Source organism: Arachis ipaensis, chromosome B2 (genome assembly GCF_059453495.1).
Source record: "Arachis ipaensis isolate K30076 ecotype BB chromosome B2, ASM5945349v1, whole genome shotgun sequence".
Lineage (NCBI taxonomy): Eukaryota > Viridiplantae > Streptophyta > Magnoliopsida > Fabales > Fabaceae > Arachis > Arachis ipaensis.
Genome location: NC_142437.1, coordinates 30,443,884 through 30,515,972, shown reverse-complemented (window position 1 = coordinate 30,515,972; position 72,089 = coordinate 30,443,884). Strand labels below are relative to the sequence as shown.

General features: G+C 36.0%; 1 protein-coding gene, 1 long non-coding RNA gene, 1 other non-coding gene and 1 pseudogene across 3 annotated transcripts; all 4 read right to left on the bottom strand.

Annotated features, from left to right (window-relative positions):
- Positions 1–22,412: 22,412 nt before the first annotated feature.
- Positions 22,413–40,569, bottom strand: LOC107627105 (uncharacterized; annotated as a pseudogene).
- A 3,903-nt stretch (positions 40,570–44,472) lies between these two features.
- Positions 44,473–45,552, bottom strand: LOC107627104 (uncharacterized). Its single transcript, XM_016329968.1, has 2 exons — positions 45,246–45,552; positions 44,473–44,885 (listed from the first exon to the last, which is right to left on the bottom strand). The coding sequence occupies exons 1-2, from the start codon at positions 45,550–45,552 to the stop codon at positions 44,473–44,475; spliced, it is 720 nt and encodes a 239-aa protein (XP_016185454.1).
- Positions 45,553–54,967: 9,415 nt separating this feature from the next.
- LOC107628274 (uncharacterized) lies at positions 54,968–55,541 on the bottom strand. Its single transcript, XR_001617677.3, has 2 exons — positions 55,395–55,541; positions 54,968–55,298 (listed from the first exon to the last, which is right to left on the bottom strand). It is a non-coding gene; the product is annotated as an uncharacterized LOC107628274 (long non-coding RNA).
- Positions 55,542–68,307: 12,766 nt separating this feature from the next.
- Positions 68,308–68,415, bottom strand: LOC148573469 (small nucleolar RNA R71). Its single transcript, XR_015905933.1, has one exon. It is a non-coding gene; the product is annotated as a small nucleolar RNA R71 (small nucleolar RNA).
- Between the last annotated feature and the right edge of the window lie 3,674 nt (positions 68,416–72,089).

Below are 72,089 nucleotides of genomic sequence, written 5' to 3'. Positions count from 1 at the left end.
TTAAACTTAAAGCTTCCAACCATGATGAACCTTGCAGGACAATTCTTACCACGGGCCATCTTCCTCTTACTCTTAATGTTACAAAGAGCTCTAAGTTGACCATCCATCTCCAGTAGCCCATATTCAAGTGGAATTAAAAAGCTAAGGGATATGAATTTTACCCACTTGAATGTTGTGAAGGATGATGGCAACTTAGGGGGAGGTATTTTTAATGAAATTGCAAGCTCCACTCCCTTGTGCTCTTCTCTGATAATTACCACCTCTTTGCAAGCTTCTTCAATTTCAACCTCTTTCTCTTGGTAGCTTTCTTCCAATTCAATCTCCTCTTCATTACTTTCCAAGGGCATGGGAGGTTGTGCTTCTTCTTCTTGAATCTCTATCTCTTGATCAACCTCTTCCAAGTCCTTAACTGTGATATGCTTTGGAGGTTGTACACCCTCCTCAGCATTAATTTCAAACGTCTTGGAAGGGAGTTCTATGACTGGACTTTCCCATGGAGGTTCTGCATCTCCTAAGTCTTCAACCAATTCTTCTTCTTCAATAATTCCGGCTTCCTCTACTTGTTCCAGTACAAAGTCATGCTCCGTACTGTTCACTGGAGTTTCTAGTATCTCCTTCATACTACGTTCTTCATTAGATTGTCCACATGAAGCCATGGGGTTCCTTGAGTGTCCGAACGTCGGGAAGCTAATTGACTCATTATTGCTTGCCCCAATTGATGAATGGTTGCATGACATCGATCCACTGTTTCCTTGAAATGATCCTTTGTCTCTTGATGCACTCGACTTTCATAAATAGGATCATAGTGCTCTTGGATTGATGGATATGGAGATGGTGAATATTGAAGTGGTGGTTCTTGTGAGTAATTGGATTGAAATTGGGGTGGTTCTATATATGGTTCATATGGCTCATAAGGTGGTTGGTATGGTGGTTGAGGGTTAGGGTCATATGGAGGTGAATGGCAAAAAAGGGCTTGTGAGTTTGGTGGTCCAAAGTTATGTTGAGGAGAGGGTTCATAGGCATATGGTGGTGGTTGTTGATAGTCCATTGGAGGTGGTTGTTGCCATGAGGGTTGATCAAATCCTTGTGGCTCCTCCCATCTTTGATTGTTCCAACCTTTATGCCTGTTCTCATTGTAATTTCTTCTTCCTGCAACATTATTGTAACCAGACACATAACCAAAGGGGTGAGAGTTCATAGTAGCAAATAAAAATTAAAAATAAAAATAAAAATAAATTTAAATTAAAAAGTTATTTAAATTTTGAATTTGAAAATTAAATTTTAAAATTTGAAATTTGAAATTTTGAAATTTGAATTTTAAATTTTTGAAATTTGAATTTTTGAAATTTGAAATTTGAAATTTGATTTTTGAAATAAGATAAGATAAGATAAAAATTTTAAAAATAAAAATCAGAAAATATATATATTTTTTTTTCGAAAAAAAATTAATAAAAAATATTTTTGAATTTAATGAGGAGAGAGAAAAACAATAAAATGACACCAAATTTCAAATTTTTAGATCAAAACGAAGAAAACAACTAAGAACAGCTTGAAGGTCAAGATGAACGCGAAGAACAACTTGAAGATCAAGATGAACACTAAGAACAAATTTTTGAAATTTTTTTTAACAACTAAATAAAAACCAATAACCTCTTAATTTATGAAAAAGCAATAATAAAAACAAAAATAGAAACAAATAAACAAGTAAAAAGCAAATATTTACAATAACCAATAATAAGGCACACGTTTACAATTTCCCGGCAACGTCGCCATTTTGACGTTGGGATTTTTGCCAGTAAAGAATTTCATAAAAACAGTCGCGTTGTAGATATAGTCTCTAAACCGACAGAAATCCCTTCGTACAAAGTTTTGGTTGTCACAAGTAACAAACCCCTTTTTAAAATTGATAACCGAGTATTTAAACCTCGGGTCGTCTTCTCAAGGAATTGCAGGGAGGTGTATTTATTATTGGTTATGAGTTTTCTGGGGAATGTTGAGTTTGGGCAATGGGCACAGGTATATTTAAATGACAAGTAAAATAAATTAACAATAATAAAATCTCTTGGCAAGGTATGAAGATCTGGAAGTCCAATCCTCGTTATCCTTATCAATTGTAATGAGAATTGGATTTTTCTCCCACTTTGTTAACCTCTAACTATGAAGGTAAGTTAAGTGGATGAATTAATTCTGATTCCTCAAGTCCTAGTCTTTCCTTGGAAAAGTTAGTTAGTGGAACTCGAATTAATTCTTGAAGAATTCCAATTTTCAATCAACAATGAGTTTGATAACTCAAGCGTCACCAATTAATTAACCAAAGCCAAAAGGAAAAATATCTAAATTAAATTAAAAGCATTTATAAATGAAGCAAAGCAAAATTAAATCTGAATATCCCTCGAATTGCATTCACAAAAGAACTTAAATCTGACATAGACATTCATAAATTAAATTGGAGAAATAAATAAAAAGAACATTGAACCTGGATTGAGAGTCACTCCTAAAACTAAGAGAAGTCCTAAATCCTAATCCTAAGAGAGAGGAGAGAACCTCTCTCTCTAAAAACTACATCTACTCCTAAAACTGTGAATGTGAAAAGCTTCCTATGAATGGATGCATTCTCCCACTTTATAGCCTCTAATCTGTGTTTTCTGGGCCGCAAACTGGGTCGAAAACAGCCCAGAATTCGCTGGTCTCGAATTCAATCACGTTGGATTTCTGTCAATGCGACGCGGCCGCATGGAGCACGCGGTCGCATCGTCTGGCGTCAGGGAAACTATAGCATATTATATATCAAATCGAAGCCCTGGACGTTAGCTTTCTAACGCAACTAAAACCGCGTCGTTTGGACCTCTGTAGCTAAAGTTATAGCCATTTGAGTGCGAAGAGGTCAGGCTGGACAGCTTAGCAATTTCTCCAGCTTCTTGTATTCCTTCCACTTTTGCATGCTTCCTTTTCATCCTCTAAATCATTCCTGCCCTGTAATCTCTGAAATCACTTAACACACATATCAAGGCATCTAATGGTAATAAGAGAGGATTAATAATAAGCAAATATAAGATCAAAGAAGCATGTTTTCAATCATAGCACAAAATCAGGAAGGAAAACGTAAAACATGCAAATAGTATGAATAAGTGGGTAAAGAGTTGATAAAAACCACTCAATTGAGTACAAGATAAACCATAAAATAGTGGTTTATCAGATACATTTTGAATAATGAGGTTGCTTTCAAAAAATCACCATTTTACAACAAAACCTCATATTCGAAGAGTCCTAAAGTTTTCAAAAATTATGGGGAGAATGCTTTTGCAAAGAGGAAAAATTATAACAAAAATCAGTTTGTCAAAAGAAATACACCTCTTCCAAAAACTAGAAAATTTCAGTCCTTTAATCATTTCCAGCATAATAACTCACCTCAATTTCAGCAATATACATCAGAAAATCATTGTTTTAACTATAAGGAATTGTAGGAAACCAAATTTACAATGTTGTTTGTGATTTCAATGCACTTGGGCAACCAAGATGGATTAACTTCAAAGGATCCAAATTAATTTGGATACCTAAGGTTACTTGAAGTTTTTAATGCAGATTTGCCTAGCATCCAAGAACAAAAGGGATATGTGGTACTTGGATAGTGGATGCTCAAGGCACATGACTGGAAGGTCAACTTTTTTATCAAATTAAACAAGTATGATGGAGGTTTTGTGACATTTGGAGATGATGGAAAAGGTAAAAAAGTTGCTGTTAGAAAAGTAGGTAATAATCACTCTACTTTCATTGATGATGTCTTTTTGGTAAATGGCTTGAGGCACAATCTTTTGAGTATAAGTCAATTGTGTGACTTAGGATATTTAGTGACTTTCGAAAGACTTGAATGCTGTGTTGTAAATGAAAAGACCAAAGAAGTGCTTTTTATTGCTAAGTGATCATGAGAATCTTGCATCTCTACAAAATCTCCTTCGGCAAGTATACCGAATTGTCGTCAAGTAATAACTCACAAGAGTGAGGTCGAATCCCACAGAGATTAACGGATTAAGCAAGCAATAGTTGATTAATTAGCCTAGTTAGACAAGCACAATTTGATGATAAGTAACAAGGAAATGTAAATGACATGAAAGTAAAGGAAAGCAATAAAGTACAAGAAAGTAAATGGCAAGAAAAATAAAGTGCAAGAAAGTAAATAGTTAGAACTAAAAAGGAAAAGGGGCATTGGGATCAAGAGGTATTGCATTCTCCAGATCAATCATATTCTCATCTCTTCCTCAATCATGCAACTCATTGACCTCTTGGTAATCATGAGTGATTGAACCCCAATTCCTTGGTGATTCAATCTCTCAATTCTTGATCAATAGCCAATTCCTTGGTCTAGTTGTTCATGAAGAGAGATATAGCTTGGTCCTTGATTATACCACACACTTTCCTAGATCCAATTAATGGGTAGATTAAATGTCACAATATCCAACCCAAAATCCAAATCTACTCAAGTGTGAGAAAAGATTTCAAGCATGGTTTTATGATTCCTCTTCCAAGGTTCACATAAAACCCAATTACATTCAATCTCTTTTCCAAGATAATTGAATGCTATAATGAAGAACGAAATCTTTCTAGTAAATCAAAGAGAGATGAATAAAAGAAGAAGAATAAAACAATCAATCGAGCAGATTGCAATAGAGCTCTCTTTCCTAATGGAAAGAATTAGTAATTCATAACTACAATATTTACAAGTAAGAAAGTGGAAGAGGAGAAGAGAATGGTGGGAAGGAAGGGTCCGAAGACTCCCCCTAGCTGAATTTTCTCCTCGCTCTATGAAACTAAAGCTTATTTATAAGCTAGCTTAAATTACAAATTAAAATGAAATTGAAAACAAATTACAATCAAATGAAAATTAACTATTCTAGATGATTATTGTGGCCTTGATTGGTTTACAATTATGGGCTTGCTTGCTTGAATTTAGAGTGGACTTGGAATGAATTTGATTGAGCAAAAGCGAGGCTTCCAAGCTGGCGTAGCACTTTTCAAGAAAGCGTAGCGCTCATGCACCCATGCGTACGTGTCCCCCACGCGTGCGCGTCATCCATGTTTTTGGCCCTTGTCACGCGTACGCGTCATCCACGTGTACGTGTGGTCTTCAGCGTTGGTACCACAGGCGTAGCGTTAGTGTCAAAGGCGCTCTTCCACGCGTACACTTCGTCCATGCGCCCGCGTGGTCTATCAAAAATAGTACTTTCACGCATACGCGTCACCCACGCACACGCGTCAACAGCTAAATTTTCACTCTCACGCGTACGCGTCACCCATGCGTACACGTCGCTAGCTAAATTTTCCCAACTTCGCAGGCGCTCTTGGAACAAACGTTGCGCCAAAGGCGCTGTTGCTTGGTGCTGTGACTTTTGAAGAAAGTGTAGCGCCAAAGGCGCTCTCCCCTGATTCTTCTCTGCTTCAGCTTTTATGCTCCTTTCTTCTTTCATGCTTGTTTTGTGCTTTTTACTTCTTTTTCCACCATTTTCTACAAAATAAATCAAAATCAAAGGGATGAAAGTAATCTATGATTTAAGCACAAAAACACTCAATAATTAAGCATCATTAATTAAATTATAGTATGAAAAAGCATAGAAAAATATAACATGATGCGCAGTCATCACTAAGCATTGTAATAATGTGTATGGACTTACTTTTGATGAACTAAAGGATCAAAATGTAGCTTGTTTTCATTCTAAAGAATCTGAAAAGTGGCTATGGCACAAGAGATTGGGTCATGCAAGTATGTTTCAAATAAACAAACTTGTCAAGAAAGGTTTAGTAAGAGGTCTTCCTTTGATAAGGTTTGACAGAGACATCACTTATGATGCTTGCCAATTGGAAAAACAAACAAAAAGTTCATTTAAATCAAAGGAAGACATCTCTACTAAAAGACCACTTGAATTGCTACATATTGACTTATTTGGTCCAACAAGAACTCAAAGCTTAGGTGGTAAACATTATTGTTTAGTGATTGTGGATGACTATTCTAGGTTTGGTTGGATTTTATTTCTTGCACACAAAAGTGAAGCATTTTCGGCCTTTGAAGCTTTTAGCAAGAAAATTCAAAATGAAAAGGATTTAAAGATCTCTTCTATAAGAAATGATCATGGAACTGAATTTGAAAACCAATTATTTGAATCCTTTTATGAGGAATTTAGAATATCTCACAACTTCTCTTGTCCAAGAACACCACAACAAAATGGTGTTGTGGAAAGAAGAAATAGAAGCATTCAAGAAATTACAAGAGCTATGCTTTGTGAGAGCAATGTTCCAAAATTCCTTTGGGATGAAGCGGTTAACACAGCTTGCCACATTTTGAATAGAATTATCATAAGGAATTTTTGAAGAAAACCCCTTATGAACTTTGGAAAGGTCACCTTCCAAACTTGGACTACTTACACATCTTTGGATGCAAATGTTTTGTTCTTAATAACAAAGATAATTTGAAAAATTTGATCCAAAGGCGTATGAATGTTTATTTGTAGGATATTCCACAACTAGTAAAGCATATAGAGTTTATCATCAAGATGCTAGGATAATTGAGGAGTCCATACATGTTACATTTTGTGATACTAACTTGGTTCAAAGTATTTTAGAAAAATGTGATGCAGAAAATCAAGTTCAAAAGGAAGATGGAATAGCACAAAATCATGAAATTGAAAATTCTGGACAAACTTAACCAGAAACTGCAGCTGCTGAAAATCCAAGAAGAGACAATTCTGTTTTGTCTCATGAATCTGAAGGAAATCCTGAAAGCAACGGTTCCCTGAATCCCTTGGTGACTGAATCTGCCTCCAAGTCCACCAGACCTCGTGAATGGAGATTCTTGAAGAATTATCCTGAGGAATTTGTCATTGGGAACGTCTCTCATGGTGTTAAGACTCGGTCTTCAACTAGAAAGGCAAATGAAGAATCAAACATTGCTCTTCTCTCTCAAATGGAGCCTCAGAATGTCAAGGAAGCCATTGATGACCCTTCTTGGGTAAAAGCAATGGAGGATGAACTTCATGAGTTTGAGAAGAACCAAGTTTGGACATTGGTTCCAAGGCCGAATGGAAAGAAAGTGACCGACACCAAGTGGATATTTCGGAACAAGCTAGGAGAGAATGGTAGCATTGCAAGAAACAAAGCAAGGCTAGTGGCACAAGGATATGACCAAGAAGAAGGGATAGACTTTGATGAATCCTTTGCCCCTATTGCCCGAATGGAAGCCATAAGACTTCTCTTAGCTTATGCTGCTTTTTGTGGTTTTAAATTATATCAAATGGATGTTAAATGTGCATTCTTAAATGGTGTGATAGATAGAGAAGTGTATGTAGAGCAACCACCAGGTTTTGAAAATAAAGAATTTTCCAACCATATTTTCAAATTATCAAAAGCTCTCTATGGTTTGAGACAAGCTCCTAGAGCTTGGTATGAGAGACTTAGCTCTTTTCTTTTGAAAAATGATTTTAAAGAGACACCACAGACACAACTCTATTTATCAAGAACTCTAATGATTCTTTCATTCTAGTTTAAGTTTATGTTGATGACATTATTTTTGGATCAGCCAATAAATTCTTTTGTACTGAATTTGAAAAACTCATGACAAGTGAATTTGACATGAGTATGATGGGTGAACTTAATTTTTTTCGTGGGCTACAAATTAAACAAACTGAAAATGGTATTTTCATTCATCAAGAGAAGTATGCCAAGGAACTAGTTAAGAAATTTGGTATAGAAAATACCAAACCCATGGGAACTCTCATGCACCCCAATTCAAAATTAGACAAGGGATAACTGAGAAATATGTAGATGAGACTAGGTATAGAGGAATGATTGGCTCTCTTATGTACTTAACTTTCTCTAGACATGATATTTTGCAAAGTGTTGGAATGTGTTCAAGATTCCAATCTAAACCAAAAGAGTCTCATCTTTCTACAGTTAAGAGGATCATTAGATATGTTTATGGCACGTCCAATTTTTGTCTTTGGTATCCTAAGATTGATGATTTTTCTGCAGTGGGTTATTGTGATACAGATTTTGCTGGTGATAGAGTTGATAGAAGGAGCACATCAGGCTTATGTTGCTTCCTTGGAAAGTCTTTGAATGTTTGGTCAAGTAAGAAGCAGTCAACAGTGGCTTTATCCACAGAGACTGAGTATATAGTTGCTTCTTCTTGTTGCTCTCAGCTTATGTGGTTAAAAACATAGCTTGCTGATTACAAATTAAATGCTGAAAATATTCCCTTGTTGTGTGATAATATGAGTGGCATTAATATTTCTCAAAATCCAGTTTTGCACTCTATGACTAAACATATTGAAGTGAGATTTCACTCAATAAGAGAACATATTCAAAAGAGGGATATTAGCATTCAATTTGTTAAATCAGAGGAGCAATTAGCTGATATTTTCACTAAACCACTAGCTGAAGACAAATTTTGCATGCTTAGGACTAGTTTAGGAATTTTAAGCTATGATTTATTATTTGAAAGTTGTTGATGTGTTTGTTGGAGTTTTTGTCTCATAAACAGGTATGAGACAATCTGGGCAAATGAAGAACCTTCTCTCTAAACAGCATTCTCTGGCCTTGTTGCACGTGCAGAATCATCTGGTCCAACCTCAAAAATCAGAACCTGGGTAGTCCAATGTGTTTCCTTAAACCAAACCACCTCTGGGCCCAATATGATTGTTACATAATCCATTTATTTGTTTTATCTTAGTTTATTTTAGTTTTATTTAATTCTTTTTTGTCCTTCAGTTAAAAGGTTTCAAATTTAAAATTACTTTCCATTTTCTTTAATAAAATCAAATCTTTCTTTTTGTGATGTCAAGTCCTTTCAAAGTCAAATCAGAGGTGATGCAGTTGCATCTTTTAAGAAAATTTTTTGGTACGGTTACGAACACTTCTTCTTCTCCCTTCATAACCACTCCTTAAACTCTTCGGTTTCTCCCACTACCTTTATTGCTTCTTTTTGTTTGAAACCAAAAACTAACCAAATGAGGAAGAAAATTGTTTCACAAAAGCCTCCTTGTGAAAAGATCTTCAAGCTTCCTGCAAAACAAAAACTTTCCACTCGCTCTCAAGACCGAACTTTTACTCCTTCTCCTTCTCCTCCTACCTCACCTCCTCGCTCGGATCCCATGGCTCGCACTAAGAACCCCTCAAGGTTTCGACCCTCAGCCAAGCAGACTCCACCACCAAAGGAACCTCCTTCTAAACCTGGTTTGTCGAAGCCAAGCTCTTCGAAAGGGAAACGCCCAGCTGCTACCGAACCTACATCTAAGCCCACTCAACCTAATACAACGTCTGTTCCCTTGCGTTCTCAGAGAGGTAAACCTCGACTCCCTCTTAAATCTATTAGAGAACCAGACATTGATCCCTTTGTACGCAAATCCCACTTCATGACATTACACTCCAACTATAACCCTTACAGATTTAAGTCTGCCGTGAATAATAATTTTTATGAAGGAGTTATTAAGTACCGTACCTGGTGCGCGTGTACGCAAAATCCACACTATTTCGTACAACAGCAGCAGTACCAGCAAGTGCACTGGGTCGTCCAAATAATATCTGAGCGAGTCAGGGTCGATCCCACGAGGATTGTGGCTTGAAGCAAGCTTATGGTTGTCTTGCGGGTCTTTGTCAGGCGGAATCAGAAGTTCATTGGGTGAAACTTTGTATAAGTACTTGTTATATCAAATATTTGGATGTTAAATTGAAATAAGGATAGGAATAGAGTTGAGAGTTAGAGTTACTTTGTCTTTCTAAACTAACTCTGGTACTACTGTCTTCTTTGCTTGTGAATGATCTTCTTCTATGGCAGGCTGTATGTAATTGACACTGGTTTGAGCGGCTGCCAATATTCCTCCAGATCTGAACCCCATGTTTAGTGTGGATCCATCTCTACTTGAGGGTGAAATTCCTGCAGGCTATTCTCCTTAATGATCCTACTCAAAATGCCACAGACAAAGTCGAATCTTCCGGATCAGAGAACGCTGCTTCTTTGGATTCTATCCTGTACCACGGAGACCCTAATCTCCTCGAAAATCAGCTGAACTGGTGTCTTGAGAAGTCCCCAACGAAGTCATGGATTAACCGTCTAAGAGATGTATAAACATAGTTATTGGCTCGTGCTTTTCCTTCCGAGTATTCACACGAACCCAAGTAGACGCGGGTGTTTATCAGGCACGTTCGTCTTAATGTGATGAACAGAGCTAATTTTTCAGATCATCCTGTTCATCACGATGAAGATCGGATATACATCTTAGAGATAGATCAGAAACGGATCGAAGAAGAAACAATAGTACCTTTATTAATTCATAGGACTCAGCATGGCTCCTTCCCTCAACTTAGGAGGTTTAGAAACTCATACTGAGGTAGAAGACAATAATAAACGTGTATATTGAGAAAAAGTGATGTAGGTTACATAGATTTAATCCCTTAAATACTAAACAGATGACTAGTAAGGGTGAAACAGTCTATTTAGTACTAAAATCCACTTTTTGGGCCCACTTGGTGAGCTTTGATGAGATCCACGTGCTATGAGACTCATTGGGCATGGAATGCCAGCTAAGGGTTCCTCTCTGGACCTTTGGATGTTGGGCTCTACTCTTTGGGCACTGGACGCCTGAAAAGGGACAGGAAGCTGGCGCTAGATGCCAATTTTGGGCCTTCTAATCTGAAGCAAAGTATAGACTATTATATATTTCTGGAAAGCTCTGAAAGTCAGCTTTCCATAGCCATTGAGATCGCTCCATTTGGACTTTTGTAGCTCCAGAAAAGCTCATCCAAATGCAGGCAGGTCAGATTTGGACAGCATCTGCAGTGCTTTCCCTGTCTCTGAATCAGACTTCTGCTCCAGTTCCCCAATTTCAGCCATAAAATACCTGAAATTGTACAAAAATACAAAAACTCATAGTAGAATCCAAAAAATGTGATTTTAACATTAAAACCTATAAAAACTTAATAAAAACTATTAAAAACTATATGAAAGTGATGTCAACAAGCGTATAAAATATCCACTCATCAGTACCCTGTGTCCCTCTTGTCTTGTTGATTTACCAAATCTGAAAAAGAAAGATTTTTCTTTTGTTGAAAATTTAGAATTTCTAGATTGGAATCACCTTTTTAACATAAAAAAACCAGTGTACCCTCTTTTAGTCAAAGAGTTTTATGCTAACATAACATATCATGAGGGCAGTGTTCATTCTTATGTCAAGGGCCGAGACATTTTGCTAAACAATGAAACAATCAGTGATTCATTGAAATACACTGATGTTGGGGCTTGTTCATATACCCCTCTTAAGTGGGATAAAGGAGTTGGTATCTCTTTCAATGATGCTTTGGCTCATATTTGTGAATATGTTTCTCTGATTGATGGCATCACCCCTACTCATAAAGCCATGGGTTATAAACGTGCTCATTTGCACCGTATTGTAAATCACATCATACTTCCTCAGAGTGGTTCATATCAAAGGGGTATCTTATACTGAAACTCTTGTTTTATATGCCCTGCTCACTAAAACAGAAATTTCTTTTGCTTATTTGATGGTAAGATACATGTTTGACTCTGTTAGAAGTGAGAAAGACAAAGCCCTTCCTTATAGCATGTTTCTAACTTGTAGTTTTGAGAATTTTGGTGTTGACTTGTCCAATGAAAATTATGAAAATAGACATTCCTATCTAAAGGGAGGTGGTTCAGTGAAACAGTAAAAAGGACCTACTCGCTCTGAAAGGGTGGTTCTAAATGATGAAGATGATGAGTTCATTCCTGAGGATTCTCCTCCTCTTTCCACTGAGGGAACTTCCATCTCCACTGGACAAAAATCTGCTCTGTTTAATGTTGTTAGAGATGTAGTTTAAGAATTTGTCTCCCAATCCAATCATATGATTTCCATGAGTAAGGAACAAAGGAAGCTAGCAAGCAAGCATGAGAATTTCCTCCGAAAATCAAGAGATCAAGTGGCTGTCTTCATGAAATTCATTGACAATCTCCAACAAGATGAGGATGCTGCCACTGATGCTGAAGAGAAAGCTGATTCTGAGGAAAATGTTTCAGATGCCTAGATTTGTCTCATGAAGCTATTACTGTCTGCTCACTTTTGTCTCATGAAAACTATTTCTCTTGTTACTTCTGAACTTCTTTTTGTCATTTCAGATGACTATAATACTTTAACTACTACTGCACTTACTTTCAATTAATTTGGTGTTTAGACTGTGCATTAACACTTTCTTGCAGGTTTTAAGGTGTGGTTTTTACTTGATCTTGCCTATTTTTCACCCTTGATGACAAAAGGGGAGTAATAGCATGAGTAGCATGTATGTGAATTTTTAGGGTAAATTTGATGACTGCTGCTAAATTTAATTGTGCATTTAGTTGCTGCTGTTGTGGTCATTTTTTGGGATTAATTCTGATACTTGCTTCTTTGAAAGCTTGATAATGCTGTAATCAGGCTAATTTGACTTTACCTATTTTGTCATGCCATGTCAGTCTTGATGCTCTGTTTCGGTTAAAGCATGATCAGTTTCTGAAATGGATTTGTGTTAAAAGAGCTGACATGATATGTTTAATATTGGGTTGGATTTGTGTTGCTGGTTGTATAAACTCCCTTAGTCAAGTTGAATTATGTGTAGCTCTTTATTGTGCTCTCTATAAGTATAATGTAAATAGGAACGAAAAGAAGAGCATAAATATAGGGGGAGAAACCCTTGAAAAAGAAAGGGGGAGCAACACTAAAGCAAGTAACATAAATCAAATGAAAGTTTCTTAACTCTATTCAAATTTAATTCCTTTAGTTAATGTTTTAATTATGTTTGTCATCAAGGAGGAGATTGTTGAGTTAAGAAATTAACTAAATTAATTAATGATGACAAACATTATTTTATTGGACAAATTAACCAATTAGTGTTGATTATGTCTAATTAAATGTTGCAGGCCGAAATTTCTTGTTGCAGTAGCCCAGTAAGATAGATAAGAAAACCAAAGCTGGTGGGCTACAAAACAATAACGGCCCAAAGGAATCAAAGAAATGAAATCAGATGGGCTAAAGAAATCAAACAGGCTAAAAGAATCATAACCGACCTAAGCCCGAATTTATCTCTCAAGCCAATCCCTCCAATCTGCTTCCAATAAAGCAACATTCACTTTTTCCTCTTCGGTCAGAACTCAGAGAAAGAGAGAGAAAGCTTAGCCTCTAAGCTGTTCACCAAAGAAGAAAGAAAGAGAAAGATTAAGCAAGAAAGGCAGAGGTCTAATCACCCAAATCAAACCAAATCAAGCTAAGGCAGAAGTTAAAGGTAACTTATTTCCTCTTGCATGCATCGTGATTTCTTCTCCTCTTTCCCAACTCTCTACCAGTTTAAATTGGGATACATGGGAAAGATGACCTCTGATCAATACTGCTGTGAATCTATGGTCAAATGTGTGTCTTGGGGACCAAGTAGTATCTCAATGGTTCAGATCTGTTTTACCATTGGAAGACTGTTTATCTTTGCTTCCCTGAGGCTTTCGGTCAAGCAAGAGAAAGGCAGATGAAAACTTCCAATTTGGGGATTAGCTGGAAAAAGTGATATGGTAAGTTGGTAGCACACAGCTCAAGGAGTTGACCTAGGAGAGAGAAACTCAGCAACATGCAAAGAGATACAAAAGAAGACTTTTCATCATTCTGAAGCTAAGGAGAGATAACTAGTGTTTTGAGGTTCATGTTCTGAGAAGAGTTTTCTAAAGAAGTTCATCAACTTGGACAGTGCTTCCTAGTCAAAGGAGCATTCCACCAGAATGAGGAAATAAATTAGAGGCAAGCAAATCTAGTTCATCACATAGCAAAGAGGCTGTTGAAGCATTAATCTCCTTCATGTTTTACAGATTGTAATTTTCTTTTTAATGTTTATCTTTCTGTAATTTCTTGAGGTAAAAGGTAGAATGAGAGAGCTCAGGTAAAAGCCTAAGAGTGGAAAGAGGCAGAGTGATATACTTGAGTGAAAAGTCTAGAGTGATTTCAGATTTCTTTAGGTTGATTCTATGTCTTGTATCTTGTACCAGTGAGGTATCCCTTTCTTAGTTGGGTTAGCACTAAGAGTGAAGAGTTAGGTATTAGCATAACCAAGTCAAGTTAGGTTAGAACTTGAGTGTGAAAGGATTGTGTCAATCATGTGAAATTGGTGTATGTAATACTTTAATAATAGTTGAAATTCCACCACTGTTGTGGTGGAGACTGGATGTAGGTTGCATTGCACAAGGAAACCGAACCAGGATACATGATGGTGTCATCTTCTCTCTTCCCTGCTCTGTTCTATTTTCTGGTATTCATGAGACAAAATAAAAATTGTCTCATAAATTTTTTGCTGCTGAGTTCAAACAGATTCAGATTGAAAGTTTGTTTTAAGGGGTTAATATATTAAAGTTAAAAGAAGGCCATAAATTCAACCCCCCTTCTCTAAGCCTTCTACAACCTTCAAAGGAGGAAACAAAGGTGCGAGTAATTGATCAAGGAGACTATTTCTAATTGATCAAGGAGACTATTTCATCTACTTCTCGTGGAAAGATCAGCAATTGATGAAAAAGTATAAGGTAATTGTAGTCCATTTACACACTAGTGAAGGTATCCGAGACCTTCAATTTTTCAATATTCTCCAAATTATTGGTGATTGTGAAGAGCTCGTAATGGTGGTAGGGAATTTTAATGCTATTTCGACTTATCATGAGAAAGAGGGGACATGGGGCAGGTTTAAAACATCATCCGCAATTAAAAGTTTCAACAATTTTATCAATGAAGGTAGAATGATGGACCTTGGTTTTGAAGAAAAGAATTTCACATAGAGTAATAGAAAATTTGGAGGAGTATTGATAGAAAAAAGTTGGATCAGGTCTTATTTTCAGTTGCATTCAGGTCAGAGTACCCAAGGGGCACGGTGACACATTTAGAAGACCCAGGATTAGACCACTGCCCTCTATTAATCAACTCAGATGTGATGAGCAAAATTAAATTTGCTCACGGATACCGGCAAGTGCACCAGATCGCATCAAGTAATACCACAGTGAGTGAATATCGTTCTCACGAGGATTAACGGATTGAGGCAAGCAACGTCCAATTGAATCTCAAATTAGATCAATCAAACTTTGACAAGAGAATTGTGGATCTTGAAGATAAGAAGAACAGATAAGATGAGAGATTCAGGATTGCAGAAGTAATTGAAAAAGGGCTCTTAGAATTAGGAAAGAATTTAGGAATAGGCAATGTTAAGGAGTTTCAGAGATGTTTATTTTCCAGAAATATTAAGATCTTTTCACAACAAATCATAAATAATTGAATCCCAAAAGTCTATGCTAAGTTGAAGACGCTATCCAAAACATGCTCATAACTGTCCGTAGTCAATCATCACTATTAGAAGACGAGATTTCTATCACCTTCACATCTCCCTCTGGGTACTCGGATATATATAAGGATGGTCTAACTCATAGAAGATCACTCCCGTTTCCATCTGAAGGGAAAAAGGAAAGGGTAAAAATTGGGGAGTCCTTAATAGGGTCAGGATAGTTAGTTAGGTTCCTGTTATTATATCACCAGCCAACAACATTAACCAACAGAATACAATTCAATTTTAATAAACACAGAAGTCAAACACACAGCACACACACAATCACAGAGATACAACTCATAGAGAACTATACGCAACCAACTATGATGCATGTCTTTCCCAGTGCAGGTGATGAGCTCATCTATGAGTTTCTACCTACCCCCGACGTAATCCAACACCTTGGTCAGATATGGCTTTTCCAGAGCTTAGTCCCAGACTAAGCACGTTATGAATAACCTCTGTAAGAAACTCTTGTCTTACAGGTGCAGTACTTCTTGTTCTCATGTAAGTCCGTCATAAATCTCTGTAAGTAAACTTCGACTCACAGGCGCAACCCTCGCGGTACTCATGTATGTCTGGAAAAGCAATGTAACCTATGGGTGTTCTTGCGTTACGTTTGGCACTAAGACCCAAACAGGGTTGCATATACTCGCAAGTAACATACAATTTTTTAAAGTCTTTTTATCTTTTTCTTCTACTCTCTTGTGGCAGAGATTTGCTCTTGTGTGGAAAATATCCCTTTAGTTAATACATTCTTTTCTTTTCTATTCTCAACTCTCCTGTGGCAGAGGTTCGTTAGATTCTTTTAGTCTTTGATCTCTGCTCTTCTGTGGCAGAGATCTCCGTAATCATTTGCTTTTCTTTTTTCATTCTTTTACTTTCTTGCTTTCAATATCTCAAATTATTTTCACACCCTTCTCTCGTCTTTCCCTAAATGTCTTATGAAAGGAGAATCATAAGATTCTTAACTTAACTTTGTCTTTTTAAAGCTGTTAGGGATTATAATTATTTTACCTCTCTTTTCTTATTTAATAAAATAATATCTTTAATAAAATAAATAATAATTAAATTAGTATGAGTATAATAATAATAATAAAAGAGTATTAATATTAATATTTTTATTTTGATATAAAAAACTAGTTTATTAAAGAGTTATCTTTAAACTTTCAGAAATGATGTTTTAACGGCAAGCTTTTAATTATTTTTATTTTTAACCCAAAATTTTTATAAAATTACTAAATTAACTTTACATAATTTAATATTTACAAAAATAGCCTCAAAATTTTATAAAATATCCTGTTTATCCTAGAATTTTTACTTATTATCCAAAATACTCCAAAATATATATAATTACTATTTTTAATCTCGATCTTTTATCAAGTTACATTTTCATACTCAAAAATAATTTTATATTGGTAAAAAATACTCCTTTTCAAAACCAAAACCCTTTCTTGTGATCTTTTAAAATGTATACTTGATTTTTAATCCGTTTTCGAACTTTTTAATTACCGATTATTTACAGAGTTTACTTTAACCTTCCAACCACCAAATATTATCAAAATTTTCATTAAATCGTACTTGATATCAGCCCCAAATTCATCAATAATAACTCAGTCGTGGGCTTTTCTTTGTGACCGAACCATAAAGCTCATTAATCATCAAAATTTTAACAAAAATCAAGCATAAACTCATTCAATTTCAATCAATAATCATCAAACCAACAATCACCAATCCAGAACACATTTAATTATTATAGAATTACCAAACCCTACTTCTGTACGAAAACTACGACAACCGAAACTCCAGAGAAGGCTTCTAAATGAGAAATTGAAGAAGAAAATGTCGAAAATCGACTACTCTACCAAATTCCACTTGGTCAGACCTTGCATGAAAGATTAGCGGCTTCACTTTTGTTTTCCTCCCATGAAAAGTGGCGTCATTGAGAAGAGGAAGAAAAAATGAACACTTTAATTGGATTAAATTTTTTATTAGAGTTACAAAACTCATGAAATCGGAGCTTGAAGGTCACGGTTCCATGGGGTTCTTTCTTCCCTCACTCACGGTCTCTCTCTCTTTTCTTTTCCAAATGGTTCAGTCATGCATGAGGATAGAACGATTATAAGTGTTAAATGATGATTATGTGTCAAGGGTGGGGTTAGGTGTCAGACATTAAGATTGTTGAGTCAACGATTCAAGTTATAAATATCTTAAACGGATAATTACCAAAAGCTAGATGTATTAAAATATAAGTAATAATATAGATGGGGATAAATATATATAAGCTACTAATAAGACATTAGTAACATAATGATTATGAGAAATAAAAATATATGACGAAGCATTAGCAACTCTAACACTACAAGAAATTACCGGATTAGCGACCAATTTAGCGACCGATTTGGGTGGTCGCTAAAACCATGGTCGGTAATCAGAAAATAGTGACCAACTTCGGTCGCTAAACGTTAGCGACCGATTTTAGTGACCAATTTGTTAACAAGGTCACCAACCCCCTAACCAAATAATATCGGTCGCTAAATCGGTCGCTGATGTCTGACATGAAAATCTAAAATCGGTCACTAAATCGGTCACTGTTACTAATTTTTTAATTATAGATTTTTACTAGTTATTCACAATATCTATATCGAAATATAGAAATTAAAAGAGACAAAATTCATAAATATCCACAATATCTATATTGAAATATAGAAATTAAAAGAGACAAAATTCATAAATACATCAAATTTTATAATCCACAATCCAAATATACATTGATGGCTTACAATCCACAATCCAAATTCATGGTTCATGGTACATTTATTACTCATATCTTACAACACTAAGCCTGTAAATCTACATTGATCTTCTGACTTTGGAAGCTTGACGTTGCTACACCATATATATCTAATTTCACTTCAACTAGTTCTCTTTGTCAACACTTTTTTCTTCTTCTTTCCTAAAAAAGATAGAGAAGAAGCTAAGAAGTAAAAACAGAAAATTGTATCTTGGGTTGGTTCCAAAACTAAACAATGAAGTAGCTATAATAATAGCAAGCTAACCATCCAAGTTTAATTATATTATATTTCATAAACAAACATTTTTCTAATCAAGACTTAGTTGTAGTTTTTAATTTGCAAGTTAGTAGAATTTTGGTGAACAATGCTATTGCTAAATGCTTAAATCATTTATATATATTTTTTAAATGCTAAATGCTTAAAAATTATATTGATTTGCCAAACCTGAAATTACACAACAATGTTTTTTGATATTGATTAAATTATGCCAACTTATATTATTTTCTGATATTAATTAAATTAAGCCAAGATACCAATTAAAAACCATCTATTAATTCACCTCCAACTTTCCACTTCCTCCAAGCAAAGGTGAAATTTCCTCATTTACTGGGGCACTTTTTGTCATTCCTTTGACACCGATTCCTTGTTACTTCAAAAGAAACAATGTCCACCTGCAACTTTTTCTCTTCCATCCTCAGCACCAGTATTAGAGGATCCTGATAGCCAAGAGTCAAAATTAGACTTAAATGAATGTGGTTCATAACTTTAAATGACCCTGATTATCCTTGTAGATTTTGGTCGTTTCTGTCTTGTAAGAAAATCCTGAAAATATTAGTAGCTTAATATATTAATCCACTTTAAACCAACATAAAAAATAAAAATAAAATAAAAAGATTCTATAATGGCATTATCTTAGCTGCAAGACAAGCTGCTTTTCGCTCTTCAACTTGTGTGATCCGGCCAACCCAGACACAGGGGAATTGAAGAATATGCCATTATCACATTCCGCACGCTAAAGGCAACTTTCCTCATTTCTTTTTATATTGTCTAGTTTCTAGATATTTAAAGAAATCCTTGCATATACAATTATTTTTAGAGAAACTATTAACCCAACTTACTTTGTTTGAATTAGTTCTGAAAATATAAAGCAATATCAAACCTTGTAATCATCTCCATATTTATCAACTAGCTGGCTGATATGAACGCGTTGAATCACAGTCAAAGGTTGAGGAAGAGCACTCCTACCATCTCTCCTCTTCTTTCCTAAGTGAAAATTAAACTACATGCACCTTGCTAAAAGAAATTTAGACTAATATAAATGCCCTGGATATTATTGGAACAAAACTATCAATTACAAGAACTAGCTAAACTAATTATAATTTCATAATTTATTAGAGAAGAAAGCCAATTAATTAAAGCACATCAGAGCTAAAAAATCAGAAGAAAATTCAAAGATAGAAAGCGAGTGGGTTATCGTCTTCTTCGAGGTCACTGCCGGAATTGTCAAGGGCGGAGTAGTCGTCGGCGGGGGGAGGTGGATCCTGAAGCGACTCGGTTTCGACGATTTGTGAAATGCAAGAAGGTTCCACAATTTGTGTCCGAAAACCTAATCGGAAGACTTTTACGATGGTATTAGAGAGAGAGGTTCATATGATAGAACAGGGTGTGTGTGGAGTACTCGATTTCTCTCTCTTGGAAGGGTTGTAAGATCAGATCAAAGAACGAAGAATCAAAAACAGAGAACAAAAAAAAAACCTGAAAACAAATCTGATTTGCTTCTTCCTCCGTGAGCTGGCAAACCTGGCCGGAGCGGGTGGAGGAAGCAGGAGATGAGGCGGCGGTTTCCGTGGGAGGAAGAAGACGACGAGTAGAAGATTGGAGATGAGAATGGTGGGGAGTGGGGTGGCTTAGGGTTAGGCTGGGTAATTAGATACTATCTTTTTTTTTTCAACTTAACGACCTCTTTTGTGACGGATTAATTTATAAAATCGGTCGCTACTTTAAAAATTAGCAACCGATTTAGTGACCACAACTTTAGCGACCGAATTAGCAACCAATCACGTTATTCTATTTACTTATATATCGGTTGCAAAATCGGTCGCTAAATTAAAAATTAGCGACCGATTTTGTGACCAAGAGTCACAAAGACATTCCTTCCTTTGTTTTGGTTGCTAATTCGGTCGCTAAATTAAAAAATAGCGACCGACTTTAGCGACCATATATTCTAGTTGTATAAAACTAGTCGGTTGCTAATTCAGTGGCTATTAGTGACTGATTATGTTAGTCACTAAAATCAGTCGCTAAATTAACACTTAGTAATCGATTTAGCGACCAGTAATTTAGCGACTGAATTAGTGACCAAACAGTTGTTCGCCCTATTTCACTATCAGTTGCAAAATCGGTCGCTAAAACAAAAATAGCGACCGCTTTTGTGACCAACAATTCCAAAGACATTATTTCCGTTTTGGTTGCTAAATCGGTCGCTAAATAAAAAAATAGCGACCGATTTTAGTGACCGATTTCATTTTGGTTATATTTAAAACTTATCGGTTGCTAATTCGGTTGCTATTAGCGACCGAATTTATTGGTTGCTAAAATCGGTCGCTGAATGTGATTTAGCGACTAATATTGATTTGGTCCTGGAAATTTTATATCGGTCGCTATTAGCAACCGATCTTTTCGGTCGCTAAAATCGGTCACTATTCTGATACTTTCTTGTAGTGAACCTTTGTTCCTTTGATCTTTCCTTTATTTATAGAAATTTTTGTCCAATTAGATTCAAATGTAATTTCCACGTGCGTCAATTCTTGAATAATTGTTCCCGCTCTTTTTGTATAACCTGTGTAACTGCTAAAGTACACTCCAAAGAATTTCATTCTTCGACTGAGCACCTCGACCATCTCGTCGACTAAGTGCGTCGATTGGTTCTTATTTCTTGTTCCTTGACAAAAGCCCTTCTCCATACAAGCTTTATTCTTTGAAATACAAACTCATTAGATTTCGAATATAATATTTCTCGAAATTCACTATTTTCGATCAATAATATGTAATATATGCGGTTCGGTTCAGTTGTACAAAGTAAAATTGCAAATCAAACCGAATCTCAATAAAACCGATCCAAAATCTAAAAATTATACAAAATTGGGCGGCTTGTTTCAATTTTCGGTTTGGATCGGTGCAGTTTTGCAGTTTTTTGGACCGATTTGGATCTGAACACCCCTACTATCAATCAATTGAATTCATTATTTTTGACTAATTCATTCTTCTTGACTTCTTGTCATTGGGTTGCTATTTGATCTTAGATTATGTATTTGAGAATTTTGATGATTGATGGCAAATTTTGATGTTGGTATTTTATATTTGATTTTTTTTTATTTGACTTTTAAGTTTATATTTAAATGATATTATAAGTTTATTACACATAATGTTTTTAATACTTAAAAATTAATTGAAATCTTATAAAAAAATAATACAAGTCTACAATCGTTTTTCTTTTTATTTCTAAATCCAAAATTTAAAGACATCTTGCTACGCGATTATTATACTCTTTTTATTTTTATCAAAGTTGGTAAATTAAAAAACTCTTACCTAGCACTTCTCAGATAATTTTCATTTATGTTATTTGAAAAATCTAAAATATCTTATCAAAATTCTTCTTATATTCTATAGATGATTTCTCTAATTTAATGACTAATTTAGTTGTTTAGTGAATTACAAAGTTACTATTCAAATACCATAATAAATTATCATGCAAGACAATAAATATTAAATACTCAACATAAATTTGCTAAAAATGATGATATATATATATATACACACGAACGATAAAGTTACAATAATATACTAGTATTTGTTCTATATTACAACTCAACAAATGTATCTCTCATCAGAAAATTAATTGAGTAAAATTTAGGAAGTTTAATTTTCTTTACAATTTTTATTATTTTATCTGAGATAGTTATTATATTCGTCGTAATATCACTTATTTCAAAAATTTAAATTGATAAAAAATATAACATGAATAGTTATATCTCTAACATCTATATTAAAATCGAAGTCTGACTGAACAGAATAAACAACTACAAGAAGAGAGAATGCATCGTAGCAAACTTGATGTATAAATTATGAGATACATTACATGTATACATTGCATTAGAACAATACATGTTCAAGGGCGAAAAAGACATTTTCATTATCATGGATAATAGCTCTCAGAATCGATATCACTATCGTTCAAATGCACATCCACAGTAGAGTGCAAATAAATTAATCACTCAGCTTGTAGACATCAATGAACTTCTGTATTGCATTGTGGTATTGAGTTCCCTGTATAAAGGACAAAGCACATACTATTCAACTTAGGAAGGTGGCTCACTATATCATCATATAAATACACATATCTAGAAGAAACATGCTAAGTACACATTAACCTTATAGATATGTGTATTTTCGAATAGAGTTTAATTTAAAAACTCAGAAATTTAAAAATAGAGTTTAATTTTACATGATCATCAAATCAAATTTATATATTTAGATGACTTTTTAAGTAGTGATTTTGAGAACTAATTACTTTTGATGATGTGACAACGATTAAATGTTTGTGTAAAACTATTTTCCATTATTGATGTATGAAAATTAAAATAAAAAATAAATAAATAATTAGCCGGTGCCACATTGTTCTATTCTAATGGCATAATAATAAGAAGTTGGTGACAGTCCATGCACTGCCAGAACTCTACATTCTTGTTAAATAAGTAATTTGGAATTTTTTGAGAACCCTTTGCAGCTTCAATACCCTCTTTTGTATGAATCTCCCATTGCAATTTGTACACCTTGGCATCAGCTAATCCTCACTAATTTTTAGCTGAAAGGCTTCAATGACCTGAAACAAACTTCGATTTTAGCGTGCTCCACAGCATACAATCATTTTCTCCAGGAATATATAGGGAAAATTTCTATCTTATTATAAGCAATAATGTTGAGCTAAAGATACAACTTCAAAATATGTGGTATAACCTCGTTCCTAAAATGAGCATTCTTGCATATCATAACGCTAAAAGTTCACGTACTAAAATTAATAATTAATATAGTTTATTCTACGTTAAAATATGTATAATATCAAAATCTTTAAGACTTCGTATTTAAAGTACACATACCTCAAGTAGCTGTTCATTTTTTAGAAGACTCGTCACTTTATATATTTGGTTATTTATTAGATATTCATATCTTAGCAACTTGGCATCTCGTGTTAAAAGTACTCTCCTCTCTGCGCGCTTGCTCTATTAACTCCCTGAATATAATTGAAGTTTCATCAGTAAAAATGATATAGGATCAGACCAACTGTCAGAACTCCTAAGGTAAAATCAACAACTAAAGAATAGAGAGGGTAAAGCGTACTGTATTTACAACCTTTGTTCATGCTTCTTTGAATAAGGAATTGCATCATCCATCCCAACACATCGTAAATGTTTAGCCAAGCCTTCAACTTGAGTAGTTTTCCTTCCCAGAATTATATTCAATTTATAAATACTAATAATTAATTCTAAAATTACAACAGCAACCCATTTTTTTCCGGGTAAAAGATTACAATAAAACACCAAAAGACAAATAATACAAGACAAGAGATAAACCTCATCATATGTTCTTTATTCCACAAGCAATTGGAATTTTATTATATCCATATTGAAGGAGGCATCAAATATTTAAAGTTAAAATGCTTGCCATAACATCACAAAGGAACTTTGGATATCCATCCCCTCCTACTGATGGATCCCAAGGTGGGATACCTTTCCAGTCATCAAAATTTTTCAAATGCTTTACATTGCTAATGCCATTAGTTGATGACCACTTTTTTGCTTTCTTTTTTGAGGTTTTGGGTCTTCTGTCAGACTCCTTTAACAAAATTCTATCACCATATTTTTTCACAATCTTCAAAAATTCATCTGAAGGTACAATAACCGAACATGGTGACTTTTGAATTGTTTTTTCAGTTGAAGGTATCACCTGACCAGCATCAGAACCAGTAGTAGCTCGAACAATTGATAAGGCTTCTCAAAATTACATTCCCAGGACATTATCATTCAAATCATGCTTTGCAAAAAGCTCTTTTAGCCCAACATTTTCATTTGAATTAGACAATGTGGTTGTCTTGAGAAGAAAATCTCCTGCAGTGACAATTTAAAAAACGTGATAAAAAAATTATATGTATAAGCCTCATGGATGGAGAACAGTTCATATTTCTAGAATAAGATTATAAATGAATGTATCCATAGCAATATAATGAAAAAAGTTTCTATACATATAAAGTGGATGGATGTAAGAAACAGTCATATGAACGGTCCATATTTGAGCAAAATATATGTTGCCAAATTAGAATATTAATTTGATTTCTGTTAAGTACTTAAGGAAAGTGAGAACTCACATCTTAAAAGTCAGCTGTTAAGCGAAAAAAATCACTTTTTTTTAATACAACATCAAGCATCCCATAATATATAATGTGGGACTTTGGGCACCTTATAATACTGATGCGTGAGTATCTTATACCCTTTTTCCACTTATTTTCTAGTTGTTTTCAGTTAGAATTTACTACGTTTTATATTATTTTAGTGCAAAAATCTTCTTTAGATGCTATTTTGAGTTATTTTAGTGCTTTTTATGATTTCAGATGAAATTCGAAACAATTTGACAAAGTTTAGAGCGAAAATGAGAAGATTTGGAGCTACCCCATTGGGCGCTAAACACCAAGCTGTCGTTTAGCGCCAGCAAGCCTTACAAAGCAGCAACACTCCTACCCTCTTTGGGCGCTATAGGAAGTCTAAAGTGAAGCCCATCAAGGAAGCATTTTCCAGTAAATTTAGCTTTTATTAGTTATCTTATCTTTTATTTTTGTAATTTTTATTTACAAATAATATCTTTTAGTTTTAGAATTTATTATTTTATTTTATTTTCAAATCAAATTAGGTTAGATATAAAAGGGAGGAGATTCACCCTTTAGTGAGATCTTCTCACTCCTGCACTTTGACACCTTTCAGAATCCTTGTTTTCTCTGTAAGTCATGAGCCACTAAACCTCCTTAGTTAAGGTTAGGAGCTCTGTTTATTTTTATGGATTAAAACTATTACTTTTATATTTTAATTAATGTACTGATTCAGTTTCAAGGATTACTTTCGTTCTTAATTTTATGAATCTGGGTAGAATGGGAGTATGACCCTTACTCTAGATGCATTCTTGTGACCCTTGGGAGAGGTTTTTCACTTGAGCACAGCTTGAAAGTAAATTCCTCCTAAATTGCTAATTACTTGAACTAATCTGGATATGTGACATATAATCCATTTTGTCTTGGGTAATTAGGGTTTTTGTGGCCATAAACTAGATTTGAACTTAATCCTATAATCGGAATCAAGTGACTAAGGGATTGGCGGTTGATGAAGGTTAGAGGAGACTAAATCACTAAGAGATTAGGGTTTAGTCAATTACAGTTTGCCATGAAATGAATCTTGCATGATTAAAATAGTTGGTAAGAGACCTTAATCCAAAAAAGTAAATATCTCCAATACCTTAACTGTTTCTCTCATTGATTTCTACACCAAACTCATTATTTGCTTTCTTTACTCTTGTTTTATTGTTTAATGCTTTTAAAACCCACAAAACTAATTTTTTCCATTCACCTGACTAAGCTAATCAGTTGACCATTGTTGCTCAGTTCCTCATTCCTCATCGGATCGACCATCACTTACCTGAAGTATTACTTGGACGATCCGGTGCACTTGCCGGTTTAGTTGTGGATATTCTCAAAATCCGCACCAAATACCAAGTCCCTACCAATTTTTTATTAGTATCCATGATTTGAAAATTAATTGTGGTTTTCAAAAATAGGTGAGAGAGAAAGTAGTTAGAAAGTTTTCAAAAAAAAAAGAAGAAAGAAAAAGGAAATAAAAAGAGAATAAGGTAAAACAAGTAACTAACTAATAAACAAGAATTAAAAACAAATTAAAAGATTTGATTTTTGAAATTTAATTTTAAAAGAAAGTAAAGACTTGGAATTTAAAAGTTTTAAATTTAGAAAGAAGATAAGATAGGAAGGACTTAAAGTAAGAAGATGTGATAAAGAATTGAAAAAGAATTGAAAAGATAAGATTTGAAATTTGATTTTGGAAAAAGATTTGATTTTGATATTTGAAATTTAAATTTTAAATTTTGAATTTTGAAATTGAATTTTAAGATTTGAAATTAAAGTAAGATAAGATAGGATTTTTGAAATTTAAAGAAAGATAAAAAAATAAGATAAAGATTTGAAAAAATAAAATTTAAAATTTAAACTTTACTAATAAGAAAAAACCAAACTTTAAAATTTTAAATTAAGATAAAAAAAGATAACAAGATTTTCGAAAATTTAAACAAAGATAAAAGAAAAAAAAATTGGATTTTCAAGTTTTAAGGAAAAAGAAAAACAACTAAGAGATACCAAACTTAAAAATTTAAGATCCAAGGACACCAATTTTCGAAAATTTAAAAGAAAACACAAAAAGACACCAAACTTAAAATTTTTAAAATCAAACAAGAAAAATAACCAAGAACAATTCGAACACAATGAAAAACACTCAGGAACAATTTTCGAAATTTTTATGAATACAAGGGGGACACCAAACTTAAAAACTGACACAATACTCAAATAAAAGACAAAAATTACTAAAGAAAGGAAAAGAGTTTTGAAAAATTTTTGCAAAAGAAAACAAAAGACACAATTAAAAGAGTAACTAAAACTTGAAGAATACCTAATCTAAGCAACAAGATAGTCTGGTAGTTTGTCAAACTCGAACAATCTCCGACAACAGTGCCAAAAACTTGGTGCGCAAAATTGAACCCGCACAACTGAACTGGCAAATGCACCGGGTCGTCCAAGTAATACCTCAGCTGAGTGAGGGTCGAATCCCACGGAGATTGTCGAATTGAGCAAACAATGGCTATATTGTCAATCTTAGTCAGGCGATTAGAAAAGATGGTTATTTGTTTAAGAAGCATAAACAAAATAGTAAAGGAAACGAGATACCGAATTAGTGTAAAAGTAATGATAGATATTCAGTTAAGGCTTTGGAGATGAGTATTCTTTCCGAATTAACTTTTCTTACTATCTACTTCGATAACGAATGATTCATTCAACGGCAGCCGTAATTGACTAACTCATGTAGCATCCTCATCAAGTTAGTCTCTTCTAAACCATAGCAGTTCACCATATCCGAGCAACTCATGTAGCATCCTTATCAAGTTAACTCATGGCTTCCCACTATAGTCGAAGGTGAAGACCTAAGCAAACCACTCTCCTTCGCGATCTGATAAACCCATATTTCATGAGTTCTTTTGTGCTTAATTAGAGTGATTTATTCAACTCTTCACCTACTTAGTCACATTAATTGCATGGTTTTACTTTCCCTTCCTTATTATGTCATATTGTGAAAAACATGTTTCCTAAGCTTTAAAATTAATTAATTTAATTACCTTTATTTCCAATCGATGCCGTGATTAGTGTGTTGAGTAGTTTCAGATTTTCTAAGGCAGAATGACTTAAAGGATGGAAAAGGAAACATACAACAATGGAAGGAGAAAGCAAAACGAGCTTTAAAGGAACTGGTATCCACGCGATCGCATGGATGACGTGATCGCGTGCCAAGCACGAATCAGCAGCGATGCGGCCGCATGACTGACGCGACCGCGTGGCAAGGAAAAGCTCCGAATGACGCGACCGCGTGACCCACGCGGACGCGTGACAGAGGCCACGCACCAGAAATTACAGAATACGCCCCCAGCGAATTCTGAAGCCTTTTTTGGCCCAAATCCAAGTACAGACAGCATAGACCAGAGGTTATAAAGTGTGGGAATGCTTCCATTCAAAGCAGAGCTCGCATATTTTTACCTTTCAATGATTTAGATTTAGTTGAGAGGGAGATCTTCTCTCTCTCTCTTTTAGGATTTAGGATTTCTTCTTGTTTTAAGAGTAACTCTGGATCCCAGGTTTAATGTTCTTTTAGTATTACTTCTATTTATTTATTCCAACATTTGAATTGATTATTATAATTTGATTTATGAATTCTCCCATGTTACAGACTATTATTTGAATTAATGATAATTGAGGTATTTTCAGTTTATGATTGTTTTCTTTGATTTAAGTTACCATTGCTTCCCATCTAAGGACCTCTTTATTATTCCAGCAATTTTACTTTTTCCCCTTTTGGTTCTGGTTAAGAATTTAGTAACTCAACAGTTATTAAACTCAACACAATTGATAATCGTGATCTTGCTAATTGAGCTGAACTTGAGTAATCCCAACCTTTTCTTAGGAGATAAATAGGATTCAAAGGTCAATTTAATTAGTCCCTTGACTTTCCCTTGCCCTGGTAAAGGTTGACCAAGTGGAGTTTAGATTCAACTTTCATTATTGTTGAGAGAGATAAATAAGTTGGACCTCTAATTTCTCTTATCTTGCCAAAAGTTGTTTTACAGTTATTATTTATTTTTAATTACCGTTTAATTCACTCGTCATTTAAATTACTTGTTTCTCACCTTCTAAACCCCGATTACAACTTTTATAACCAATAATAAGAACATACTTCCTCGCAGTTCCTTGAGAAGACGACCCGAGGTTTGAATACTCGGTTAACAATTTCTAAAGGGGTTTGTTACTTGTGACACCCAAAACGTTTGTATGAAGGGACTTTTGAAGGTTTAGAAACTATACTTGCAACGAGGATTTATCCGCAATTTTTTAGATCATGCAAAAGTTCTCTCGTCAAAATGGCGCCGTTGCCGGGGAACTGCTAACGTGTGCCTTATTATTGGTTATTGTAAATATTTTTCTTTTGCTTGTTTATTTACTTTTGTTTTTTCTTTTTTATCTTTATTTGCTATTATGAACTCTCACCCCTCTCGCTTTGAGTTTGGTTCTAATATTATTAAAGGAAATAGAAGTTACAGCAGGAATGTGCATCAAGGTCAGACCAATCAAGGATGGATGGAACCAAGAGGATCTAATCAACCCTTTTGGCAGCAACACCCTCCGAGATATCATGGACAAAGACCATTCCACCGTGCATACCCAGCTGAAAGGCATGGTGGACAACCTTGTAACTACCAACAAGTCCCACCCCGTGCATATGAACCATCTTTTCAACATAACCTCGAACCACCACACTCACAAGCTTTTCTTCACCATTCGCCATCATATGATCCTTCCTTACCCCAATACCAATCCAATCGTTCCCAATCATCACCACTTTCGTTTGTATCATGTCCAAGTCTGGAAAACCGCGAAGCAAAGGATCGCCTAAAAGAAACAGTAATTAAATTTCAAACAACCGTTCAACAACTGGAGCAAGCACTAATTCAATGGGCCACCAGGCGCTCAAATATACAAGGATCAACCACAGCTCCATGTGGACAACCCAATGAAGAGCGTAGCATGAAAGAAATACTAGAGACTCCAGTGAACAAGACAGAAAATGAATTCGTACTAGAACAAGTGGAAGAAGCTGTCATTGTTCAAGAAGAAGAATTGGTTGAAGATCTAGGCGATGCTGAACTTCCTTGGGAATCCAGAATTGAGGAAAACTCCGTCCAAGATGCCAAAGTTAATGCTAAGGAGGATACCGTACAATCTCCAAGGCAAGTCGTTTACGAAGAATCAGACGGAATAATCCAAGAAGCAAATTTCCTTGATGATGATAGTCACAAGTCTAGTTCTCCTAGTGATGAACTTGCGTCCGCAAGTGAATTCTCTGAGATCGAAGAATCTCCCCCAAGTGAATATGAAGATGATGCGGAGGTAGATTTCTCTCAACCTCCAATCTATGACTCGAGTGATGAGGAAGACATAGAAGACTTTGACCAGGATACAGATACAATTGAAGATCTTTGCAAGGAAGTGGAAGAATTCACAGAAGAACACAAGGAAACGGAACTTGCAGAACCACCAAAAACACCTATCCCAAGGCCATTACCACCCAATACAAGCTTCAAGTGGGTACAATCCTTAACTTATAATTTTACTTATTCACTTGAATATGGTTTGCTTGAAACAGATGGCCAACTTAGAGCTCTCTACGGCTTTAAGAGTAAGAGGGAATTGGCTCGTATTCAGAGCTGGTGCACCAGGTTCAATAAGGTTCCACGCTTCACCTCGAAGTACACGGATTGGTATCATGCTCAATTGCACGGATCACAGAGAACGTTTGGTCACCACGGTGAGATTCTACTTTTTAAACCGCCCGGATGGAGACATGTAGACCAAGATGGAGGCGGATTTAAACGCAAGGCTTGGAATCCTGAGGTTTATTCTGACATTTGTTACCCCAGGAGCCTAAAAATTTATTTGAAGCTGCTCAGAAGCTTTACATGCCTAGTTTGGGACCCCGGAGGCTATTGGCATTCCAAGCACTGGTGGAAATTTTTGGACGAATTTAAACACAAACCACCATAACAGGATACTCTTCCAATGTCCAACTTAAGGACTTTAACTAAAAGTGCTAGGTGGAAGACAACCCACCATGGTATGGTTGCTTCTTTTTCAACTTATTTCTTGTTAATTGCTTTCATTTTTCCTTTTTCATTTTAATTTATTAAACCTGGAATCATGCATAAGCATTCATGACAGTCATTGCATTCTGCATTTTTCATGCATATAAAAAAAAGGGTTGCACGACGCGACCGCATGCCCCATGCGATCGCGTCGTATCACGCAAAACACCACCCATGCGACCGCGTGAACCACGCGGCCGCGTGATATATATATCGGCGTAAGGATCCAACGAACAGAAAGTTAGGCTGGAATCGTGCGGCCCTTGTGCGTTTCGCACAAATTAGCCCACGCGATCGCATACCCCATGCGATCGCGTCACTTACCCAATACCAATCCCATGCGACCGCGTGAGCGACGCGATCGCGTCGCATGGATTGCACATCACCCCAAAAAGGGGACAGAGAGTTGCGCTAAGACGGCGCTGGAGTCGTGCATTTAGCACAACTTCCAGCGACGCGATCGCGCGGCCCACGCGATCGCGTCACCCTTCTTACCCCCCTCTCATGCGATCGCGCACCCCACGCGATCGCGTCACTCCCATTTTCGTCCCAACCACGTGACCGCGTGCCCCACGCAGCCGCGTGGATTCGAAAATATAACCCCCCCAACCCGCGAACCCTATCAGTCGCGAGCCCCCCCACCCCCAACCCTCTTCTCCCTCTCTGCTCCCTCTCCCTCCAACACCACCCAGCACCACCCAGCCGCTACCGCCGGCCACCCAGACGCCGCCGCCACCCCATACGCCGCCGCCCTAACCCCCTCCCCTCCCCTCCCTTCTTCTCCCTTCCTCTTCTCCCCTTCCCTCTCCGCCACTGCCTCCGCGACCACCGCCCCGCACCCCCGCCACCCAGCCGCGCCCCCTCTCTCTCCGCCACCCAACCGCACCCCCTTCTTCTATCACCAATCCAAAACCCTCGCTGCCACTGCCCCGTCAGCCGCCACCGCGTCGCCGTGCACCACCACCACGCCGGACGCCGCCGCATCCACTTTCTTCCCTGTTCCACTCCTTCCGCTTACCAGGTTCCGCAACACGCAACCCTTTTTATCCGTTCGTCACTTTTTTTTTATTCCATTTATGTTCATGATTAGGATAGCTAGACTTGCATGTTGTAGTGGATTTTTAGGTTGTTAGGTAGCTTAGGCTGTGGTTAGTGGATCTAGGTCTGTTTACTTGCACTGTTCTTACTTCTGTTTTATCCTATGTGCAAATCTGTTGCTGCTATAATCATGATTCATATGCTGCCTTCTTGTATGTTGCTACTGTTTACATTGAGTTTTTATGTTTATTTTATATCTATGTACATGCAGCTTGCTTTCTTTTAATTCATATGACCTGATCTGATTGTTGTTTATTTTCCGGGATAATCCATTTTTAGCCGGAATGCTGCCCAAATTTAAAAAAAAAATTGTTTTCATTCTTGTTTTGGTTTGGCAACTCTATTTTATTCTGCTTTCCCCAAACCATTTCATGAATGCTAGGGCCACTTTCTTATCCTCTTTTGATTTCCTGGTTCATAACATGCATTTGTGATTCACTGATTCCAATTTCTGATTTCTTTATTTCTATTCGAATCAGCATCACCCTGTTTTCTTTATTCGATTATGAGTACTTCTATTCTTACTTGTGAATCCTTGTTATATGGAATTTTCTATGCCACTTACTTTCCTAACTCACTGATTTTAATTTACTAATTTCTTTTTCAACTCTTAACCATTCTAACCCTTTTGATCCCTTTTCTAATTATTTTCACTTTCCTCTAACTTTCTAACCATGGCATATTGCTTATTTTCTTTCCATTTAACATTAATTCAATCCCATTCCAATTACTCATTTTCCTTATTTTATTTCTCCCTTACCGCTTTGAGTTTCCTTTGTTTAATTGCCTATTTGCTTTCCTATTTTTTTTATCCATTCCTGGTTTTCTGTTTTTCAGGATGTCTGCCTCACAAAGGAAAGGCAAAGGCAAGGCCACTGGCAAGCGCAAGAGAGGAGATTCCTCCCAGTCCATCATTTCTCTAATGCACGATTCATCATGGCGGGAGAAGAACTTCACACAGCAAGAAAAAGCTGACCAGCTGCTCCCTTCGACTGATCTTATAAAATTTGCAAACCGGTACTGTGAGCTGAAGTACCCGACTTTTGCAAACTCCAGAAATCTATACCTGGAACGTACCTTGAAGATTCCAGAAGCCCTCCAGCAATACACTACTGAGCAAATTAAGCAAAGGGGCTAGTTCTTTCTGGAGAGACAACTGACAGAGGTCAATGCATCTTGGGTCAGGGAATTCTATTGCAACTACTACCTTACTACCCTTGATGCAGTGAACCTGAGGGGAAAGCAAATTCTGGTCACTGAGGAGGCCATAGAGACCATTCTCCAGCTCCCAGCCAAATCCGATCAGCCAGATGGTTATGCACAGGCTGAGGAGGACATGGGCCAGATGCAGTTTGATTGGGATGCTGTGAAGGCACGGATTGCTCTCGACCCTGCTGTTCCTTGGGAGATGGGTCAGAACACCACTATGCCTCGAGGGATCAAGAGAGTGTACTTGAATGATGAGGCTCGACTATGGCATCAGATCTTGAGCAATTATGTGATGCCGAGTACTCATGAGACTGAGATCCCGGTTGCCATGATCACCCTCCTCTGGTGTGTTCTGGAGGGTAAGGACCTGTACTTGCCTCGTTTTATCCGGCATTATATGGCCAGGGCCCACGTCCGAGGCACCCTCCCCTTTTCTTATCTGGTTACACGGCTATGCCGTCAGGCTGATGTGGGAGGATGCCGATGAGTGACCACCAGCAGCGGACTGCAGGAGGATCATTCCTCATAGTAGAAACTTGCTTTGGGCTACAGACCACCACCTGTCACTGCTCCTGATGAGACAGCCCCTCCGTCTGCTGGACCTTCTTCATCCACAGCTGCCCCAGCTGCCCCTGCTGCCACTACTGCACCTCCACCCGCCTCTGAGCCAGTTTATCGCCTCGTGCACCATCTTTTCCGCCAGCTTGATCAGATGGAGCACCGTAACAGGCGCCGGTATGAGAGATTGGAGCGCCGCAGCAGGCGACGCTATTCCCATCTGAAGCTGATGATCAGACAGGGCGCCGACATCCCCTCCGAGCCCGACACCCCTTCAGAGCCATCAGAGGAGGAGGAGGATGAGCACGAGGAGGAGACTCATTCCCAGGCGGAGACTCATCAGCAGGCAGCCACAGAGCAGACTGCCCCGCATCAGGAGGTTATGCCCCAGTTTGAGGCTGCAGATCCGGAGATCCCGATCCAGTCAGTCTCCCCTCTACAGCAGCCAGACTCTCAGCCCACCACCGCCACAGAGACCCCAGCTACCATCCCTACCAGTGATGACACTCCTTCACACCCGGCTTGATTGAGCATCGAGGACGATGCTTCATTTTAAGTGTGGGGAGGTCGCCATCTCTGGCGTTTATTTTGGTGAACTACTACATACTTTTTCTTTTATTTTGGATATTTTTCTGTATTTTTCTCTTTTTCTTTTATTGTTATTTTCCGAGTACTTATACATTGCTACTTGTGTATTTTACTCTATTTTTTGCATTTTGCATTTTTTTTGTTCATATTTTAGTTATTTAGCTCATTTTAGTCATTTAGTTTAGTTTGCAATTCTGATTTATTAGTGGATTAATTAGTATAGTTTACCCTTTTTTTAGCATAAAGATAATATAGTTTAAATAGAAAAATATAAAAAGGAAGTAAACTAGAAACTTTAACAGAATCAAAACAACCCACACCTTGTATATATAGCATTACATGTTAGTTGACAACATTTCATCAAGGAGGAACATTAAAACTTTAAAAGCTACCCTAAATAATTTTTTTCAAGAGAATAATGGGAATTTTTAACTAAACCTGCATACAATATATAAATGATATATGATGCTTGAGTTAGAGAACACACAGCCTGTGAGTCTTGAGCTTAAATTGTATGGTTGCATTCAAACCATAATTTCATTTCTGTGTGTTATATTTCTTTTTATTCTGATGTTCTTTCCTTTGCTTTAATCTATATGTCCAATTATAGAATATAGAATAGATACATACCAAGAGAATGATTGAGGCCATCAGTTGATTTTAGCTCACTCACCCCCAAATTAGCCTGCCTTTTACATCACCTTTGTTAGCCCCCTTGAGCCTATTAAAACCCCTTTATTCTATTTAGCCAAATTACTAGCCTTAAGCAGAAAAACAAAAGAAAATCCCAAGTGAATCCTTGGCTAGCTTAAGATAGAAAATCATGAATAGAGTTAAATGTGGGAAACCTTTTGGGAACATGGATGATAGAACCAAAAAGGTAGAAAAAGTAAAAAGGAATAAAATAAAATTTGGGAAGCATGCTCATGAGAAAATCTAAGTAATTTAATTATCATGTGCATTAAAAAAAAGTTATTTTTCAGCATCTAAATAAGAGGGAATACAAAAAGGAAATTCCCCAATGAAAATAATGCACATGGAATAAAAAAATAAATTAAAAAGTGAAACATGAGCATGTAACAATAAGTGGGAAATATGGGAAAATAGGTAAAGAAATTTTATTTTACTAAATATGTATGTTAGGTGAGATCTTAGTCTAATTAAGGATTCACTTATTAGCTCACTTAGCCTTATACATATATCCTTACCCTTTGCCTTGACCCCATTACAACCTTAATTAAAGACCTCATGAGTTTTGGTATGACTATATTCTATAATTGTTGATTGGTTAGATGAAGAACAAAGTTATAGAAAGTAAGAATAAAAAGAAAAAAATAGAGTGAATAAACCCAATAAACACTGAGTGACTAGAGAGTAAACACAAAATCCAGTGAGGGTTCAATAACTCATCAACATATATATGTACTTAAATTACTAATTGTTTTGCAAGTTTGTACAAAGTTTTCTTTCCCATCTCATTTGCTAAAATGCTTTATTATTTAAGGGTTAGCTATATATATATATATATATATATATATATATATATATATATATATATATATATATCCTTGAGAATGTGAATTAACTTAGCTACATGTAAGCTTTATATATGAGTAGATGAACTAGAATTGCATGACCCATTAGGTAGATGCATTTAGCATAGGTTGCATTTCATAACATTTCATCACTTTAACCTTAATTATTTACCTTGGATTTAGCATGAGGACATGCTAGTGTTTAAGTGTGGGGAGGTTGATAAACCCATATTTCATGAGTTCTTTTGTGCTTAATTAGAGTGATTTATTCAACTCTTCACCTACTTATTCACATTAATTGCATGGTTTTACTTTCCCTTCCTTATTATGTCATATTGTTAAAAACATGTTTCCTAAGCTTTAAAATTAATTAATTTAATTACCTTTATTTTCATTCGATGCCGTGATTAGTGTGTTGAATAGTTTCAGATTTTCTAAGGCAGAATGACTTAAAGGATGGAAAAGGAAACATACAACAATGGAGGAGAAAGCAAAACGAGCTTTAAAGGAACTGGTATCCACGCGATCGCATGGATGACGCGATCGCGTGCCAAGCACGAATCAGCAGCGACGCGGCCGCATGACTGACGCGACTGCGTGGCAAGGAAAAGCTCCGAATGACGCAACCGCGTGACCCACGCGGATGCATGACAGAGGCCACGCACTAGAAATTACAGAATACGCCCCCAGCAAATTCTGAAGCCCTTTTTGGCTCAAATCCAAGTACAGATAGCATAGACCAGAGGTTATAAAGTGTGGGAATGCTTCCATTCAAAGCAGAGCTCGCATATTTTTACCTTTCAATGATTTAGATTTAGTTGAGAGGGAGATCTTCTCTCTCTCTTTTAGGATTTAGGATTTCTTCTTGTTTTAAGAGTAACTCTGGATCCCAAGTTTAATGTTCTTTTAGTATTACTTCTATTTATTTATTCCAACATTTGAATTGATTATTATAATTTGATTTATGAATTCTCCCATGTTACAGACTATTATTTGAATTAATGATAATTGAGGTATTTTCAGTTTATGATTGTTTTCTTTGATTTAAGTTACCATTGCTTCCCATCTAAGGACCTCTTTATTATTCCAACAATTTTACTTTTTCCCCTTTTGGTTCTGGTTAAGAATTTAGTAACTCAACAGTTATTAAACTCAACACAATTGATAATCGTGATCTTGCTAATTGAGCTGAACTTGAGTAATCCCAACCTTTTCTTAGGAGATAAATAGGATTCAAAGGTCAATTTAATTAGTCCCTTGACTTTCCCTTGCCCTGGTAAAGGTTGACCAAGTGGAGTTTAGATTCAACTTTCATTATTGTTGAGAGAGATAACTAAGTTGGACCTCTAATTTCTCTTATCTTGCCAAAAGTTGTTTTACAGTTATTATTTATTTTTAATTGCCATTTAATTCACTCGTCATTTAAATTACTTGCTTCTCACCTTCTAAACCCCGATTACAACCTTTATAACCAATAATAAGAACATACTTCCTCGCAGTTCCTTGAGAAGACGACCCGAGGTTTGAATACTCAGTTAACAATTTCTAAAGGGGTTTGTTACTTGTGACACCCAAAACGTTTGTATGAAGGGACTTTTGAAGGTTTAGAAACTATACTTGCAACGAGGATTTATCCGCAATTTTCTAGACCACGCAAAAGTTCTCTCGTCACGATCCTACTCAAAATACCACAGACAATGTCAGATCTTTTGGATCAGGGAACGCTGCTTCTCAGACTCTAGCCTTAACACCACAGAAACCTCAGTAACCCATGGTCAACAGGATTATATGTCACGTATCCAAAGTCGCCCAAGCACGCTCTTGGAATCCGCAGTGCACTCTCTCACTGTGGTTCAATGCTATCCGGGTCAGGACTCACATGGAACCCATGTAAAACAAGGATGATTGTCATGGGTCATCCTCAATTCACGAGATGAAGAACGAAAATGCACAAGAGAATGGAATCAAACATGCATTAAAATAGAAACAGCAATATTATTAATCCATGAGAATCAGCAGAGCTCCTAACCCTAACTTAGGAGGTTTAGTTGCTCATGCTTTACAGAAGTTATGTAAATCATGAAGTATGACTAGACTAGAGGTATGAAAATCCATCCTAAACATGGGTGATCTTTCCCTTTAAATACTAATCTAATAACTAAGAAGTACAAAAAGTATGACTAGAATAGAGGTGCGAAAATCCATCCTTGGGCCCACTTTGGTTGAGTTCTTGGATTGAGTTTGGCATCCAACTTTGAGGAATGGGCATTGAACGCCCATTAGGGGGTGATTGGTGCTGCCTTTTTTTCTTGGTCGGCGTTGAATGCCCCAAAGGGGGTGGTTCTTGGGCGTTCAATGCTGGCTTGTCTCCTTAGAGCGTTGAACGCCAGGCAGGGGGTAGCTCCAAAAATGTTCATTTGAGTGCATGAAGGTCAGAATCTGACAGCATCTGCTACGCTTTTCTTGCCTCTGAATTAGACTTTGCCAAAGCTCCTCAATTTCAGCCAGAAATTACCTGAAATCTTCAAAAAACACAACAACTAAAACAATATGAAAATGATGCCAAAAAGTGTATAAAATATCCACTCATCAGTAGAGAACCAAAATTCTCTCACTTTCCCCCTCCTCCAACAAAGCAAGCTTCATTGGCGGCAACTACGACTACTACTTATCCCATAACACCTTCACACACCGAGCACAACAACATTTGGCATCTTAGATTAGGACACATACCCATGCATAAATTGAGTTTACTGAAGAAATATTATCTTTTCATAGATTATATTGCCTCAAAACTTCCTTGTGACTCATGCCATTTTGCAAAATAAAAGAAATTATCTTTTGACTGTGGTGGATGGCAAGAGCAGATTCACTTAAATTTTTTATTTATGAAAACCAAATCTGAGGCATCACAAATTGGTTATTAATTTTGTGAATTTTATCAGAGTATAATTTGAAAAACAAGTTAAGTGTATAAGGATTGACAATGGGCCAGAATTCACTCTAAAATCTTTTTTTTGCATCAACTGACATTTTACACCAAACTCCTTGTGTAGAAACACCAGAGCAAAATGGAATTGTAGAGCGAAAATACTAGCACATTTTAGGTGTTGCTAGAGCACTGTTATTTCAATAAGGAATGCCACATTATTTTTAGTAATACGCAGTTACTCACGCTATTCACCAAATTAATAGGATGCCCAGCACTAAACTGGATAATGCTAGTCCTTATAAGCTTTTGTATGCTAACTTACCTGACCTTTCATATTTAAGAGTATTTGGTTTTCTTGCATATGCCTCCACATTAACAAATTCAAGAACAAAATTAGACCCAAGAACCAGGAAAATAACTTTTCTTGGTTTTAAATTAGGAGCAAAGGGTTTTTCGACTTATTGATTTAAAATCAAAAGAAATTTTCATATCTAGAAATGTAACTTTCTATGAAACTCATGTTCCATTTTCACATTCCACTAGCACTAATATTCTTGTGGTACCCACTCGTACTCCACAATGCATTGATCTTTTTCAATATGATATACCATCCACATATCATTTGCAATCAACTACACATACCAAACTCACAGATTTAAATGAACATTTCTCAAGTTCAATGTACTCACCAAATTTTTCACACACCATTGTACCAATTACCACACCATACATTAAAAATGCACCTGCATCACAAAACTATGACATCACACATGACTGCATCACTAGAAAATATGAAAGAGTTAAAAAATCACCTGCTTATTTGAAGGACTACCATTGTATGATAACCCATGCAGCTCACTCTAGCAACTTTGTCAACTCTAACTCTTTATATCCTATCTCATAACATTTGTCATGTGATAAACTAACCCCAAAATATAAGTCCCTTTCTCTAGCCATCATCTTAAATATAGAACCTAGTACTTATGAGGAAGTGGTGGAAGAAAAGCAATACAAGCTGAAATGATAGCTCTAGATCAGAACAGAACTTGGTGTCTCACTGAACTTCCAAAAGGCAAGAAGGCTATGGGTTGTAAATGGATTTTTTGGGTAAAATTCAATCTCGATGGCACCATAGAAAGGCACAAAGCAAGGCTAGTTGCAAAAGGATTCACTCAAGTACAAGGAGTGGATTACGGTGATACTTTTAGTCCAGTTGTCAAAATGACTACTCTATGAGTAATGTTAGCATTAGCAGCTGTAAGTATAATATCCACACTTAATTGGCTCCAAGATCACTCATTCTCATAAGTAATAGGGATAAGTATTGTTTTGGTCCCTTACGTTAAGGGTCGGAATCGAAATCGTCCCTCTTCTAATTTTGGATTTAAAATCATCCTTAACGTATTTTTTTGGTATTAAAATCGTCCTTTTTGTTAAAATTTTTAATTTAATTCCTAAACTACCCCTATTCCTATTTTAATAATAAAATATATTAAATTAAAAAAAAAAACAAAACGCGTGTTTGGGGAGGGGAGGGGGAAGAAAACGCGTGGGTGGGGGGGTATACGAAGGTGCAGGGGGAGGGGAGGGGAGGGGAAGGGAAGGGAAGGGGGGAGGGGGATGGAGCCGGGGAGGGAGCAGCTCGCTGCTGGATTGCGAGTGAGGGGGTCACGGGCTTGGAGCCGCCGCGTCTTCATCACCACCGCGTCCTCGCCGCGCTGCCGCCGTCGTCCTCACCACGCTACCGGGGGTGAAGAGAGAAAGAAGGGGGGAGAAACAGGGAGGTCGCCGCCGTGACCTCCTCGTCGTCGTTGGCTTCCGCTCCGCTGCTGGTCGCCGCCTCGCCGCTGCTGCTCGCCGCTGCTGCTCGCCGCCTCTGCTTCTTGCTTCGCTGCTTCGTCTTCTGCTTTTTCTGCTTCTTGATTTGTTGAATCATTGTTGGTTTTGAGTTGTTGATTTTCTTGATTTCTGAATTTCTTGATTTCTGAATTATTTGCTGTTGATGGAAGAATTGTTGCTGTTGATTTCTGAATTGTTACTTTCTGTTTATGATTTGTTGATTTTCTGTTTTTGCTTCTCTGTGTGGAGGTGGAGGTGGGGGGAAGGGCAGACGGGGAGGGGGCGGGTGGGGACGCTGGGTGGGGGGAAGGGGGAGGGTGGGGGTGGGGGTGGGGGGAAGGGGAGGGGGAGGGGGAAGGGGAAAGGGGAAAGGGGAGACTGGAGGGTTGGGGAGGGGGGAAGGGGAGACCGGGGGTGGGGGTGGCGGGAAGGGGAGACGGGGAGGGGGAGACCGGGGTGGGGTGGGGTGGGGGTGGGGTAGGGGTGGATGGTGAGGGGAAGGGGAGACCGGAGGGGTGGGGGAGGGGGAAGGGGAAAGGGGAAAGGGGAAACCGGAGGGTGGGGGAGGGGGGAAGGGGAGACCGGGGGTGGGGGTGGCGGGAAGGGGAGACGGGGGGTGGGGGGTGGGGGTGGATGGTGGGGGGAAGGGGAGACCGGAGGGGTGGGGGAGAGGGAGACCGAAGGGTGGGGAAGGGGAGACTGTGTTTTATTTTTTTAATTTTTTTAATTTTATTAAAAATGAAGGGTAGTTTAGGAATAAAAATTAAAAAGGACAATTTTAATACGAAAAAAAAACGTTAAGGACGATTCTAAATCGAAAATTAGATCGGGGACGGATTCGATTCCGACCCTCAACGTGAGGGACCAAAACAATACTTATCCCTAAGTAATACTATCATATTTTCAATCTCTCAAACTCACCAACACTCATAATAATAAGGAGTGAATTTCTAATATTTCAAAGAAACTTATTCATTTCATTTATAGACCATACACAATACACAAGGCATATGTGCCTTTATATAGGCAACGCTTCCTACTAAAATAATAATTTATGAACCACAAATCAATTTTGTAATGACCACCATTTCTTGAGTTGGCTTCATGAATCTTCCTTCATCTTGTGCTAGAAACACAACTTGCATTCATGTAGTTTCCATAATCTTCTAATTTAGGTTGCTTGGTTTTCAATTTCAATTCAATTTGATTTTGAATTTCTTCAATGTTGTAGCATGTTGTAGTTGTACTACTCTCTTGAATATTCTTGAAAAATCTTCAAACTTTTCAATATGTTAGCTTCTAGCAAAATCTAGCAAATTGATGATTATTGTATTCAACTCAAACTTTGCTTTTTTAACTCTTTGATCATTTTGACTTCAACACTCTTCATGAAGATTCTAATGATGCAAATTGATTTATAATGAATAACATTGTCTCTCTTAAATCAAGCTTGCAGAATTAATTATTCCAAGCATCTTTTTTAACTTGTAAAATAACTCTGTCTTCAACAGTTTTGTAAAGATATCTGCAACTTGGTCCTCTGTAGGACAATAGTCGATGTCAACTTTTTTCTCATTTACCAACTCTCTGATTTTATGAACCTGAATATCAATATGCTTTGATCTTCCATGGAATACTGGATTTTTGCAAAATGCAATAGCAGACTTGTTATCGCAAAATATTGTTGATGGAGTACTTTGTTTCTCATTCAATTCCTCAAGAATTCTTCTTAGTCAAACTGCTTTTGTTGCACAACTTACTGCTGTATTATATTCTGCTTTTGCTGTAGAAAATGCTACTACTGGTTGTTTCTTTGATGACCATGAAATTGTACTAGAACCAAGATGAAATGCAAATTTCGAAGTACTTTTTCTTGTTTCTATATCTCCAGCCCAATCACTGTTAGTGTAACCAACAAGATTCACTTCATTAGTATTTTTATAATAAATACCATCATTTAAAGTACCTTTGATATATCGAAGAATCCGTTTTGCTACTTGCAAATGGTTGGTACAAGGTTCCTCTATGAATTTGCTAAGCAAACCAACTCTAAACACAATATCTTGTCTGGTTGCAGTTAAGTACCTCAGACTTCCAATCAAGCTTTTGTAATATGTAGAATTTACTGTTCTTCCTTTATCTTTTCTCAACAACTTGAACTTCTCTTTGACTGGAGTAGGAACTGGCTTTGAATGTTCCATCTGAAATTTCTTCAAAATATCATTTTCATATTTTCTTTGAGAAATGAAAATTCCATCATCTTTTTGAAGAACTTCGATGCCAAGAAAATAAGACATCAAGTCCATATCCGTCATTTCAAAGTGCTTTATCATAGCCTCCCTAAATTCTGCAATTATCTTCAAATTGTTTCCAGTAAAGATTAAATCATCAACATAAACACACACGATCAAGATATCTCCAGGTTCAACGAGCTTGATATAAAGCGTATGCTCAAATGGACATCTTTTGAAACATTCTGTGTGAAATAAGAATCAATCTTCTTGTACCATGCTCTTGGTACTTGCTTTAACCCGTACAAAGCTTTCTTCAACTTGTAAACTTTATCTTCTTCTCCAAGAACTTCATATCCTGCAGGTTTCTCAACATACACTTCTTCTTCTAAAGTGCCATTTAGAAATGCAAACTTAACATCCATTTGATGTATCTTCCACTTATTTTGAGCCGAGAGTGAAATAATCATACGAATACTATCTAATCTAGCAACAGAAGCAAATACTTCAAAATAATCGATGCTTGGCTTTTGTTTGTATCCCTTAGCAACTAATTTTGCTTTGAAACGATCAACTTCACCAAATTTGTTAGCAAATCTGTCAGCTCCCATGTGTCATTCTTCTCAATGGCATGAATCTCCTCATTCATTGCTTTCTTCTAATTGTTGTCTTTAGAGGCTTCTTCAAAGTTCAATGGCTCACAATTTGAAAATAGAGCAAAATTTATGATTTATTCATCGGACGGATCGTTGTCATTGCTAACTTCATAATCTGCTAATCTATAAGGTAGTCTCCACTATCTTTGAGGTCTTCTGGATGATTCTGGTTGTTCAGTTGTGTCCAGTTGTCTTTCTTCTTCTTCATCACATGTATTTGAAATTACAATTGGCTGCTTTTCTGTCTTTGTATCCCAGTCCCACATGCCTTTCTCGTCAAACGTCACGTCTCTGCTGATGATTACTTTCTTTGTTTTTGGATTATATAGCTTATATGCTTTTGAGTCTGTGCCATATCCGATAAAGATACACTTCTCGCCTTTGTCATTTAACTTTTTCCTTTATTGATCTGGTATGTGGGCATAAGCTATACACCCAAAGACTCTGAAATGATGGATGGAAGGATGCTTTCCATTCCAAGCTTCCTTTGGAGTTTTATCTTGAACACTCTTTGTTGGACACCTGTTTAAATATGAACTGCTATTGCGATTGCTTCTGCCCAAAATTCTTTAGGCATTTGTTTTGACGTGAGCATGCATCTGGCATATCCATGATGGTTCTATTCTTTCTTTCTGCAACTCCATTTTGTTGAGGAGTATATTTAGTTGTTAGTTGGTGCTGAATTGTGTGTTGCTTAAAGTAATTTAAACAAGCAAGATATTCCGTTCCTCTGTCTGTTTTGAGAATTTTGATTTTACAACCACTTTATTTTTCGACAAACGCCTTGAATGTCTTAAAGACGTCACATGCTTCTGATTTTTTCTTCAGAAAGTATACCCATATATATCTACTAAAATCATTAATAAAAGTGATAAAGTACATACTACCACCGTTGCTTGAAACTTCTACAGAACAGAGATCTGAATACACAATTTCAAGTAATCTTCTAGCTCTCCATGAATTTCTTGTAGGGAATGGATCTCTGTGCTTCTTTTCCATTTGACAAATCTCACAAACACAATTGGGAATATGAACCCATGGTAGACCAGAAACAAGTCCTTTTCTTGACAGGTAGTTCAGGCCAGAAAAATGAAAATGTTCAAACCGCATATGTCACAGCCAGTTTTCATCAAGTATCACAGAACTCATGCAAGAGGGATTAACATGTTGAATTTTTAACGGAAACATTCTGTTTGAAGTCATCTTTGATTTATCTATGAACCTTCCATTGTTGTCAAATACAGTGCAATATCCACGATAAGTTATCATCTTATATCCCTTCTCAGATAATTGCCTTATACTTAATAAATTGTAATCAAGTTGAGGAGCATAGAAAACATTAGAAATATAACTCAGAGAACCATCCTTCAATCTAATTGGTATGTGCCATTTTTCTTTAATAGGGATCTTTGTAATATTACCAAACTTCAATAATAGTTTGACTGAATCATCTAATGAAGAAAATAGCTCATTTCTACTAGACATATGATTACTGCAAGCATTATCCAAGTACCATATATTTTCATCTTCAGCACATGAATTACTTGTAAAAAATAAAGTCTTAGTACCCGAATTATCATTAGTATTTTGATGCTAATTTTCTGCAACGTGTGCTTGATTGTTATTCACCATTTTGAATATGCAATCTACTGCTTTGTGTCCATACTTTCCATAATGAAAGAATTTGAAATTGGTTGTTTCTTGATAAAAATTGCCTCGATCTCTTCCTCGGTTGACAGGCCTGAAATTCGTTCCACCTCTTCCTTGATTAGGTGGTGTAAAATTATTGCAACTTTCTTAGTTGTAATTGCCACGACCTCTTCCTCTGAAACTTCCTCTGCCTCTACTTTGAAAATTAAAACCACGACCTCGTCCTTCTTGTTTACGGCTTGATTCTACAACATTGTTTAAATTCACTCGACTTTTCAGGGCTTCCTCGGTTGATTTTTCTGACTTCTCTAGTATTCTGCTGATGTGGCTTTCCATGGTTTCCTGCAACTCTGCAATCTTCATGGTGTCCATATCGTGGGACTCTAGTATCGTAGTCACCACATGGTCATACTTCATCGACATGGTGTGAAGAATTTTCTCTACCACTTTCCTATCGGGCATATCTTCTCCACAGACTCTCATCTTATTGACAAGATCTATAACACGAGTAAAATATTTCTCAACAGTTTCTGAGCTAGACATCTCGTACCTTTCGTATTCTCTTCTCAAAGACTGTAACTTTGCTTTCTAAGCTTTATCTATGCCTTTCTATGACAGCTTCAACATGTTCCATGCTTCTTTTGCACTTTTGGCATTTGCTATTTTGCCAAACACAGTATAATCTACACCTTGATGAATTTGAGATAGCGCCAATTGATCTCTCCTCTGTTGGGCAGCATCTGCTCCTTCTTGCAAACCCAGTTCAATGAAATTCCACAGGTTCTGAGCCTTCAAATGGGTAGATGTCAAAGTGTCCCAATAACTATAATCAATTTCCCATCTAACTTAGGACCAGACCACACAATATTAAAAGTGTTTGCCATACCGACTCTATGAATCAACAGCTATGTGAGAACTCTTCCACACCTCACAAATTCTTAAACACCAGGCACTGGATTAACCAGCTCTGATACCAAATATAAGTATAATACCCACACTTAATTGGCCCCAAGATCACTCATTCTCATAAGTAACACTATCATATTTTCAATCTATCAAACTCACCAACACTCATAATAATAAGGGGAGAATTTCTAATATTTCAAAGAAACATATTCATTTCATTTATGGAATACACACAATACACAAGGCATATATGTCTTTATATAGGCAATGCTTCCTACTAAAATAATAATTTATGAACCACAAATCAATTTTGTAATGACCACCATTTCATGAGTTGACTTCATGAATCTTCCTTCAACTTGTGTTAGAAACACAACTTGCATTCATGTAGTTTCCATAATCTTCTAATTTAGATTGCTTGGTTTCTAATTTCAATTCAATTTTATTTTGAATTTCTTCAATGTTAGCATGTTGTAGTTGTACTACTCTCTTGAATATTCTTGAAAAATCTTCAAACTTCCAATATATTAGCTTTTAGCAAAATCTAGCAAATTGATGATTATTGTATTCAACTCAAACTTTGCTTCTTTAACTCTTTGACCATTTTGACTTCAACACTCTTCATGAAGATTCTAATGATGTAAATTGATTTATAATGAGTAACAGCAGCTGCAAAGAAATGACATTTTCAAACAGCTGGATGTCAATACTGCCTTCCTTCATGGAGATTTGGACAAAGAAGTTTATATGAAGATACTACCCAATTTGGCTGTGTCACAACCAGATTTGGTTTGTAAATTGCAAAAGTCTCTATATGGGCTTAAGCAAGCAAGCAAACAATAGAACATAAAGCTCACTCAGACTCTTGTTGATGCTGGTTATAAGCAATTTTTTTATGATCATTCCCTCTTCATCAAGAAACAATCCGAAAGCTTCACTATCATTCTAATATATATTGATGACTTGGTTTTAACCAGGAATGACATTGGCAAAATCAATTCCATCAAGCAATTTTTGGATGACAAATTCAAAATAAAGGATCTTGGTGATCTCAAGTACTTCTTGGGAATGGAAGTAGAACGCTCTAACTCTGAAATTCACATTTATCAGCGGAAGTACGCCATGGACCTTCTCAAGAATTTTAGTTATCTAGATTGCAAGTCTCTCTGCACCCCATTTGATTATTGTCAGAAACTCTCGAAAGAATCAGGTACTATTTTAATGGACATTACTTATAGACAGCTCATTGGCTGACTCCTTTACCTCACAAACACTAGACCCGATATCTCTTATGTTGTGGGACGTTTGAGCCAGTTTTAAGACTGTGCAACCACTTCTCACCTACAGGCTGCTTTCTGTGTACTCCGATATTTAAAAGGAAGGCCTGCAACTGATATATTCTTCTCCTCTACTTCTAATCTGTATCTCACGGGATTTGTCGACAATGATTGGGCTACCTGTGCCGATACTCGTCGTTCCATTTTCGATTATTGCTTCATGCTTGGGAACTCTCTCATTAGCTGGAAGAGTAAGAAGAAAACCACTGTTTCCAAGTCCTTTGTAGAAGCTGAACATAGGTCTTTTGTTGTTGCCACTTATGAAGCTAGTTAGTTATCTTTCTTAATGAATTTTATTAGTTTGTGGCTTCAAAAGTCTATCAGTCTATTCTGTGACAACTAGTCAGCCATTCACATTGTCAATAATCCCATCTTTCATGAAAGAACCAAACACATTGAAATGGATTGCCACATTACTCGTGAAAAGTATTTGTCTAGTCTCATTCATCTTATGTCAGTTCATTCCGGGAGAAACTATGCATTTTTGGGATCTACGTGCTCCCTGGTTAGAACCTCTAAGAGGTCCCAATGGTTTGGACTTGAGTAGACTTAAAAAAGACATACAGCCTGAAGATCAACTTACTGATTTTCTTACTAAAGCTCTGCCACCGGGCCCTTTTCTTACTAATGTTTCCAAGCTAGGATTGTTAGATTTATACAATTCTAGCTTGTGTGAGGGTATTACCTAGATTATTTTTTAATCAATAGTAGATGTAGGCTTACTTCTTGTGTTTTTTTTTTGTGGGAGTACATAGTATATAAGGTGTAATAACTCAACAAATATTTTTTAAGAAATTTTTCATTTTTTTCAAAATGAGAAGAACTTATTTTTTTCTCTCTCTTAATCCCTTCTGGTTCATCAAACTATCAACATCACAGCTTGAACAATTTAGGGCATGAGATTTTTTTTCAATCATCAAAATATACTTTTCGCATTAGTATCGACTTGTAACAACTCTTGAAAGTAAAATGAATTAAAAAAAACTCCCCTACCTCGAATAGTCAAACCTATAACCAAACGTGTCAAAGCCCCTTTTTCCTCGCGGCTCGCCACAACCACAGCTTCGGACCATTTCTGAGGCAACAACAGTGGCCTCAAACACGACATACAAGCATCGATACTCGACCCTATGTCAAATAACGCTGCAAAACCTCAGGCACAACCAATTCATATGCAATTTTCAAACATTCATATATTAGAAACTGTAATTTTTTAAAATAAATTCATTACCTTACTTTTGACGTAATTAGTAGGAATTGGACTCAATGACAAAGTGAAAACAGTGGCCATGGATGTTAGGTAGAACGGATTGCAAGCAGGGAGAGGTTGGCTCAGACTTCAATGACAGCAGCTTTGGAAGACAGAAAAGCACCAGAAATTGCCACAAAACAGAGGGCAAAAGAGAGCAGCACAGAGCAAGAGCAGTAGCAGTTGCGAGTTTTTACCAGGAAAAATAGTGCTGGCACTAGTCTCTTTTTTTCCGGGACGAGCTCCAGCCAGCTCCAGCAATGACGGCAGCGGCTCCAGAAGCTTCGACAAGGCACGACAGATGTAGCAATGGAGTAGAAGAATGACAAAACCCAGCCTTCATCCCTTCTCACTCATCGAGCGCTCTTTCCTCTCCGTCTCAGGCTCGATGACGGTGACAGTTCTGCGGCGGATCTTCGGCAACGAGGCACGACAGCGCAGGACGCAGCTTCTTCTCTGGCGCGCCTTCTTCCGTCGGTCGCTCTTTCTCTCTTCGCGAGCTCGTCTCTCTCATGTGCGTATCTCTCCCTCAGTGATAGTTCGACGGTTACAGCAGCATTCCTCCTCGCCGGTGCCGCCTCTCCTTCCACTCTTCTCTTCTCGGCTCTCCCCTTCTGTCCGATCTCCCAATTCTCTCTTTCCCTTTCCCTTTTTCTTTCTCTTCTCCGCAGTGTATGTGTTTTGTGTCAAAAGTGTGTGTTTCTATATGTAGGGTGTGGGGGGTAAGAGAGGTGAGTAGTGGTGAGGCGGTAGCTAGGTTAGGTTAGGGTTTTGCGTAGTTGGGTTTTGGGTAATTTGGTAATTTCAATAAAATTAGGGGAAGTGGAGTAATAATTTGAAACCAAATTTAATCAAATAATAATATTTATAAAAATAAAATTTAATTATCAATTTACAACTTATTTTCAAATAAATACTCTAATTGAATAACTAGAAATAACCAAATTAATTTTCGTTAAAATCATAAGATAAAGTTAAAAATATAATTATTCCAATTAAAGCATATAACATCCTCATTATTTTTTTTCGATTATTAAAACTTTTAAATCGATAATAAGAAAGTACTCAATTAATATAAAATTTCTGAAAAAATATTCTTGAATAAATGAAATAAATCCTTAAATAATTTATTATTTAATTTTCGAAAATTCGGAGTCTTACATTTTTTGAGCGGCTATTCATGCAATCCAAAAACCTTTTAGGATGAAGATTCTTAAAAAAAAAACTTAAATATACATCTTACAAAATGACAAAGAACGAGCCCTCATAATGTTATTCTCTCTTCAAATCAACACATAAAAATCAGACAGAATAGTAAAAATTTTTGGCAATGCAACTTTGTATTTTTTTTTCTTTTATGTTACTTTTTCTTCCTCTTTCTTTCTAGAAGAAGATTGGGAAAGATATAACAGCAACAATCTAAGAGTTAGCTACTATAATAGTAACGTAAATATGACTTTCCAAATACATGTAGAAAATACAATGCAATGAAGAACTTCACACTACGATTCATGTCTTTTATTTTAAGTATCCTGTTCACACAAACAAATGGTAAAACCCCACCGATAAGTGGTAATCTTCTAAATTGACACATTTATATGCAATAAAACTTGAATAGCATATTCAAACAAACCTTTGAGAGAGGAAAACACAGGACTTCCATGCATATATTTGACAAACTTTTAGTCTACATCGATATATTCCGTCCATGCTTCTTATGATACAGAAGATTATACAGATTCGTGATATCCAAATATGGCTCCACCTATCCATAGTTTAACACAACCTATCATAATAAAAAATTAACATAATTTTTTACTCAAGTGAAGCCCCATTTTGGTTATTTTACTACCTGAAGTTGTAAACTATTATTCAAGTAAGTCTTCTAAGTGAGAATTAATACTCATATTGGTCCTGACTCCTGAAGTTACACTTACTCCTCAATTTGGTCCCCAAAATTTTGATTTACTCAATTGGTCCCCCACCTTGGTATTTTTTACTCACATTAATTGAGGTGTCTGTGAGTTCAAGGACCAATTTGAATATTAATTATACAATATAATTCAATTTATTCAATTATAAAACGAATACATATGGCTAGTGCATTAAGTTTAATTTTGATCCATGTTTACGCAATAATTCAATCAAAATTAAATTCTAATAACCTAACTGATAAAATATTATACGAATTGAAAGTAAACTCAAATAATGTTTTACAAAATGAGAATCTAAACAGTTCATTTCAGAATCTCCAGAACTAGATTGAAAAAATATAAATTCAACCAAATTAAAGAAACAACGCGATTGTGATCCTCTAACCTTATCGAAACCATGGGAACGGAAAGTAGAAGACAGATATATCAAATCTTGCTTGAATATGAAACCAAGTTTCAAGGTCTCGAGGGATTCCAGCATATTTCTGAGTGGCTTCCATAGCAAGGAGAAAGGGATGGAAAGAAGGTCAAGGAGGAACACTGCCGAGTCAAGTTCTGAGTTGCCACAGAGTGGGCACGCAATTTGGAGCAGCGACACATCGGGGAATGAAGACTGGTGTGTTCTGACGGGCTTCCACTCGGCATCGAGCCCGACGAGTGAGGACTGAGTCAGGGACCGAGTGAGGAGGATGAACTCGGGTGAGTCGGTGCAGGAAACTAGGTGTACTTTGAAAGGCTTTTGGGTTTGGGAGTCCGTGAGTAGAAAATTTTAGCTGTTACTTTTGTGAAATTAATAGTTAATTTATTAATTATTTTTTCTTTCTATTAGGCGGTTGTGTTAGGTGGCCAAAAAATGACATATTATTCCTTATTCCCTGACCTTTTAATTTGTGAATATATTCGTTTCACATAGTTGAAAAAGAGGAGTGCTAGGAGCTAGCAAATTTTGTGATTTGTAGCCATCAATCAGTTATTATTAGTATTTTTAATGGTGTGATATTATATCTAATGGTGTGAAGTTATCCACTTTTTTTTTGCTAGTTACATGCTGGCCAAATTTAAATAAAAGTGGTGGTCCCCTAAATTTTTTCATTAAAAAATGGTTTAATTACTCTACAGGTCCCTATAGTTTCACTGAATTTTCAATTAGGTCCCTATACGTTTTTCTTTTCAATTGGGTCCCTATATATTAGTTTTTTTTTAATTAAGTCCCTGCCGTCAGTATAACGTTTAAGATAATAGAATATTCTTGGTAAAAAATGAATATTCTTGTCATTTGATTGGAGTGGCTAGTTGAACAAACATGTATTTTTCCAAAATACCAAAAGCACCCCTTGCATTTCATCCCAAAAGAAAAAAAAACCCTAAGTTCTCTCGTCTCCTGCGTCTCCTGCGTCGGTCCGTTGTCAGCGTCCGTCTTTGGCGTCATCTGCAACAGACGCTTGGTGGTGTGCTGTTCGTCGCCTCCTTCCCTCTGCGCTGGTCTGCTCTGCTTTATTCTGTTCGGAGGTCTTCTCTGTTGTTTGTTTGTCCAAGCCATCGCCGTCCCTCGCGGTGAAGCCCCTTGCCTGACATCGCCGCGCCGCACCGTGCCGAGCCTCGTAGCGCCTGGCCTTTTGTCCCCGCGTTGTGCCTCTGCTCCCTCTCCCTGTACTCGAACTGTCTGCAAACAGGTGACAAAAAAAGCCTCTTTTTTCAGTTTTAACACTTGATGTTTATGCTAATTTTTTTTTTTAAATATGGCATTGGTTGATTATCTATTTGTTGTATTGATTTCTGAATTGTTTTGATATAATGGTTTATTTAGGGTTTACAATATAGGTATTTATATATAGGAATTTTATTAAAAGAGGAGAATTTTTACTGTCAAGTAGGGCAAATTTTGCTTTTTCCAACAATAAATGGTGTCCTGCTTCTGCAGGCTTCAATACCTCTTGATTTTTCTATTCAATTCTCATGGATGATTTAGGGTTTTGCTATAAATTAGAAGTTTTTTAAGGTCTAACGGAAGCCGAAAGCCATTAGACATAATGTCATTTCATATTGATATTGCAATATATGCCATCTCCTATTTGGCGCCATGGATAGATTCTGGTCATCTGCTCACATATTGAGTTTTATGTTGAGTAAGATTCATTCTTAAGGTGCTTTAAGTTAATTCGATCAGAACCTTGGAACTGGAATGTTTATTTATTTCCTCTGTGGTACTTTGGAGTTATAATTCGATATTTGGTTCTGTTCCCTGCAAGGTCAGCATATTGTTTTTACTATATTTGCTTACATGTGATGTATCATATGGTATTACTAATGAAATATTACTATCTGCCTAGCTAATTTTAGATGATACTTATCCTTATAGAGATATGTTTTGATGCTGACATTATCGAAAAGAAAAAAAAAAGATTTAAAAGGACATGATTTGATCTTCAGTTTTTAAAATTTGATGTAACATGGTTATGCATGTCAATTTTTTTTTTTAAAATATGGCATTGGTTGAATACCTATTTCTTGAATTGATTTTTGAAATTTTTTTTATATAATGGTTTAGGGTTTACAATATGAATATTTATGTATAAGAATTTTGTTAATTAGGGAATTGATATATGATTTAGTTTTGTTGTGAACATCGTTAACTATGTGCATCCAGATCATTTTGTATATACAAGTTGAAACTAAGTTGTTGCAGATTGAATGGACCAAGAATTTTGTACAAGGGTTTTGTTCCTAGAAAGGGCTTTCTCAAACGTGGAGACTTGCAAAGTGCAAGGCTTTATGTTCATGTGAAGCCGGCACTTAGGTGAAACTTTCACAGACATTGCAATGTGGATTTTATGTCCATTCAATGGACCAACCACTCTTAAAATTGGAATGAAAAACATACCTTTTGAGAATTGGCTTTTAATTAAGGTTTGGTGCTATTCATTTGATATTATTTGTTGTTGTTGATTTGGATTTTCATTAAAAATCTTAGTGTGTTTTCTGATGTTACAATTTATCATATCTTTTAGGAAAATATTTTGTCGTGGCAAAGATGGTGTGAGAATGCATTGTATTCCCTGCTCACTTTTAGTGCTCGACAGCCTGTGCATCACTTGGCATCAGTTGCAATGGCAAAGATAATATTCAAGGGAGATGGAATATCTATTTATGCTAGAGCAAGCAGCCTTTAGGGATTTCTTTCTGATGGTTCTTGTTACCACAAGAAAAATTCATTTCTTCAATATACTTGCTTTTGAGTTTTTGTCGGCCAAATTAGTTCTCTTGTTTGAGGAACTATATAGAACTTAGTTTTTGTAAACAATTTTAGTTATTATTCTATCAATGATTCTTGTTACCATATGCCATATGCAAGTTCTTTCATTATGTTGGTCATAATAAATACTTGAGTGATGGAAATTAAATTTTATATTATACTTATTACTACTATTTCTGTTTCATTTTATCTATTATTATTTTTTTGTATATTCTTAAGAGAAGGTATTTTGAAAGTCAAAAAAATAAAGAGACGGTATTTTTGGTACAATTTGTATATAAATAAGAAAAAAATGATAGTGATAAAATAAAAGGATTATAGGAATATTTTTTATGTCGTAGAATCATTAAATAGGAATTATAGGAATATCTTTCATTGAATATTTATAATTTCTCTAAATTTTCAATTAGGTCCTTATACTTTTTTTCTTTTCAATTAGGTCCCTAAGGGTATACAAGTAATTTCATAATTTCCTAACATTTTCTTAACGTTTAACGTTAACAAGGACTAAATTGAAAAAAAAAATGTATAGAAACCAAATTGAAAAGAAAAAAAAGTATAAAGACCTAATTGAAAATTCAGTAAAATTATAAGAACTTGTAGAATAATTAAACCTTAAAAAATATACAACCACGTATATAAAAAAAATAAAATTAACTCGAATTTTTATATTTAATTTATCACTAAATAAAATATAAAAATAATAATTTTTATATTTTTTTATATCTTATTTTTAGTATTCTTTTTATTCCGTTCTCAGAACTAAACAGTGATTATTTTCTACAAAAATCACTTAGAAGGGGGTTATATATCTTTATCATTTGGTGGTGCATAAATTGTCCATATCCTCCTTATTTAATAATAATGTTTCTTGTGTCTAAATCAAGCACAATATCTCATTTTAAAGTTCTTAATAAAGTGTATTCAAACATATGTGGTCCTTAAGAATAACAAAGACTTCGAGGACTTGTACGATTTTTCTATCTCTTACTTTGTGTGATAATTCTACATTGTTTGCCACTTTACCACTACTAATAAGAGTGAGAATTTTGAGAACTTTATTAATCAATCTCACATGGCAAATAATAAAAATTGAGGAATGCTAGGGTCAGCAACTTTTATGATTTGTAGTTATTAAATAACCATCAATAATGATTTTTATGGTATGAGATTTCATCAAATGGCTCACTTTTCTTTGTTGGTTACATACTGGCTAGAATTTAACAAAGTTGTTGCCCCTAGACTTTTCCATAAAAATTTATAAGTAGAATAACTTGAATTTTATAGAAGCAATCATAAAGTACAAATTTTATTTATTTAAGAAATAAATAGTGCTGTAGATAAAATGAAACATGATAACTACTTGCTTATATATTCATATAAATATATACTAGCACCCTTCATTGTTTAATAAAACTAATTAACGAAGCCACAACAACTTTAATTAGTTGTATTTATTTCATATGGACGTCACAATGAAGTGATGAACCTATCTTATGGACTGGAATTAGAGCCACAAATGCAAAATGTCAGCGGACACGCACACTGAAGCAGTTTTCTTCCCAGCAGTGACGCTAATTCATTAAATTCGTTTCCAGAAGATGCTGCTACTGCAATATATATATAAAAATAATTAACAACCACCATATTACCCAGAAATATATAAGTAAAATAAACAGTATATATATATATATATATAGGGATACCAGAGAGAAAAGGGGGACTCAGCAACAGCATAACCACGAAAGAGATAAACATGTTATGTGCCATGTCTGGATCTGTACTGGAATTTCCATATATTGAAATCCAATTTATAGAAGCGTGCTCCTATTTCAGGATTTTAAATAATGCAACTTGCTCATAATTGTAATTTAGAAAATTGAGTTATTCATGTTGACCTTGCTATATACTAATTCAAAAATATTATTTATATATTAAAATTAGTCATTAAAATTAACTATTAATGTGTAATTTTATTTATTTTAATATATATTTATATTTTAATATGTATTTATACTAATAACTAACTTTATAATAATAATAATAATAATAATAATAATAATAATAATAATAATATATCACTTGACAATAATTGATGAGTTGGTAATGAAGTGTAGGTTGGATAACTCTCAGTTGGACATGCTTGACAACAGGGACGGACCTAGAGGGAGGCGAGTAGTGGCCTTGATCCCTCTAAAATTTTAAAAAACTATACTTATATATGAGATATGTGTTTAAAAAATAAAAAAAATATTATGTAATTTAATAATTTTATATGTATTATTTTTTATTATGTAATGGATTTATGTCTTAATTGTTTAATTCACTAATATTTTTTATTTAACTAATTTAATATTATACCCTCAGGTCTTTGTACTTTTTAAATTAGTTTTTATATAATAATCTCTATATTTATTTAAAAAAAATCATTTATTTTTTTATATTAACATATTTAATATTTATATTATTATATTAATAATGACTTATATAGTTATATTTTACTAATCACATTATGTACTTTAGATATTCTTTTTTTTATAAAAAATACTCATTTTTCTTCTAAATTTACATTGTTAAAAGAAAAAATTATATAAAAATATCTTATATTTTATATTCTATAAAAATACTGTGTCTTTTAAACAATTAATAATTTATAATATATTTTTAATTTTTTAAAATTTTTGAAAGAATTAATTTTAATTAATAAGATATGTGATAATTTTTAACTAAACACGCTATAATTTATTGGTATTTTATAATTTTATAATAATATTAAAATAAAATTATGAAAAAATTTATAATTATATATATATATATATGATAAATTTTTTAAAAAATTAACTCTGATAATTTTATGTTAATCATTTTTATAGAATGAAAAAAATTATCTAAAATTCGGCCCCTCCATGTTAAAATTTCTGGATCTGTCCCTTGACAATATATTATTTGTGAGTTGTGTTTGATTCTAATACATGATTTTGATAATTTTGTGTCTAAAACTTTGTTAATAGAGAAAGACACTATTTATGAGTTGTGTTTGACTCTAAAACTTAATTTTGACAATTTTGTGTGTAAGATCCAAAAATTTTAAAAGAAAAATCTTATTAAAAGCTAATTTTAATTTATTTATTCATTAAGTACTTTAATCTTAGAAATTATTTTATTAAAGATAATTAAAGTAAATTTTGATTAATTAAGTTTAAAATAACTTAAGATTTTATCTGATTTTATAACTATTGAATTATTCTTTATATTTAAATTATAAAGTTTAATAAATGTAAAATAATTAGAATTTTATATGTTTTGGTTTAAATCATTGAGATTTCGGAATTTAATACCTTAATATTTATAAACAAAAAAAATTAATCATATTATGTCTAATTTTTTTTTAATTAGAATATTTATTAGAAAATAATTTATATATTGATGAACAAATGGTACATTCTTTGAAGATAACTTTATTGGATTAAACTTAGTTTTTAATATTATTTTATACCCTAATTATATTATTAATTGTCCTTAAAATGAAACCCTAATTTGCTAAATACTTCCTAAAACTCTAACTGTAATTTCACCATTCCCTTCAGCCGCCACACCCCTTTCAACTTTCCCTTTCTTCCAAAATCAAATACAGACACAGCACATAGCAACAGAAAAAAAAAAAAGAAGAAATCAGCAGAAACAAAGAAAAGAGAGGAGAGGGTGCGAATCAGAAGAGAGGAGAAGAGGGGAGAGTGCGCCGGCGGGAGTCACCGCCGCTCGTCGCACCACCGTCGTCATTCGTCCATGGGTGAAGCAGAGGAGAGAGATCTGCGAGGAAGGGGGGACCGGGACCTGTTCAGCCGCCGTTCGTGGAGTCCGCGCCAGCGTCATCGCAGAGGAACATCCTTGTCATCGCAAGCTGTCGCCATCGCCGACCAGAACTCATCGTCGTCGCCGCCATAACCGTCGCGGAGGAGGAAGCCCAGAGGAGAGAGAGAGAGACCGCGCGACTCTAAGGGAGGAGGACGCGGCTAGTGACGCGAGGAGCGCGACCCACTGCACGGAGCTGCGTCGCCGTGTGCTGTCGCTGTCGCCTCAGATTGCGGCCACCGTCAAGCTTCGAGGAGAGAGAAGGGAACTCGCGGTCACAGTTCAATCACCATCGAGCTTGATGGGAAGCGCCACTGATATCACCCGACAGCAGCTTCCCTTGCGTTCCCAATTCCATTCTTGAAACTGTAACACTCTTGCTCGTGCTTTGCTTCCTGATTTTATTTCTCTATATTTTTATTTTGGATAAAATAGTGTATGTTCCTATTTAGTAATACCGTCGCCGTCGTCAATCTGGATCATAGCTCGCTGCTGTTGATGATGGTAAGCCAAACTGTCATCCTTGATGCTTGAGAAGGACACTGGAGTTGCTATTCTGGTTCTGATGCAATTCGTCCCTGTCCCGGATCACCGTTGTCTTCTGTTCTGCTTCTACTTCTAGTTGCGCCGGTACTGATGCAGTTGCCGCTCCATCGTTCTGTTTTTCCATAATTGTAGTGAGTTCCTAACTAAAATCCTTATTGTTATTGTTGTTATATGCTTGTGATAAACCCCAATTTTGTGGTTTATCTTGTGCTTATTTTAGGGGATTTTATACCTTTTCCCACATTTATTAAATGAAATAGCATGATTTTGTAATTCTCCCTTAAATTGTGATTAAGTGTAAAAATATACTTTTTATGCCCTTAAATTGGTGATTTTAATTCACTTTAATCCCATTCGATGCCTTGACGTGTTTGTTGAGTGATTTCAGGTTCATAAGGCAAGTATTGGATAGAAGAAATGAAGAGAAAAACATGCAAGGAGGAGAATACATGAAGAAATGAGCATTTGGAGAATTGAGGGCCACGCGCACGCGTCAAGCACGCGCCCTGCACGCTTACGCGTGGATAGGAGTTTCTGCCATCGACGCTCGGCACGTGATCCACTTAAAGTGAAATTGCTGGGGGCGATTTCTGAGCTGCCCAGGCCCAAATCCAACTCGTTTCTGAGGGTATTTGATGCAGAATTGAAGATTGAGCAAAGGGGGAGCACTTAGTTAGTCATGATGAGCCTTTAGTTAGTTTTCTAGAGAGAGAAGCTCCCTCTTCTCTCTAGAATTAGGTTAGGATTAGGTTAATTTCTTTTAGGTCTAGAATTGATTACTTGATTTCATCTTGTTTCCTTTACAATTTCTTGTTTCTACATCTTGGTTCTCTTAGTTTGTAGTGTTAATCTCCCTTTTCATGCTCTCTTTTATGTTGATGAACCATTGTTGGATCTTGATTTCTTCTAATGCAATTTTATGCTTCCATGTCTTCTTTTACATTTATCTTCATTGCTATTGTTGATTTCTTGCTCATGATGGCTATGGATCTTGTTAATTCTTGCATTTTATGATGTTTACTTTTATTGTACACTAGGTGTTTGATAGAATGTTTCCTCTATTTTCTGAGTAGTTTCCTTTACTCTTGGCCTAGGCTAAGGGAATTGAGTGACCTTGAGTCATTGGGTCTCATTAAATTAGTGATTTGAGAACCCTTAGTGGTCAATTTGATAACTATTGACTCTAGCCTACTACTAAGTTAATTAATAGCTAGGTTAGGACTTATGGATTGATGTTGATCAAGCCATTTGACGTACTTCAAGCCTAGGAGTAGATATTACGTACTTAAGGCTTTAGTAAGTAGACTTATTGAGCTTGGTTCCTCATAATTTTCAATACATGGTTTGTAGACAAGGATGGTGATCTCAATTACCTATGTCTAGCCAAGAGTTCTTTACCTTGTCTTTATTAATTCTTGATTTACTTTTCTTGTCCATTTAATTTCTTGCCCTTTTATCAATCAAACACCTTGTTCTTCATAGCCAATAATTGACCACTTCATTGCAATTCCTTGTGAGACGACCCGGAGTTTCAATACTTCGGTTAATTCTTATTGGGGTTTGTACATGTGACAACCAAAATTTTTTATGTGAGAATTGTTTGTTGGGTTGGAGCTATGCTTACAACGAAGTTCTTATTTCTATAAGAGAAATTCTAGACCGACACGATAAGTTCTCGTTATCAAAATGGCATCATTACCGGGAAATTGCAATGGTGCTGTGTTATTGGCTATTGTATATATTATGAATAGCTTGATTTTTGGTTTGTTTGTTGGTTTTTGCTAGTTGTTGGACTTTATCTTCTTTATTTCTTGTTAGCTTTCGTTTTTATTTTCTCTTTCAGTATGAATTCTCACCCCTTTGGCTATGAGTTTGGTTCAAACTATGTTGTAGGAATTGGAAGCTTTAATGAGGATATGCATCAAGGATTTGGAAATCAAAGGAGGGAGGAGCCTCAAGATTATGAACAACCTTGTTGGCAACAACCTCCTTCCGAATCAAGTTTGACAAGAGTGCTTGGGAACATGACTACTCTCCTCACGGAGATGCGTAAGGACCAAAAGGCATTGTATTCCATCCAAGCCGTTCAAGCGCCACCCCAACATGACTACTCTCCGAATTCTTATTGGGGTTTGTATATGTGACAACCAAAATTTTTGATGTGAGAATTGTTTGTTGGTTTGGAGCTATGCTTACAACGAAGTTCTTATTTCTAAAAGAGAAATTCTAGACTGACACGATAAGTTCTCATTATCAAAATGTCATTTTGATAATGAAATTTGTCGTGTCGGTCTAGAATTTCTTTCATAGAAAAAAGAACTTCGTTGAAAGCATAGCTCCAAACCAACAAACAATTCTCACATAAAAATATTGGTTGTCAAAAGTACAAACCCCAATAAGAATTAACCGAAGTATTTACACCTCGGGTCGTCTCAAAAGGAATTGCAATGAAGTGGTCAATTATTGGCTATGAAGGAACAAGGGGTTTGGTTTATAAAAGGGCAAGGAAATAAATGACAAGAAAAGTAAATCAATAATTAATAAAGGCAAGGTAAATAACTCTTGGCTAGACATAGGTAATTAAGATCACCATCCTTGTCTACAAACTATGTATTGACAATTATGAGGAACCAAGCTCATTAAGTCTACTTACTAAAGCCTTAAGTACGTAATATCTACTCCTAGGCTTGAAGTACGTCAAATGGCTTGATCAACATCAATCCATAAGTCCTAACCTAGCTACTAATTAACTTAGTAGTAGGCTAGAGTCAATGGTTATCAAATTGACCACTAAAGCTTCTCAAATCACCAATTCAATGAGACCCAATGACTCAAGGTCACTCAATTTCCTTAGCCTAGGCCAAGAGTAAGAAAACTACTCAAAAACTAGAGGAAACATTCTATCAAATACCTAGTGTGCAATAAAAGTAAACATCACAAAATACGAGAATTAACAAGATCCATAACCATCATGAGCAAGAAATCAACAATAGCAATGAAGATAAACGTAAAAGAAGACATGGAAGCATAAAATTGCATTAGAAGAAATCAAGATCCAACAATGGTTCATCAACATAAAAGAGAGCATGAAAAGGGAAATTAACACTACAAACTAAGAGAACCAAGATGTAGAAATAAGAAATTGTAAAGGAAACAAGATGAAATCAAGTAATCAATTCTAGACCTAAAAGAAATTAACCTAATCCTAACCTAATTCTAGAGAGAAGAGGGAGCTTCTCTCTCTAGAGAACTAACTAAAGGCTCATCATGACTAACTAAGTGCTCCCCCTTTGCTCAATCTTCAATTCTGCATCAAATACCCTCAGAAACGAGTTGGATTTGGGCCTGGGCAGCTCAGAAATCGCCCCCAGCGATTTCACTTTAAGTGGGTCACGTGCCGAGCGTCACGCGTACGCGTGGGTGATGCGTGCGCGTCGATGGCAGAAACTCCTATCCACCCGTAAGCGTGCAAGGCGCGTGCGCGTCACTTGCAAATCTCCAATGCACGCGTACGCGTGCTTGACACGTGCGCGTGGCCCTCAATTCTTCAAATGCTCATTTCTTCATGTATTCTCCTCCTTGCATGCTTTTCTCTTCATTTCTTTCATCCAATACTTGCCTTATGAACCCGAAATCACTCAACAAACACATCATGGCATCGAATGGAATTAAAGTGAATTAAAATCATCAATTTAAGGGCCTAAAAAGCATATTTTTACACTTAAGCACAAATTAAGGGAGAATTACAAAACCATGCTATTTCATTGAATAAATGTTGAAAAAGGTGATAAAATTCCCTAAGATAAGCACAAAATAAACCACAAAATTGGGGTTTATCAAACCTCCCCACACTTAAACTAGGCATGTCCTCATGCTAAAATCAAGAAAGAAGCAAAGGGTATCAACATTTATTCAATGCAAACTAACTATATATAACCTATCTATATGCAATCTATCTAAATGCAATCTATCTACATGAATGCATCTACTTGGTCAAAACAATCAATTTTCAAGAATACATATAAGTACAAGGGCTAAAGCATTAACAATCAAATCAACCCACAATTGAATTGAATCATTGAAAGATTTTACAAACTTGCAAGAAAAGATGATCATGGGTGGAAACATGTAATCGAGCAATCGAACCCTCACTTGATGTGTATCCGCTCTAGGCACTCAAGTGTATAGGGTTGATTCACTCAATTCTCCCCTAATCATGCTTTCCAAGATTTTTTTTCATCAAACAATCAACAATTATTCAATGCATGCATACATTCATCATGAGAGCTTGTTCATAGGTTGTAATGGGGCTAGGGTAAAGGTAGGGATGCATATATGGCTAAGTGAGCTTAAAATTTGCATCTTTGATTAGCCTAAACTCTCACCTAACACATATAACAACCTATACAATTCTAATACACAACCTAGCTACCCATGATTCTCTTTTTCACACGCTCATGCATTTTCTTTTTTTATCACCACACATATGCGTTGATTCTTATTGAACTTTGAACTTTGGGGCATTTTGTCCCCCCCCCCTTTTTTTATTTTGTATATATTATTTTTTTTCTCGCAATAAAGTATATACAAAAGTACCAATGCATATGGTTTTACATTTGATTAACACGTGAGTATGTACCCAATTCCCATGATTTTCAACAAAGATACAAAAATATACTTTTATCTCTACCCAATGTTCCCAACTCTCCCAAAATCAAATAATGAATACTCTCACTAACCTAAGCAAATCAAAGATCCAAATAAGGGACATTTATTATTTTTCACTTAGGTTTGTGATGTGCTACAATTAAGAACAAATGGGTTAAGCATAGGCTCAAAATTGGCTAACAATGGAAGATAAAAGGTAGGCTATTTGGGTAAGTGAGCTAATTGAAACAATGGCCTCAATCATATAAATGCATGTATACACAAAATAATGGATATAAAGAATCAAACAAATCAAGGATTACAATCATAGAAAGAGAATAATGCACACAAGAATGAAAATAAGTGGTTATATATGATGTAACCACACAATTAAGGCTCAAAACTCACATGCTTGTGTTCTTAGCTCAAAAATCATGTTCCACAATATGTAGCTCAAGCAAGTTCTAAAATTTTTTTTCAATCAATTGGGGTGCCCTATAGATATACTATCAAATCACAAATGCAACTACATATATATATATATATATATATATATATATATATATATATATATATATATATATGCTATCAACTACAAATGCAAATTCAACTAAAAATCTAAAATAAATAGTATATCTAAACTATGGTGTAAAATGCAATAAACTAAAATAAAAGTATCCAAAATACTAGTATATACAATAATCCAAGAAGTGCGGTAAAGCAAAGTGCAAAATACTAGAAATAACACAAAATAAAAGATAAATGTCCGAACTCATCACCCAAAATAGCAATCCACCGACGGTGACGACGGTGACCTCCCCACACTTAGAATGATGCATCATCCTCGATGCTACTGCTCAGGCTCAGGGTAAGGGTCAATTGTCGCATCTGGCTAGACCTCAGGCTGTGGCTCCTCGAGGGCTACTGAGCCTCTTTGTCCTTCTCATTAAGAGGTTTTTTGGCATAGTCGTGGTAGGGAGAAAGAGTGGAGGATTGAGGTTTCTTTTTCTTTCTTGAAGTAACCTTGGCTTTCCCTCTGTCGGCCATCCTGAAAAATAGATATGACAGGATATAAACACTTAAACCAAGTAGAGGAATAGAAAGCAAGGAATGACATATTTAGAAAATAAGAGGATTGACATGTGATCATGAAGTGAGTTAAGAGAGAAGAATTCTTGGAATGCAAGAAACATAATTCAGAAGTCAAACAAAGTCACAAACCAAGAATTCAAACCATATTTACACAATGCTTGTTTGTTAAAGCCAAGGAACACCATACCCAAAAGAATGGTTAAATGGTTAGTTCGAAAGAAAAAAGAGAAGTTAGTTGGTTAATCAAGTTAGAAGTTAGAAAACGGGTTCAAAGATTAGTGGTATGACGGTTGTTGGCTCAATTAAAAGAAATGCACAAAGTATGGAAAACAAGCACTGATGAGCAGATAATTTATACGCTTTTCGGCATTGTTTTTACATAGTTTTCAGTATGATTTAGTTAGTTTTTAGTATATTTTTATTAGTTTTTAATTAAAATTCACATTTCTGGACTTTACTATGAGTTTGTGTGTTTTTCTGTGATTTCAGATAATTTCTGGCTGAAATTGAGGGATTTGTGCAAAAATCAGATTCAGAGGTTGAAGAAGGACTGCAGATGCTGTTGGATTCTGACCTCCCTACACTCAAAGTGGATTTTCTGGAGTTACAGAACTCCAAATGGCGCGCTCTTAATTGCTTTGGAAAGTAGACATCCAGGGATTTCCAAAAATATATAATAGTCCATACTTTGATTAAGGATAGATGACGTAAACTGGCGTTAAACCTCAGTTCCATGCTGCATTCTGGAGTCAAATGCCAGAAACAGGTTGCAAAGTGGAGTTAAATGCCAGAAACAGGTTACAAACTGGCGTTCAACTCCAAGAAAGACCTCTACACGTGTAAAGCTCAATGCTCAACCCAAGCACACACCAAGTGGGCTCCAGAAGTGGATTTCTGCAAACCCTAGTAACTAGTTTAGTATAAATAGGACTTTTTACTATTGTATTTAGAGACTCTTTGATCAGTTTTATGCTATCTTAGACCTTTATGGGGGTTGGCCATTCACCCATGCCTGAACCTTCATCACTTATGTACTTTCAACGGTAGAGTTTCTACACACCATAGATTAAGGTGTGGAGCTCTGCTGTTCCTCAAAGATTAATGCAAAGTACTACTGTTTTTCTATTCAATTCAACTTATTCCGCTTCTAAGATATTCATTCGCACTTCAATATGATGGATGTGATGATCGTGACAGTCATCATCATTCTCACTCATGAATGCGTGCCTGACAACCACCTCCGTTCTACCTTAGATTGAATGGATATCTCTTGGATATCTAATACAGGGGACCGAGTCCGAGATATTAGAGTCTTCGTGGTATAAGTTAGAACCCATGGATGGCCATTCCTGAGATCCAGAAAGTCTAAACCTTGTCTGTGGTATTCCGAATAGGATCTGGGAAGGGATGGCTGTGACGAGCTTAAAACTCGCGAGTGCTGGGCGTAGTGACAGACGCAAAAGGATCAATGGATCCTATTCCAGTATGATCGAGAACCGACAGATGATTAGTCATGCCGTGACAGAGCATTTGGACCTTTTTCACTGAGAGGATAGGATGTAGCCATTGACAACGGTGATGCCCAACATACAGCTTGCCATGGAAAGGAGTAGGAAAGATTGGATGAAGACAGCAGGAAAGCAGAGGTTCAGAGGGACGAAAGCATCTCTATACGCTTATCTGAAATTCTCACCAATGAATTACATAAGTACCACTATCCTATTTTATATTTTATTTATCTTTTACTCATCAATTCATAAAATTAATTTAATCCGCCTGACTGAGATTTACAAGGTGACCATAGCTTGCTTCAAGCCGACAATCTCTGTGGGATCGACCCTTACTCACGTAAGGTTTATTACTTGGACGACCCAGTGCACTTTCTGGTTAGTTGTACGAAGTTGTGAAACAGAATTAAGAACATGAACGTGCGTATTGAGTTTTTAGCGCCGTTACCAAGGAAGGAATGATCACGATTTTGCACACGAAGTTTTTGGCGCCGTTGCCGGAGATTGTTCGAGTTTGGACAACTGACCGGTTCATCTTGTTGCTCAGATTAGGTAACTTTATTTTAATTTTAAGTTTTTATTTTTATTCTTTTAATTTTCGAAAAAAATTTCCAAAAAAAAAATAATAATATATTTTTCTTCAGAATTTTTAAGAGTGAATTCTAGTGTTTCATGATGATTTGTTGAATCCTGGCTGGCTGTAAAACCATGTCTAAATTCTTCTGGACTGAGGATTCAACTAATCACTTCAATGCATGTAATATACTACTGAAGCTTGGCTGGCCATTGGCCATGTCTAGTGTTTTGGACCGAAGCTTTCACTGAAAGCTTGGCTGGCTAGTAAGCCATGTCTAATTCCTGGACTGGAGCTTTAGACTAACAATGCAAGATTCCTAGAATTCCTATTAAAAATTTAGAAATCCTTATTTTCTTTTTCCAATTAATTTTCGAAAAAAACCAAAAAAAAAATTAACAAAATCATAAAAACCAAAAATTTTTGTTTCTTGTTTGAGTTTAGTGTCAATTTTTAAGTTTGGTGTCAAATTGCATGATGTTATTTTCCTTGCATTTTCGAAAATTCATGCATTGCATTCTTCATGATCTTCAAGTTGTTCTTGGTAAGTCTTCTTGTTTGATCTTCATATTTTCTTGTTTTATGTTTTTTCTTGTTTTTCATATGCATTTTCAATTTGTTAGTGTCTAAATATTAAAAATTTCTAAGTTTGGTGTCTTGCATGTTTTCTTTTCTTGAAAATTTTTCAAAAATAAGTTCTTGGTGTTCATCTTGACATTCAAAGTGTTCTTGGTGTTCATCTTTACCTTCAAAGTATTCTTGCATGCATTTTTATTTTGATCTCAAATTTTTATGTGTTGTTTCATTTTTGTTGTTTAATAGAAAAAGAGAAAAACATCAAAAAGATATTTTTTTTCCTTTTTTTTTCTCTTTCATCATTAAAAATTCAAAAATGAAAAAAAAATATCTTTCTCTTTTTCTTCTCATCAAATTCGAAAATTTGAGTTGACTTTTTCAAAAATTTTTAAAATCTAGTTGTTTTTATGAGTCAAATCAAATTTTAAATTTAAAAATCTTATCTTTTTCAAATCTTTTTCAAAAATCAAATCTTTTAATTTTTCTCTCATAATTTTCGAAAATTCTAAAATGATTTTCAAAAATTTTTTTCTTATTTTGTTTCATAATTTCAAATCTTTACTAACAATTAATGTGATTGATTCAAAAAATTTTTAAGTTGTTACTTGCCTATTAAGAAAGGTTCAATCTTTAGAATTTAAAATCATATCTTTTAGTTTCTTATTAGTCAAGTAATCAACTTTGATTTCAAAAATCAAATCTTTTTAAATTTCTTTTTCAAATCTTTTTCAAAATAAATTTCAATCACATCTTTTTCAAAATCAATTTCAAAATCTTTTCTAACTTATCTTTTCAAATTTGATTTTCAAATCTTTTTCAATCAATCTTATCTTTTTGTTTCAATCATATCTTTTTCAAAAACAAATTTCAAATCTCTTTTAATCAATCATATCTTTTTGTTTCAATCATATCTTTTTCAAAACTGCCTAACTAACTCTCTACATTCAATTTTCAAAAATTTCTTTCCCTCTTTTTCAAAATTTCATTTTAATTAACTAATTGTTTTAATTTTAATTTAATTTAATTATTAATTTTCAAATTTTAAATTTAATTTTAAAATATTTTTATTTTATTTTGTTTAATTTTTGAATTCCTTTCTTATCTCTCATCTCCTTCTATTTATTTATTCATATACTAACACTTCTCCTTACCCAAAAATTTGAACCCCTTCTTCTCCTCTGAGTTCGAATTCTTCATTCTTTTTCTTCTTTTCTTCTACTCACACAAGGAAACCTCTATACTGTGGTAAAAAGGATCCCTATTATTATTTTCTGTTCCCTTCTTTTTCATATGAGCAGGAGCAAGGACAAGAACATTCTTGTTGAAGCTGATCCAGAACCTGAAAGGACTCTGAAGAGGAAACTAAGAGAAGCTAAAATACAACAATCCAGAGACAACCTTACAGAAAATTTCGAAAAGGAAGAGGAGATGGCAGCCGAAAATAATAACAATGCAAGAAGGATGCTTGGTGACTTCACTGCACCTAATTCCAATTTACATGGAAGAAGCATCTCAATCCCTGCCATTGGGGCAAAAAATTTTGAGCTTAAACCTTAATTAGTTTCTCTGATGCAACAGAACTACAAGTTTCATGGACTTCCATCTGAAGATCCTTTTCAGTTCTTAACTGAATTCTTGCAGATCTGTGATACTGTTAAGACCAATGGGGTTGATCCCGAGGTCTACAGGCTTATGCTTTTCCCGTTTGCTGTAAGAGACAGAGCTAGAATATGGTTAGACTCTCAACCTAAGGATAGCCTGAACTCTTGGGATAAGCTGGTCAAGGCTTTCTTAGCCAAGTTCTTTCCTCCTCAAAAGCTTAGTAAGCTTAGAGTGGATGTCCAAACCTTCAGACAGAAGGAAGGTGAATCCCTCTATGAAGCTTGGGAGAGATATAAGCAACTGACCAAAAAGTGTCCTTCTGACATGCTTTCAGAATGGACCATCCTGGATATATTCTATGATGGTCTGTCTGAATTAGCTAAGATGTCGTTGGATACTTCTGCAGGTGGATCCATTCACCTAAAGAAAACGCTTACAGAAGCTCAAGAACTCATTGACATGGTTGCTAATAACCAGTTCATGTACACTTCTGAGAGGAATCCTGTGAGTAATGGGACACCTCAGAAGAATGGAGTTCTTGAAATTGATACTCTGAATGCCATATTGGCTCAGAACAAAATATTGACTCAGCAAGTCAATATGATTTCTCAGAGTCTGAATGGAATGCAAGCTGCATCCAACAGTACTCAAGAGGCATTTTCTGAGGAAGAAGATTATGATCCTGAGAACCCTGCAATAGCAGAGGTAAATTACATGGGTGAACCCTATGGAAACACCTATAATCCCTCATGGAGAAATCACCCAAATGTCTCATGGAAAGATCAACAAAAGCCTCAACAAGGCTTTAATAATGGTGGAAGAAACAGGTTTAGCAATAGCAAGCCTTTTCCATCATCCACTCAACAACAGACAGAGAACCCTGAGCAGAATCCATCTAACTTAGCAAATATAGTCTCTGATCTATCTAAGGCCACTTTAAGTTTCATGAATGAAACAAGGTCCTCCATTAGAAATTTGGAAGCACAAGTGGGCCAGCTGAGTAAAAGGGTCACTGAAACTCCTCCTAGTACTCTCCCAAGCAATACAGAAGAAAACCCAAAAAGAGAGTGCAAGGCCATTGAATTGACCATCATGGCCAAACCTACAAGGGAGGGAGAGGACGTGAATCCCAGTGAGGAAGACCTCCTGGGACGTCCAGTGATCAACAAGGCATTTCCCTCTGAGGAACCAAAGGAATCTGAGATTCATCTAGAGACCATAGAGATTCCATTGAACCTCCTTATGCCATTCATGAGCTCTGATGAGTATTCTTCTTCTGAAGAGAATGAAGATGTTACTGAAGAGTAAGTTGCCAAGTACCTTGGTGCAATCATGAAGCTGAATGCCAAATTATTTGGTAATGAGACTTGGGAAGATGAACCTCCCTTGCTCATCAATGAACTGAATGATCTGGATCAACTGAGATTGCCTCAGAAGAAACAGGATCCTGGAAAGTTCTTAATACCTTGTACCATAGGCACCATGACCTTTGAGAAGGCTCTATGTGACCTTGGGTCAGGGATAAACCTCATGCCCCTCTCTGTAATGGAGAAACTGGGAATCTTTGAGGTGTAAGCTGCCAGAATCTCATTAGAGATGGTAGACAACTCAAGAAAACAGGCTTATGGACTAGTAGAGGACGTGTTAGTAAAGGTTGAAGGCCTTTACATCCCTGCTGATTTCATAATCCTAGACACTGGGAAGGATGAGGATGAATCCATCATCCTTGGAAGACCCTTCCTAGCCACAGCAAGAGCTGTGATTGATGTGGACAGAGGAGAGTTGGTCCTTTAACTGAATGAGGACTACCTTGTGTTTAAAACTCAAGGATCTCCTTCTGTAACCATGGAGAGGAAGCATGAAAAGCTTCTCTCACTGCAGAGTGAACCAAAGCCCCCACAGTCAAACTCTAAGTTTGGTGTTGGGAGGCCACAACCAAACTCTAAGTTTGGTGTTGAACCCTCACAACCAAACTCTAAGTTTGGTGTTGGGAGGTCCCAACCTTGCTATGATTATCTGTGAGGCTCCATGAGAGCCCATTGTCAAGCTATTGACATTAAAGAAGCGCTTGTTGGGAGGCAACCCAATGTTATTTAATCATATCTATTTTATTTTCTCTTTGTTATTTCATGTTTTATTAGGTTGATGATCATGTGGAGTCACAAAAACTACTGAAAAATTGAAAACAGAATGAAAAACAGCATTGAAAATAGAACACCCTGGAGGAAGGGCTTACTGGCGTTTAAACGCCAGTAAGGAGCATCTGGCTGGCGTTTAACGCCAGAACAGAGCATGAAACTGGCGTTAAACGCCAGAAACAAGTATCAGACTGGCGTTTAATGCCAGAAACATGCACCATACTGGCGTTCAACGCCAGAAACATGCTGCAGACTGGCGTTGAACGCCCAAAACAAGCATGGAAGTGGCGTTTAACGCCAGAAACATATTGCAATCTGGCGTTAAACGCCAGGATTGCCTACAAAGGGCATTTTACATGCCTAAATTGGAGCAGAGATGTTGAGTCCTTGGCCCCACTGGATCTGTGGACCCCACAGGATTTCCTCAGGATCTGTGGACCCCACAGGATCCCCACCTACTTCTTCTCTCTTCTTCACACTTTTCATAACTCTCTTTCTCAAATACCCCTCACCAATCAACTCAATCACCCTTCCCCATCACCTCTTCACCAATCACATCCATCCTCTCTTCCCCAAAAACCCCACCTACCTTTAAATTCAAAATAATTTTCCTCCCAAACCCAACCCTAAATGGCCGAACCCTAAACCCCTCCCCACTCCTATATAAACCCCTCATTCCTTCTTCATTTTCACACAACACAACCCTCTCTTCACCCCTTGGCCGAAACCACTTCTCCCTCCATCTCCTCCATTCTCTTCTTCTTCTACTTCTTTCTTTCTTCTTTTGCTCGGGGACGAGCAAACATTTTAAGTTTGGTGTGGTAAAAGCATAGATTTTTGTTTTTCCATAACCATTCATGGCACCTAAGGCCAGAGAAACCTCTAGAAAGAGGAAAGGGAAGGCAATTGCTTCCACCTCTGAGTCATGGGAGATGGAGAGATTCATCTCTAAAGTCCATCAAGACCACTTCTATGAAGTTGTGGCCAAGAAGAAAGTGATCCCTGAGGTTCCTTTCAAACTCAAAAAGAATGAGTATCCAGAGATCCGACTTAAGATTCAAAGAAGAGGTTGGGAAGTTCTCACCAACCCCATTCAACAAGTCGGGATCTTAATGGTTCAAGAGTTCTATGCAAATGCATGGATCACAAGGAACCATGATCAAAGTGTGAACCCGAATCCAAAGAATTGGGTCACCATGGTTCGGGGGAATTACTTAGATTTCAGTCCGAAAAATGTAAGGTTGGCGTTTAACTTATCAATAATGGAAGAAAACGCATGCCCCTACACTAGAAGAGTCAACTTTGATCAAAGGTTGGACCAAGTCCTCATGGACATATGTGTGGAAGGAGCTCAATGGAAAATTGACTCAAAAGGCAAGCCGGTTCAATTAAGAAGGCTTGACCTCAAACCAGTAGCTAGAGGATGGTTGGAGTTCATTCAACGCTCAATCATTCCTACTAGTAACCGGTCTGAAGTTACTGTAGACCGGGCCATCATGATCCATAGTATCATGATTGGGGAGGAGGTGGAAGTTAATGAGATCATACCTCAAGAACTCTATAAGGTGGCTGACAAGTCCTCTAATTTGGCAAGGTTAGCCTTTCCTCACCTCATTTACCACCTCTACAATTCAGCTGGAATTGACATAGAGGGAGATATCCTCATTGAAGAGGATAAGCCCACCACTAAGAAAAATATGGAGCAAACAAGAGATCATGGACCTCAACATGAGCATGAGGAGATTCCTCACCATGAAATCCTTGAGATGCCTCAGGGGATGCACTTTCCTCCACAGAATTATTGGGAGCAAATCAACACTTCCCTAGGAGAATTAAGTTCCAACATGGGACAACTAAGGATGGAGC

Bases quoted from the DNA above. Each gene is read 5' to 3' on its own strand.
- LOC107627104 (XM_016329968.1), bottom strand. From the start codon at position 45,552: ATGTCTAGCTCAGAAACTGTTGAGAAATATTTTACTCGTGTTATAGAT. The intron at 44,886-45,245 runs GTAAACAAGAAG...CATGTGCTGAAG, and splicing joins CAATGTTGTAGAATCAAGCC to ATGAAAATATATGGTACTTG.